The 70022-nt window shown below is 33.1% G+C and overlaps 5 protein-coding genes across 16 annotated transcripts; 2 read left to right on the top strand and 3 right to left on the bottom strand.

Moving 5' to 3' along the window:
* Nucleotides 1-4164: 4164 nt before the first annotated feature.
* On the bottom strand, nt 4165-5566 carry LOC115968893 (phenolic glucoside malonyltransferase 1-like). The gene is made up of 2 exons (XM_031088435.1): nt 4660-5566; nt 4165-4559 (listed from the first exon to the last, which is right to left on the bottom strand). The coding sequence occupies exons 1-2, from the start codon at nt 5564-5566 to the stop codon at nt 4165-4167; spliced, it is 1302 nt and encodes a 433-aa protein (XP_030944295.1).
* A 17118-nt stretch (nt 5567-22684) lies between these two features.
* LOC115976282 lies at nt 22685-28773 on the top strand. 12 transcript variants are annotated; one of them, XR_004088275.1, is made up of 8 exons: nt 22685-24308; nt 24913-24993; nt 25279-25532; nt 25741-25885; nt 25973-26214; nt 26848-26952; nt 27043-27150; nt 28614-28773. XR_004088275.1 is itself a non-coding variant. In XM_031097473.1 (4 exons), exons 2-4 carry the CDS (start codon nt 25374-25376, stop codon nt 26068-26070), a joined length of 402 nt encoding a protein of 133 aa, XP_030953333.1. In that variant the 5' UTR covers nt 22685-24308; nt 24913-25373; the 3' UTR covers nt 26071-26367. The 12 variants fall into 12 exon arrangements, 1 of the variants encoding a protein (XP_030953333.1); XR_004088276.1 differs by adding an exon at nt 26374-26462 and having other exon boundaries at nt 24913-25532; XR_004088274.1 differs by adding an exon at nt 26374-26591 and having other exon boundaries at nt 24913-25532.
* A 4144-nt stretch (nt 28774-32917) lies between these two features.
* On the bottom strand, nt 32918-36943 carry LOC115968884. Its single transcript, XM_031088425.1, has 6 exons — nt 36764-36943; nt 36221-36520; nt 34568-36118; nt 33851-34513; nt 33134-33446; nt 32918-33033 (listed from the first exon to the last, which is right to left on the bottom strand). The coding sequence occupies exons 1-6, from the start codon at nt 36941-36943 to the stop codon at nt 32918-32920; spliced, it is 3123 nt and encodes a 1040-aa protein (XP_030944285.1).
* A 5280-nt stretch (nt 36944-42223) lies between these two features.
* On the bottom strand, nt 42224-43798 carry LOC115978173 (malonyl-CoA:anthocyanidin 5-O-glucoside-6''-O-malonyltransferase-like). The gene has a single exon (XM_031100197.1). The coding sequence runs from the start codon at nt 43737-43739 to the stop codon at nt 42327-42329; it is 1413 nt and encodes a 470-aa protein (XP_030956057.1). The 5' UTR covers nt 43740-43798; the 3' UTR covers nt 42224-42326.
* A 19869-nt stretch (nt 43799-63667) lies between these two features.
* Nucleotides 63668-66111, top strand: LOC115976281 (transcription factor TCP13-like). The gene is made up of 2 exons (XM_031097472.1): nt 63668-63933; nt 64432-66111. The coding sequence occupies exon 2, from the start codon at nt 64539-64541 to the stop codon at nt 65604-65606; it is 1068 nt and encodes a 355-aa protein (XP_030953332.1). The 5' UTR covers nt 63668-63933; nt 64432-64538; the 3' UTR covers nt 65607-66111.
* Nucleotides 66112-70022: the final 3911 nt, after the last annotated feature.

Below are 70022 nucleotides of genomic sequence, written 5' to 3'. Positions count from 1 at the left end.
GTTCTGGTCGTTTCCCCATAGGCTTGAGTCCGAGGACTATGCAATGCCTTGGTTCTGTCCAAAACCTAGTTTTCCTCATCCAAGTAGTTGGTTTCCCCATAGGCTTGAGTCCGAGGACTATGCAATGCCTGGTTCTGTCCAAAACCTAGTTTTCCTCATCCAAGTAGTTGGTTTCCCCATAGGCTTGAGTCCGTGGACCATGCAATGCCTTGGTTCTGTCCAAAACCTAGTTTTCCTCATCCAGGTAGTTGGTTTCCCCATAGGCTTGAGTCCGTGGACCATGCAATGCCTTGGTTCTGTCCAAAACCTAGTTTTCCACATCCAGGTAGTTGGTTTCCCCATAGGCTTGAGTCCGTGGACCATGCAATGCTTTGGTTCTGTCCAAAACCTAGTTTTCCTTATCCAGGTAGTTGGTTTCCCCATAGGCTTGAGTCCGTGGACCATGCAATGCCTTGGTTCTGTCCAAAACCTAGTTTTCCTCATCCAGGTAGTTGGTTTCCCCATAGGCTTGAGTCCGAGGACTATGCAATGCCCTAGTTCTGTCCAAAACCTAGTTTTCTTTGGCACTGGAACTTGGTTTTACGGGAGTTAGCTCCTCGGCCAAGCCCCTAGAATTATTCGCGCGATTAACGCTGACAAACGTAGCCCCTAATCAAGAAGCATAGCTCCTAACAGAACTTTACGCTGAAACTCTATAACCAATTGTCAGAGGTAAAAAAGAAACTATTTCGACCTACCGCCTATGCCAACACACAAGCCTTTCCCACAGATGGCGCCAATTGTAAGGACACGATTCGTGGCGGACCGTAACAGTGTCGGGTTCGCACGTGAAGAGGCCCTAACAATATCATTTGTAGAGCGTGGGTTTGGAAGGCTAGGCCTTGATCGATAGGCGGTGGGTTTTTCGTGGTGTTCATACAAGGATGAGTTTTCCTTCACCCCTGGAGTCTTTCTCCTAGAGGTGGGCTGGGAGGCTCTGGTTTTTGGCCATTTTTCCCAGCCCCTCCTTTAGGTTACTGATTTTTCCTTTTATACTCGCCTGTGTTCACTGTCCTTCGTCCACGTATAGGGTCAACATTTCCAAGGCTGATATTTGTCCCATCAGCCTATATTCAAAGTCGTTGGGGGTGGTTGTAAAAACCAAAGAATGCGGCTCTGTCAGGTTCAGAGCATTGAATGATAGTAAGGGCAGCTTTCCCTTGATATTTTAGATCTTTCTTCCAAGTTTCAGTCCTATACCGTTTTTACCCTTCTTTCTGGGGGTACCTTGGGTCTGCCGAGGACTGAACTGCCCTCGACGGTATCTAAAGGATATCTTGTCGAGTTTGGGTCATAGCCCTCCTCGGCTTGGGCCTTTGGGTTCTCCCCGGGTAGATGGGCCTGGCCCATAAATCATTTGGGCCCCACAGGTTGATTAAGCAATTTGGTTTCTAGATCTCGTCTTAAAATGTGTTTAAGTGAAATTTATGTGAAATCCCACATTTCCCTATCATTATTTTTTTGAAAAAATTAAATTAAATGTATGGACCATGTGATTTAATTGCAAAGTTAATTTGTTTTTGTCATATTAGTCATTACAAAAGGAAAGGAAAAAAAATACGGCCAACTAGATTTAAATGCGGTAATTTTTTCTCTAAAAACAAAACGAGAGTTTAATTAGATGCAAAAATATGGCTAACTAGATCAGCTTAATTGGGTGCGTAAGTGTTGATATCTTATGTAACTATTAATTAAGTGTAACATTATTTATTTATTTGATAGTTACAACAACGAGAAAAGAAGAATTGAACTTTAGATGTCTTTATTGGAAACTCTAAAAGATATATATCAGTTGAGTTACAAGACTTTTGGTAATGTTACATTATTACCAAAAATTTTGGTAATCATATTTTCGCATTCTCATATGCTAGTGCTCTAAGAAGTGGGCTTTTTAAGCATTTAAAAAATTTTCATGTTCTATAATTTTCTGGCCTAGGGCTTACAAAAGAATAAGTTTGTTTCGGCCATGTTTTGGGGTAATAGCAAAAGAGGTAAGTAACATATATGTGGTGATATGATTTTCTTTGTAAATCCTCCAAACTTTTTATGGTTTTAATTTTGAAAATATAATTGTTTTAATTTATTGCATATTATTTTTATTCTTAAAGCACGTCAAATTTGTACTAATGAGGTGTTATTTACTATATTCAATCTATAAACTCAAGTTCTGTGTATAATTTTAAAGTACATAAAACTTGAAATTTAAATATTATATAAATGATGTGTTGGGTTTAAATTACACCTACTGTAACTCTAAGTTATGATATATCATTTGATAACTTTTTATTGGATTAGTATTTCAAAAACTTACCATTGGATTACATTTCCTCTATTTTCTTAATGCATATACCAAGTTTCATGTGAATCGGATGTCATTTACTATTTGATTTAGAAGCTCACCTTTTATGTACATTTTTAATATAAAACTTGAAATTAAAATATCTGGTCTCAAATCATCTTAAAATTTTGCAAGCATGTAGAATATAAGAAGAAATTCTAATCCCACAATGGATTTGTTAAAATTTGTATTCAATACAAAAATATTGAGTGGTGTAATATAGCTTAGAGTTACACCTTAAGTTTAACTTGAAATGAGATGCTATTAATTTCTGACATCATGATATTTTGCAATTGTTAAGGGTATAAGAGGCATTGTAATCCCAATGGGGAATATATATATATATAAATAAAGATTGACTTACCTCAAGAACTTTTTAAAAAGGAATTTCTTTTTGTTTTAATAAGAGACTACTGCATTACCTACTAACTAAATAAAAGACGAGATTAAAACTCATTACCACTTATCATTGTATATTTAAAACAAAAGGACATGTCCAGTCAAACTTTTATATATATATATATATATATATGGGTGTGTGTATGTGTGTGAAAACTACATTCTTGGATTACATTATCTCCTTATATGCACCACGACAATGTAGCATTTTAGTATAGAATGACTTTCATAGTAGGTGATGTTGGCACTAATAACATTATCAAATTCAATTAAAGTTAATGGAAATACCTCACAGAGCTAATATGTGCTTTATTTTGGACACCTACTTTCTTTGTGATTATCTCTTTGAGGCATTTCCGTTAACTTTAATTATATAGAAATTAAAATAAATATAAAAAAAGTAAACATTATTATTTATTTGTTTAAATACTTTTTTTTATAAGATCTAAATACAATTGATTGGATTTCAGTTAGATCAACTGGTAAAATCTCGGATGGTTGAATAAAAAATTTGGAGTTTAATCTCCGCCTACACTAAAAATTAATTGGCAATGATGGAGGGAGACTTGGACTGGGGGGCAATGGCCTCCCCTAATTTTTTTTTTAAAAAAAAATTAATATATACATAGACACCAATTTTAGCAATTTTGTTCTATAAAATCACACTTTGCCTCCCTTAACATTATCATTGATTCTTTTAAGAGTACTACTCTAGCCACAAATTTTTTTATAACATTTTTACAAATTGTTGTGATAATAAAATTTTACTAGTTTGCGTCTAAGCCCATCACTTGCATCACATTTTTACTTACTAATAATTACTCACCACATTAATAATTTGTAAAAAAGTTTGTAATTCTAGTATTTTCCTCATTTTAAAGACCAGATCTAAAATCCAAAGCAAAATAAACAAGCCCAAAAAAATTATTCAATAACAAAAATTATCAATAGTAAAGCTAAAAACAATTAAATTCAATCAACCAATTTTACCCAAAACAAACAACCTAACCCTTTAAAAAATTGTAAACAAAATAATTTTTTTCATACTTGAATGCACACATAAAAAACACAAAAAAAAAAACCATTAGCTGTTAAGCAACCGAGCCGGAAGCTAGAGTCGTCACACGCAACTAACAACAAAGTTGTCCCCCTAATTAATTTCAAGTCCTGACTTCGTCCCTGCTAATTGGTGTCTTGATTTGTTGATAAAGAGTTATTATTAGGAGTGGACGCTATAAATTGAAACTCTCTTTAAAAGAAAAAAAATTGAGTCATATACTTAGAGATGAGTATATAATTCGTCTTTATTTAATATTTAGCAAGTAATGAAAACAAAATTCTTATTTTTCTCTCTCTAAAGCACCCGGTAAAAACATAATGATATGATCTTAAAGGCTTTGTAAACCAGTAACAAAAAGAGAAGCAAATAGGTCCATTTCATGCTTCTTTAAGACCACACCAACTTCAACTCCTCCATTCCCATTTTTGCTTTCCGCTATAGTAGTTGCTCTAGTTCTGTGTATGTTCGTGAGTGCCACTTTCTGAGGTCTCCCCCACCCGAAATCCCTCTCATAATCCTTAAATTTGTTTGACCATGCAACCGTAATCATTTCCGGTAGGGTTTGGGTTCCTTCAGCTCCCATCTGTCCTGTCGCCAGTTTAATCCATTTCTCTGCTTCATCAAGAAATCCCTCAATCTTTTTGATGCCATCAATGATCCTATAAGCAGCAATGGCCAACCCAGTTTCCTTCATTAACTCTCTTGCTTGGGCAACTATACCACCTGCTCCAGCACAATTACCGAAATAATTTGTTGGAACTGGAGGGTCTAAACGATCGAGACCGATAATTAGCTGGGATATATAGGCAGATCAATTTGTTACTTTCTAATTCTTTGGCTTTTGCCACACAAACCATTATATATGCAAATGAAAGGACAAAGGTTGATAACTGAAATGGTTCCACTGTCTTTGTTTTAGCTTCATCACCAACCTTGTCCCCCCATGAAAAAACCCTCTTCCTGAGTTTTTCTATGTCTGCACGGCTTAACTCGAATGTGCCTCGAACAATGTCTTCTGTTGGATCCTCGAAATTGTGTGGCTTAAGGCTTCGGCTATTCGTTGCTAACAAACAGTCTGAGAACATAGAGTCGAGTGTAGCTGGGTATTTGACAGCAGTTCTGTCGATGAATGGTGTTAGTTCTGGCAATAAAGTTGAGTCTTTATCAAGTTTGCTTATATAAGCCCATGAGTCCAAGAACAATGACATGGCTTTCCCATCAAGAACCGCATGGTTCGCAACAACGCCAAGGCAAAACCCTTTGTTTGAAAAGAGAGTGACTTGCAATGTCAAAATTGAAGCTTTTGAGTCTGATGTTTCCAAGTGGGGTATGAGATGACAAAAGTTTCTAGCTTCAGTTACATGGTCTCCAGATAGATTGTCAAAGTTGGCATCGGATTCAGCTATAGTGAGTGAAATGGAATCACCAGGGGTGTAATGAATGATGGGTTTTTGAGAATCAGGAGGCCATGTTAGTTTCCCTACAAGTGGGAGAAAGTGCGGGAGAGTGAGAGAGAGTGAGTGCTTGAGTTTGGAGAGGATTGAGTCAAAGGAAAAACAGTCTAAGTTAGCTTGTGAGTAGAAGGAAAGAACCTCAATTGGTGCGGTTTTTAAGAAAAAGAGATCAAAGATAGTGAGTGGGAGAGAGATCTCAGTGGCTGTGTTTGGGGAGTCTGAGGACGGAGAGATTGTACTGACCTCCAATATTTTCAACGAGCTTTGTGCCGCCATGAGAAAGAGAAATAGAGAGAGAGAGAGGGAGATAAGATCACAGTGATGCCTCTGTGAATATTTTATAATGTAATTATAATATTACAAATACATTGTTTTTTTGAATATACAAGGTGATAGGTTTTTGGAATTCGAAAGAAGTAATAGACGATAGTTTGAATTTTTATCAATCTAATAACTAAATTGCTTTGGAGGTTGTAACGTGTTTAAATGGTAAGATAGAAAACTTTGGCCGGCTAGGAAAACGTTCAAAAAATCTTAATTCACGCTAATCATATAATTAGGTGACCAAGTAATAAATTTTATCAAAAATAGCAAAATTGAGATAATTACAGAAATTGAAACTAATGTTTCTAAGAGACTTCCCAAAACAAACTAAACTAAAGGTTGTTAAGGAAAATAAATATTACTAAAAATGAAAAAACTACTATTTATTAGGCCTTAACGAAGGAATTTACTAGAATTAAGGCGAACCTTGTGGCATGGTCATAAGTCTTGACCAAAAAACCGTTTCTCTTTAGCCCACAAATTTCATGCAATTATGAGAGAAATAGTTATTCCCCAATTTAAGGAATAATTATTGCTTTGGTAAAAAAAAAAGGAATAATTATTTTTAAGCAATAACTATTTTTTGTAATGAAAATGCTAAATAATAAAATAATTGTTCCGCGTGAATAACAATTTCATTATAGGTTATTTACAGTATACAAAACATACTCTTATAAGCTTTTTTTTTTTTTTTTTAGCCAACTCTAAGTGATTCCAAACTTGTGACTTCATTTGTGAAATTCAACAGCACAAAATACATGATACGAGCATTATGCCCGTGCGATACACGGCTTAATCAAAATTCATATTAAATAATTTTTTTGTTAATTTACTTAAAATTAGATAATAAAAATAAATAAATATTTTTACTTTTAAGTTATATAATAAATTCATATTGTGTGAAACTAAGGTATTATTAAATGTGCATATATATATATATATATATATATAAGTAATAACTTATTAAAAAAGTGCAATAAATATGTTTGTTTTCAGAATGCATAAAATGATTTATTCTTCTTCTTTTTTCGGATATTATTTTTTGTCAATATCATAAAAAAAAATTTGTATGCTTTTCTTCAAACTTTCTTGGATTTGAATTTGTTATTTATTTTTTTGCCAAATTCTTCATTATGTAAAATATATTCTTTTGGGTTACTTTATCCTAATTTTTTTTTTGTTTTGACATTATCTAAATTTAGATTTTTTTTTTAAAATTAAGTTTACATTAATGTTAATACATATTAGCTATCATTTGATACTTTATCCAAAAAAAAAAAAAAAAACAACAACAACAACAATTAATGTTTAAATTAGGCTAAAAGTAAAATTGTTACTTTATAAAAAAAAAAAAAATGATACAATAGTTATTGTTACTTTATCTAAATAAGTCAATAAGAACAAATAGAATTAGAGTCCTATTTAAACTTAAACTTATTTGTTAAAGGGATTAGATGAAGAATTTGAATTGTAATCAAATTAAAATTAAATAAGAATTAGATGGATTAGATGAAGAATTTGGATTGTAATCGAATTAAAATTTTTATCAACTTAGAAATTATAGGAGAAGAAAAATTATATATATTTTTAAAATCTAAAAATTTTCTGCAATTAAAGATGCATTAGAACATGTAATGTAGTAATTAAAAAAAAGTTGTTGCTTTTTTTATAATACACTACACATAAAAAATAAGGATTTGATGAAGAATTTGAATTGTAATCAAATTAAGATTAAATAAGGATTAGATGGATTATATGAAGAATTTGGATTGTAATCAAATTAAGATTTTTATCAACTAAGGGATTATAGGAGAAGAAAAATTCTATATATTTTCTAAATATAAAAATTTTAAAAAAATTATGCAATTTAGTGAAGCCACTTGGCGCAACCACGGCGTCTAAGCCCAACTTTTATTATATAGTATATGATATACAAAAGTGTTATTCAAGAAATTAATTAGCATTTTTACAAAAACAATGTAGTAGACAAAGAAAACTTCAAATATTATTTCTAGAACAAATAAAATGAAAATGATTAAGGAAAATAACAATAATAGAATAAAACCTGGTATTGAGAAGTACAATTTGTCCAGCATAACTCCTAGAGAAGTATATTCGTACAGCGGAAATCCTAGCTCAACACCCATAGAAATAATTGTTATGTATAGAAATCCTAGGCTTGACGTTTAGTAGAAGTATAATTCGTTACACAAATTATTTATATTTATAATTGCTATGTACATATGGAATTCACTTAAATTTTAAAAATATTCATTTTAAGGAAATATATTGTATAAGTAAGATATTTCTTAAGTACGATCTTGAGTTTTATTTTATTTTAATGTTATGTACATATGAAAAGTTTATATTTTTAAAAAATATATGAAATTTAGAAGTTATTATATGAACTTCCTCCAAGGAATTTCTGATTGCCCAAGTACTTCCATCGGCCTCTCAGGCACTCTCAGACTATGTTCGTCACTTAAGCTTGCCCCTCTCGGGTTAGATGGAGAACACCTCCAACTCCTTGCTTGAAGGTAAATTTTGATGGAGCTACATTCAGAGAAACAAATGAATCAGGTCTCGGGGTGATTGTTCGAGATAACCAGGGCAGGGTGCGAGCTTCTCTTTCTAAGAATGTTCCAATCCTTCCTTCTTCTAACGATGTGGAGTCCATGGCAGCAGTTCGAGCAATTCGGTTTGCAAGGGAGCTTGGTTTGTCCTCGATCATTTTGGAGGGAGATTCTGAAGTGGTTATAAATGCTTTGAAGGGTACTGAAAGTTCCTTGGCTTCCTTTGGTCATCTTATTGATTCAGTGAAACCACATCCTTAGAGGCTTTTATGCATATTTGTTTTTTATATACTCGCAGACTAGGTAATTTTGCAGCTCACAACCTAACTAAACATGCTAGAGGTTTATCGGTGTGGATGGAGGATATTCCTCCACACTTTCATGATGTTCTTCTAGCCAAAAATGGCTAAGTTTTTTTTCAATAAAGTTTCTAGTATTTCTTTTCAAAAAATAATAATAATAATAATTGTTATGTATAGAAATCCTAGCTACGCTTGACGTCCAGTAGGAGTATAATTTGTTACTCCAATTATTTATATTTATAATTGTTATGTACATATAGATTTCACTTAAAATTAAAAAAAAAAATCATTTTAAAGAATATATAAGTAAAATATTTCTTAATTACGATCTTGAGTGTTATTCTTTTTTTTTTTTTTTTTAAGAAGATCTTGAGTATTATATTATAGGGTTTGACTTACCTCTAGTACTTTTTAAACTGAAATCTCCTTTTATTTTAATGAGATTGCCACGTCATCCATTAACTAAATAAAAAGTAAATATTAAAACTCACTACCACTTGTTATTGTATATTTAAAATAAAAGAACATGTCTAGTTAAAAAAGTACTGGACGTAAGCCAAACCCTACATTCTAATGTTACAACCAAACTTTTTTATGAATAAGTTTTCTCTTAAGAAAAAAAAAACACAAAACTTATGAGTAAGTTCAATTATTTCCTTACAACATCTTTTGTTCCCAAAAATAAGGATTATCATTTCTATTGTAATTTTCATTCAATGTACCTAATGTGCCCTTGAAGTTTTTTTTTTTGGGAGAAAAATCCCCTCAAGGGTAGAGATCATATTATTGCATTCTCAACAAATCAAGTTGGTACACCTCAAGAATGTTTGGTGGAATAGACTCCATCCAAACCAGAAAAGGGTACCTCGCAGCCCGCCTAGCAAGCTTATGTGCCTTCTCTATTAATATGCTTAACTGAAATGTAGGAAAAACTAGAAAATAAACATTTGATATCCATCAGTACATGACCCAAAGCCGAGTAATCCATGTGACCTCCATTAATAGAGGTAATAGTGTTTGCAGAACACTTCTACCATCTCCACTGAAGTAGGTAGTGGAATTTGTTGTGAGAGAGCAGCCATAACTAATCCTTGTTCAATCCGGATTATAATGCTGATCCCTTGAAGTTATGATAAAAAATCAGCAAGATTATGACAATTAAGCCAATATATAACATCAGCTACCTGAATTAAATGTAGTATTATGTAGGGGTCCGCCTAAATCCTAATGTTCTGCTGGGCATCCAATAAATATATATATATATATATATATATATATTGATTGGAAGCCCATGAGGGATATTATTCTTCAAAAATCAAGAGAAATTACATCCTGAGCGCACGAGTGCTCAATAAGGCTAGCAATTTCCTCCAACCAAACTACAAATTAAAGTCACCAATTTGTTTAGCAACTTGGGCTAAAATATGGGCAGGCTTGTTACCTTTCCTTTTAACATGGGAGAAACCTACAGATCGAAAACTTTCCGCTTGTAGATTAATAATGCTCTCACAGATCGTCTCCACGGAGAAATCAGCTATCGAAGAACCTTGAACTGCAAAGGTGACTGGAGTCAGTCTCAAAAATGGCCTCATTGAGTATACTGCAGAGGTGGCTGGGCATCCAATATTTGTTTGTATTATTGCTTCTGTACTTGAACCCTGATTCTACTATATATATTGGCACTAGATATGGGGCTTTTTTCGTTTTTTTTTTTTTTTTTTTGGGTGCAAATGGTTTAATACAAACTAATATAACGATAAGTTAAAACTCTCTTTAAAAAAAACTAATATAACCATCCTATCAAACATAACCGTCAATATATACAAGTTATTAAATTCATAGTGTTAACCCAATTATATATGCTATTTACTTTTATCATTACTTGCACAAGAAGGTGAGCCGCGCGCTATATGGAGACAATAATCTTCCATTCTATATTTAAGTGTTGTCAGATTCTTCCACTTTTTAAAAAAAAAATTATTTATTATTTATTTTTATTATAATGAGGTTGTTGTTGTCGTGTTTACAGGATTATTGGAAATATAGATATGGGTGGTGAAGCCAATTCACATGGGGTAGACGCGGTACTAATTGAATTTGATGAGAAAGATACGAAATTTTTTTAGAAAGTGCAAAATATCATTGAAGGTTTATTTCAAGAATTTGATTTTTGTAAATGATGAAGAATAGGAAAGAAAGAATGCTTAAGAATGTTCTCTTAATTAACAAAGTAAACTAAGCTTGCAAGACTGTGAATTAGAATTCAATTAAAGGAATTCATGAAATATATGGTAGTCATGTTTGATGCAACTGATGGGAACATGTGGAGGCATCCTAGAGGGATACATAATTACATAAGTTTTGGTCCGTTGTAACCAGTAGTGATACATTGCAATGGAGAGTAGATATGCTTTGTCTTTTCTCTTTTATAAAAAAATCCATGGTATACTTTTCTTTTAGTGTTCAATTTCTTTTGATTTCTTTGGAAATATATGTTTACAGCAATAATCTTTGTTTCAATCAGTTGTACTCTTATTCCCTCATTCTCCATCTCCTATGTCTTCTGTCTATATTATCTCAAAAAAAAACAAAGTGGCCTAAAGTACCACATCGGTCAGTTAGTGAATGAGTTTTTGTAAGTGCTTGTATTGTAAGTTGTCTTTCCATTCTCTCCTTCCTTATCCCTTGTGTCTTCTATATATATATATATATATAAACAGTTGTACTCTTAATTAAATTTGATAGTCCTCTAATTTTTTTTTTTTTTTTAATAATTTGATAGAATTCTTAGCCTGGAAATTTGTATATGTTGGTGACATAGATATTAACAACATAAGCATGCTTTACAAGCAAAACTATTGTGATGCACTTTTTTTTTTTTTTTTTTTCACTTTTTTTAGTGAAAAAAATTACAGGCTATTTTGGGTTGACATAGATCAAACCTTTAGAAGATCAGATAGAGGTAATAAAAACAAGTGGGTACACAACACATTTCCTTCAAGTGTTAGACTTAAATACAAAATTTAACCATTGGATTAAAAGAGTGAGGTAAAATGTGGGTGCTGATGAAATTTTAGGTCAATCAGATGGTTGGATTATGAGAACATTCCATTCATCTAACCTTCATGCATTTGCTTCTACCATATTTAAAGTTGATGTTTCGTTGGGTCAGATTATATACTTGAAGTTTGGATATAAAAATGGTTCTGAAAAAAAGAAAACAAAAAAAGAAAAAAAAAAAAGGTATTCTAACATCTTTTCAATTTTCAGCCTTCACGCATTGATGAATCTAATTAAATCTGATAGTCCTCTATTTTTTTTTTTTTTTAATTTGATAGAATTCTTAGAGCATTGATGAACAGTGAAATGTGTTCTATTTATATGTGTGGGGCCCAACAATTTTTGGACCAGCTCCATTTATTCGTTGGAGCCCAAAGGCCCAAGTTGAGGAAGGTTATGGCCTAGGCTCGGTAATACAAGTACAAAGTAGCCTTGGGATATAGCCGAGGACGATTCAGTCCTCGGCCTGTCCGAAGTCTCCTCGGAAGAAAGGCCAAAAATGGTATAGAAACAACTTGGGAAAAAATCTAAAATATCTGTGCCAATAGAAAAGGGTATGCTGGAAAGTGTAACGACCAGGGAAAGTTGCCCTTACTGCCATTCAATACTCTGCACCTGACAGAGCTATACTCCCTAATTTTTTCAACCACCCCCAACCACTCCGGGTATGGGCTGATGGGACAAGTATCAGTCTTGGAATGTCGATCCTACACGTGGACGAAGGATAAAAAAATACAGGCTAGTATAAAAGGAAAAATAAGTAATTCATAGAGGGGGCTGGGAAAAATGGCAAAAAACCAGAGCTTCCCAGCCCGCCTCCAGGAGAAAGACTCCAGGGGCAAAGACGACTTAACCATGTATGAACACTACGAAAAACCCACCGTCTGGTGACTGAGGCCTAGCCTTTCAAACCCACGCTCTACAAATGATATTGTTTGGGCCTTTTTACGTGCGAACCCAACACGGTTACGGTTCGCTACGAAATGTGTCTTTACAATTGGCGCCGTCTGTGGGGAAGGCTTGTGTGTTGGCATAGGCGGTAGGTCGAGAGAGTTCCTTTGTCATTTCTAATAGCTGGTTATAGAGTTCTAGTGTTAAGTTCCGCTAGGGGCTATGATTCTTGACTAGGGGCTATGCTTGGTAGCGTCAATCGCATGGATGGTTCTAGGGGCTTGGCCGAGGAGCTAATTCCCCTAAAGCCAAGGTCCCATGCCAAAAAACTGAGTTTTGGACAGAACCAAGGTATTGTATGGTCCTCGGACTCAAACCTATGGGGAAACCAACTACTTAGATGAGAAAACTGAGTTTTGGATAGAACCAAGGTATTGTATGGTCCTCGGACTCAAACCTATGGGGAAACCAACTACTTAGATGAGAAAACTGAGTTTTGGACAGAACCAAGGTATTGTATGGTCCTCGGACTCAAACCTATGGGGAAACCAACTACTTAGATGAGAAAACTGAGTTTTGGACAGAACCAAGGTATTGTATGGTCCTCGGACTCAAACCTATGGGGAAACCAACTACTTAGATGAAAAAACTGAGTTTTGGAAGAACCAAGGTATTGTATGGTCCTCGGACTCAAACCTATGGGGAAACCAACTACTTAGAGAAAACTGAGTTTTGGACAGAACCAAGGTATTGTGGTCCTCGGACTCAAACCTATGGGAAACCAACTACTTAGATGAGAAAACTGAGTTTTGGATCAAGGTATTGTATGGTCCTCGGACTCAAACCTATGGGGAAACCAACTACTTAGATGAGAAAACTGAGTTTTGGACAGAACCAAGATATTGCATGGTCCTCGGACTCAAACCTATGGGGAAACCAACTACTTAGATGAGAAAACTGAGTTTTGGACAAAACTAAGGTATTGTATGGTCCTCGGACTCAAACTTATGGGGAAACCAACTACCTAGATGAGAAAACTGAGTTTTGGACAAAACCAAGGTATTGCATGGTCCTCGAACTCAAACCTATGGGGAAACCAACTACTTAGATGAGAAAATTGAGTTTTGGACAGAACCAAGGTATTGCATGGTCCTCGGACTCAAACCTATGGGGAAACCAACTACTTAGATGAGAAAACTGAGTTTTTATTGAACCAAGGTACTCTTTTGGACAGAACCAAGGTATTGCATGGTCCTCGGACTCAACCTATGGGGAAACCAACTACTGAGAAAACTGAGTTTTGGACAGAACCAAGGTATTGTATGGTCCTCGGACTCAAACTTATTAGATGAGAAAACTGAGTTTTGGACAGAACCAAGGTATTGTATGGTCCTCGGACTCAAACCTATGGGGAAACCAACTACTTAGATGAGAAAATTGAGTTTTGGACAGAACCAAGGTATTGATGGTCCTCGGACTCAAACCTATGGGGAAACCAACTACTGAGAAAATGAGTTTTGGAAAACCAAGGTATTGAGTTCAAACCTATGGACACTGAGTTTTGGACCAAGGTATTGTATGGTCCTCGGACTCAAACCTATGGGGAAACCAACTACTTAGATGAGAAAACTGAGTTTTGGACAGAACCAAGGTATTGTATGGTCCTCGGACTCAAACCTATGGGGAAACCAACTACCTAGATGAGAAAACTGAGTTTTGGACAGAACCAAGGTATTGTATGGTCCTCGGACTCAAACCTATGGGGAAACCAACTACCTAGATGAGAAAACTGAGTTTTGGACAGAACCACGGTATTGTATGGTCCTCGGACTCAAACCTATGGGGAAACCAACTACTTAGATGAGAAAACTGAGTTTTGGACAGAACCAAGGTATTGTATGGTCTTCGGACTCAAACCTATGGGGAAACCAACTACTTAGATGAGAAAGTTGAGTTTTGGACAGAACCAAGGCATTGTATGGTCCTCGGACTCAAACCTATGGGGAAACTAACTACTTAGATGAAAAACTGAGTTTTGGAAGAAAAATTGAGTTTTGTAAGGTCGGCTACTTAGTAAAAATTCTAAGTTACTCAATCCTCGGCTTAAATTCCATGAAAGATTAAAGCTATTAAAGTTGTTAAGAGGATGGTGAAACACCCTACTACTCAGCAACTTGGAGGGGCTGTTCATTTTGTGGGTTGTATGTCTTCGGATGATTACTTCCTATACCGCACCGAGCATTCAGTTGTCACCTCGGCTATTTTGGGGTAAGTGTTGTTTTCGCAAGCCGGCATTGCTGTGCCAAACAATTCTATTAAAGTCGTGATAATATCTTTTCCTTAGCAAGAATTTTGACCCTAAGTGTCATTAGTTCAAGTCTGTATTATTGTGCCGAGCAGCACTCGTAAGTTCATAATAGCGCCTTTTTCTTTGATAAGGGATTTCGGCCCTAAGTATTGTCCTCTAAGGTCGGCGGTATTGTGCCAGGCCGCCTCAATAAGCTCACCATAATGTTCCTTTCTTTTTCTTCTTAATAGGGGTTTCAACCCTAAAATATCACTAATTCGATTCAGTAGTATTAAGTCAGATAGTGTCTATAGACACAGAGTAAGATCTTTTTATTAACTAGGATTTCGGTTTTAGACATCGGTCAAAGTATAAAAATAAAAAGAATTCACAAGATAGTATATCTATTCACGGCGTACCCATTTCAGAAATAAAGAGATAAAATGTGCGAGATAAAACAATAACAACTTTTATTAATATAAAGAGGTATTACAACGTACAAAGAAGGGCTTAAGCAAGCCTATACAGAAAGTGGATTACAAAAATAATAAAAGGAAAACAACAACAATATAACAAATAAACGGTCAAATGTCTTCTTAAACTGGCCTCCGAAGTCCTTCCAAACTCTGCCCCAGTGGCGCCCATATTGAGAGAAGGACCTTCTTCAGAAGAAGATGGAGGAGATGAGGAGAAAGAAGGAGGAGAAGAAGAGGGAGGAGATGAAAAGAAAGAAAGAGGAGAAGAAGAGGAAGAAAGAAAAGCGCCAAGATGGATCTGGCGGTGGAAAGAAGAAGAAAGAAAGAAAAAGAGAGGCACCAGTGGAGGAAGAGAGGAAGAAACAGGGATATTTTGTCCCTGCGTCAGTCCTGACTCCTAACACGCTGGTGCCATGTTAGCTATGCTCGTAAGAGAGCGGCTGGTACTGATAATGGGTGACCCCAGCTCAGTCACGCCGAAAGTTTGACGTGACGAGCCCCTGCTTCGGATTTTGGCTGAAAGGAGGATAAGAAGGATCTTGAATTTCCGCCAACCTTGCCCTGACCGAGCCATTTTGAGCTTCGTAAGAATGTGGTGTTTCTGGGAGGGGTATGGTTCTCTCATTACTTACTCCTATCTCGAGTGTGTCATAAGTTAAGAAACAACTAATGGATAAAGTAAGCTCTAGAGGAAGCTAAAAGGTTTCAAATTTCAGAAGGATTAAAAGGGACTCTGTACAAGAGAAATAAACTCTTGCCTTCCTTCTTATATGAAGGGTGGAGCGGAAGGTATTTAATCCGTCCAGATTTCCAAGAAAATCTGTAAACGAGAATGTACCCGTTCCACTTCCCCACATCGTCAACAAACCGTCGAATTTAAATAGTCTCGTAAAGGTAAGTCATTAAAGGCACATTCTGGATAACCAAACAGCAGGAACGCCTTGTGAATGAATTTAGAGGAATGTCTCGTAGACCGATACATTTCCCGGGCAGATGAAGAAACGCCAACATTAAAATGAAAGGCTGAGTTAGACGAGCCGTAATAAAGGCTTGATATTACCAAAACCCTCCTCTCCAACCAAGAGGTCGGACAGCAGGGTTTTGAGGGGTTATTGTGGGGCCCAACAATTTTTGGGCCAGCTCCATTTATTCGTTGGAGCCCAAAGGCCCAAGCCGAGGAAGATTATGGTCCAGGCTCGGTAATACAAGTACAAAGTAGCCTTGGGATACAGCCGATGACGATTTAGTCCTCGGCCTGTCCGAAGTCTCCTCGAAAGAAAGGCCAAAAATGGTATAGAAACAATTTGGGAAAAAATCTAAAATATCTGTGCCACTAGAAAAGGGTATGCTGGAAAATGTAACGACCAGGGAAAACTGCCCTTACTGCCATTCAATACTCTGCACCTGACAGAGCCATACTCCCCAACTTTTTCAACCACCCCCAACCACTCTGGGTATGGGCTGATGGAACAAGTATCAGTCTTGGAATGTCGATCCTACACGTGGACGAAGGATAAAAAAACACAAGCTAGTATAAAAGGAAAAATAAGTAATTCATAGAGAGGGCTGGGAAAAAGGCCAAAAACCAGAGCCTCCCAGCCCGCCTCCAGGAGAAAGACTCCAGGGGCGAAGACGACTTAACCATGTATGAACACTACGAAAAACCCACTGTCTAGTGACTAAGGCCAAGCCTTTCAAACCCACGCTCTACAAATGATATTGTTTTGGCCTTTTTACGTGCGAACCTCACACGGTTACGGTTCGCTACGAAATGTGTCCTTACAATATGGAATATGAAATTATTTATTCTAAAAATAGTAGATATTTCAAGTGTTAAAAAAAATATATATATATATATATATACATATTTTTTTTTATATACTTTCAAAAGATTAATAGGTATGACTATGGAGGGCAAAATGAACCAAACCCATTTGCCTACCTAAACCCGTCCACTTAAATATGACCCAAACCGCCAAATTATCAATTAGGTTAAATGGGTATCAACCCAATTAAACCCAACTAATATTAATGTTTATTGGGTTTTATCACTACATACCCTTTGTATATAAAAAAAAAAAAAATGCTTATTGGGTTTTAATTGGGTACCCAAAAAGACCCAATTATAATCCAGTACCATTCTTACAAATCACCTAACCATAAAATACCCTAAAACCACTGAAAATTACCAAAATACTCCTGAAACCTAAAAAATTATCAACATATACCGGAAACATAAAAAATGACCAAAATATTCCCGAAACCTAAAAAATGACCAAAATACCCTCGAAACCTAAAAATTAACTAAAATACCTCCAAAACTTATACAATGATCGAAATATTCCCAAAACCTAAAAAATGACCAAAATACCCTCAAAACCTAAACAAGGTACGAAATAACCAAAACCCTAAAAAATTACCAAAATACTCCTAAAACCTAAAAATGACTAAAATACCCCCTAAACATAATAAATGACCAAAATACCCCTTAAACCGGAAAATAACCAAAATACCCTCGAAACTTAAAAATTAACCGAAATACCTTTGAAACATAAAAATTGACCAAAATATCCCCAAAACCTGAAAATGACCAAAATACCACCCTAAACATAAAAATATTTATAGAAATACCCCCTAAACCTAAAATAGGACAAAAAATACCCATGAAACCTAGAAAATGACCAAAATACCCCCTCAACCTTAAAAATAACCGAAATACCCCCTAAACCTTAAAAATGATCAAAATACCCTAGAAATCTAAAAATTGACCAAAACACCCCTAAACCTAAAAATTTACCAAAATACCGTTGAAACCTAAAAAAAGAGCAAAATGCCCTCAAAACCTAAAAATTAACCAAAATACCCTTGAAAGCTAAAAACTACCAAAATACGCCCATAAACCTAAAAAAATGACTAAAACACTCTTTAAACCTAAAAAATGACCAAAATACCCTCAAAACCTAAAAATCAACTGAAATACCCCCAAAACTTATAAAATGAACGAAAAAATACTCCCGAAACCTAAAAAAGGTCAAAGTACCTTTGAAACCTAAAAAATTACTAAAATAGCCCCCGAAACCTAAAAAATGACCAAAATACCCCCTAAACCTTAAAAATGACCAAAATACCCTAGAAGCCTAAAAATTAACTGTAATACCCCTGGAACCTAAAAATTGACCAAAATACCATCGAAACCTAAAAAATGACCAAAATACCCCCGAAACCTAAAAAATGACCAAAATACTCCTAAAACCTAAAAAATGACCGAAATATGCCCTAAACATAAAAAAAAAAAATGTCCAAAATACCACATAAACCTATAAAATGACCAAAATATCCTCAAAACTTATAAAATGACCTAAATACCCACGAAACCTAAAAAATAAACAAAATAACCTTGAAACCTAAAAAAGGTACGATATAACCCAAACCCTAAAAAATGAACAAAATACTCCTGAAACATAAAAATGACCAAAATACCCCATAAACCTAAAAAATGACCGAAATACCCCCGAAACCTAAAAATTGACCAAAATACCCCCCAAACATAAAAAATGATCGAAATATCCCTAAACCTAAAAAGTGACTGAAATACTCCTTGAACTAAAAAAATGACCAAAATACCCCATAAACCTAAAAAATGAACGAAATATCCCTGAAACCTAAAAATTGACCAAAATACCCCCAAATCTAAAAAATGACCGAAATACCCCTAAACCTAAAAATGACTGAAATACACCTTAAATCTAAAAAATGACAAAAATACCATGAAACCTAAAAATTGACCAAAATACTGCCGAGACTTGAAAATTGTCCAATGTACCCTTGAAACCTAGAAAATGACCAAAATACTTCCAAACATAAAAAATAACCAAAATACCCCCTAAACCTAAAAAATGACCACAATACCATCGAAACCTAAAAATTAACTGAAATACCCCGCAACCTAAAAAATGACAAAAATGCCCCTTAAACCAATAGGACGATAAAAATACACCCCAAACCTCCTTTTTGGTAATATTGGAGGCTTCAGGTGTATTTTGTTCACCATATAAGATTAGTGGTATTTTGGTCATTTAAGATATTTTGAGGCGTATTTTGGTTGTTTTAGAGGTTTATAGCTATTTTGGTCGTATTAGAGGTTTTAGGGTAATTTTGGTAATTTTAGAGGTTTCAGGTTATTTGTGGTCATTTTAGAGGTTTTTGGTGTATTTGGGTCATTTTAATGGTTTAGGGGTATTTTCATCATTTTATTGGTTTGAGGTGTATTTTGGTCATTTTTTAGGTTTTGGGGTGGGGGGGGGGGTGTATTTTGGTTATTTTCAAGTTTCGGGGGTATTTTGGTCATTTTTTGGTTCAGGGGGTATTTTGGTTAATTTTTTATGTTTTGGGGGGTATTTTGGTTATTTTTTAGGTCTAGGGGGTATTTCGGTCATTTTTCAGGTATAGGGACTATTTTGGTCATTTTTTAGGTTTTCGGTGTATTTTGATCATTTTTAGGTTTTTTGGGGTATTTTGGTAATTTTTTAGGTTTCAGGAGTATTTTGGTCATTTTTAATGGTTTTTGATCATCTTTGGTCTTTTTTTTAAGGTTTAGGGGTATTTTACAGGCATAAATGGTATTTCGGGCAATTTTTAGGTTTCGGAGATATTTTGGTCATTTTTTAGATTTAGGCGGTATTTTGATAATTTTTAGGTTTTGGGAGTATTTTAGTCATTTTTAAGATCTCGGGGGTATTTCGGACATTTTTTAGGTTTTAGGGGTATTCTGGTCATTTTTTAGGCTTATGTGGTATTTTGGTTAATTTTTAGGTTTCGGGAGTATTTAAGACTTTTTCTTAGGTTTCGAGGGTAATTTAGTCTTTTTTAGATCGAGGGGGTATTTCGTTCATTTTTCAAGTGTAAGGGCTATTTTGGTAATTTTTAGGTTTCAGGACTATTTTGGTCATTTTTTAGGTTTTGGGAATATTTTGGTCATTTTTTAGGTTTTTGGTGTATTTTGATCATTTTTTAGGTTTTGCGAGTATTTTGGTAAATTTTAATGGTTTTTGATCATTTTTGGGCATTTTTAAGGTTTAGGAGTATTTTGGTCAACTTTTATGTTTCAAGGGTATTTTGGTTGTTTTTTAGGTTTAGGGGGTATTTCGGTCAACTTATGAGAACGAGGACGGTAAATTCAAACATTGAGCATATTTATAGACATCAAAAGTGTCAATTAGCTTAACTTGATAAATTTTAAAATATGTATTTTTAAAATTTTACTATCATTATAATTTTGCACCACGTATCCCTTCTAATCTAAGCTTTTAAAATTTTGTATTAAGTGAGTTAATTCAGTGTAAAAATTAGGTTTCAATTAGAGTATAATTTTGCACCACATGTCCCATCTAGTCTAAGTTTTTAAATTTCTGTACCAAGTGAGTTAATTCAGTGTAGAAAACAATGAATCTAATATAAATAAACCATAGTAAAAAAAATCTAATCATATATTTAACTCTATAAATAAAATTTGAGGAAAAGAGAGTTTGAATAATTTAATATTTATGAGCCATTTTTTGTGTAACTAAAAATAATTCAAATTTATATGTTATTTATGTAATATAACATGACTATGTATGGTTAATTACTAACTAGGTAATACACACACACACACATCAAAATTGAGAGAAAATTCAATTAGAATATGTGGCGAGTCTGGCCGAGACTGGCACGTGATCGGCCTGTGGATGCAAACAGTTAATTTAGTGATTAGTGGGATATGGATTTCCTATCCTGGTAGCGCCCATGGTTGCAAAGCTTGCTAGCATGATCCTCGTCGGTAATGTTAGAAGACCTTGGTAGCCTGTTCCAAAGAAACAATGTAAAGACACTAGGCAGGGGTTCCTGGGGACCCTCTGATGCCTAAGTTAGATTGTACTCTCTAGAGATCAGAATAAACTGTATGTAAAAGTGGGTTTGTGTGAGTGAATATGCGTGAGTTTTTGTGGTATCTTCCCTTTGGTACCTTCCCCTTTGGGTGAGATGTTTGGTGTACTCTCTGTTGGTGTGGCTTATGTGCTTCCCAACTATTGGTCCCCTTTTTCTCCCACCCACTCCAGTTTCATCTTTACCTATTTATATGTTTTAACGTTGAACATGGCATGACGTGAAAATTGGACCGGTGGTCCCCATTAACCAGCCCTTTTAACAGGTGTCTCTTCTTAGAACAATGTGCTATCTAGGTTTTGGTGTCAATTATCCATTTCGTGACTGGCTAACCTGTGTCCTACATTGTCGCTGGGGTGGATATGGACCAGAAGCCAAATGGGCCTGTGCTGGGCTGTTATACATTTCTTCAAAGGCCATATTCATCCCTTCCTAAGGCTGGGCTAACCCATTTTGTACTCCGTCCCTTGGGCTACCAAGTTGGGCCTAACCTTGGGTTGCTGGGTTGGGCCAAGTTTGCCTATGTACTTACAGAATCAAAATTGAATTTTGCTTTTATTAGCCACACATATTCAAATTTTTTTTTTAATAACACATACATATTCAATTATTATTAAGCATTTGACCATGGCTTTTAAAAAACAAAGGAATTGACCAAAATGTTAATGAAGTACTATTATCAAGGGAGTCAATTTCATACCGGATATTGTTTTGGTTTGGTCAAAAAATGACATAACTCAATATCGGTGTATACTGGTGTGTTGTTTCAGAGTTACACACCAGATATATATATATATATATATATATAGTGAATGATATAAAATTTTAATTAAAAAAATAATTACTGATTTGAATTAATGAAGTTAATATAGAGTTTATAAAATTCCAATAAAATTATAAGCTTTGTTTGAAAAAAAAAAAAAAAAAACACTCAATTCTAGTTCTTTTGTATAAAAACCATATTGTAGAGATAATCATTATTAAAAATGTATTACTTATCGTTTTCAAAAAAAAAAAAAAAATGTATTACTTATTAGTTATTGTTATTGTATTATTATTATTATTACAACTATTATTTAGTGTTTTATTTTATTTCTTCTCTTGCACAAACTCTATTTCACAGGACAGGATATTAGTCGCGGGAAGTTTTATTTGAGAAAAAAATTAGGGAGCGGGAAAGTTGAACTATTTTCCCATTTTTTTTCTCATTAGTTCCGTTTTCCCATATCCTTTCAGTTTTGACTATATCTCCATCCATGATTCCGTATCTCAAGTTTGAAGCTTATTTCTACTGGCTTGAATTTGGTTTCTCTCACACAAACAACCAAAAACTATCAACAACCAAAAAAAGTTTTTTTAAGAGAGAGAGAAAAAAAGAAAAAGAAAAAAAGTGAGATGAGGAGGAGGCAAAGATTGTGATTAGAGGAGCAGTGGAGAAGAAGTTCAGTCTCTTTTACTGGGTTTTCTTTAAGGAATTTCAATCTCTCATTCTGATTGGTTTGAGGAATTTCTCTAACTTACAAGTATAATCTTTTACTTCTCTTAAAATTTAAGTTTTATTTGTTTGTTTCTAGAGAAGGCTTAGCAAAAAAACCAAATTTTAGCTTTGGATTTTGAGCAGTGAAGTAGAATGAAATAGCTTGATTGCAAAAAAAATTTCAACGTATTTGAAGTGATTCATTGCAATTAATAGTGATTCCAGTGAATATGTAGTTGGAAAGGAAGATTAAAATCTATAAACATCTAAATTAAGGATTAACGTTGGGAAATTTCATTGCAAATTGAGTTAGGAGCTACAGTTTTGTATTATTTTTGACTCATTCACCTCTGTATAATAGCCAATTAATTAAAGATCTAGTATCAAAACTTGATATTATTAAGAGAGAATGCTCCTAATTTTTAACATAAAATAAAAGTAACGTGAAGAGATTCAGTAAATGAAATGAAGTTGGAGAAAATGGGCCTAACATTTTACGTTGATATAATTACAAGAATATGTGTGGTAATGCGCTTGATTTATTTCACAATAGTATTATAGTATATACTTCATATTATATATTTCATATATTATATATAATAAAATTTGTGTGTTACAGCTATATATAGTTATGTTCAGTTAAGTTTAGTGAATTAGTAGCCCATTTTTTGTGCTTAGTCTATATTGCCAAAACAATGATGAAGTAGTCCTGTGGCACCTATATTTGGTGGGAAGGAATATGGAGATTTTATCTCTGGTCTATGTCTTATTTTGTCCATGAATCTTGTTATTAGATGCACTTCCTTGTGGATTTTGGTGTGATCATCGTTTAATTCTCCTTTGTCAGTCCAAACCCAGTATATTCTGCTTCCCTTTATCCGCTTTTCAAAAAATATGTTAGAATTTCATCAGTCCATTTTTTTTTCCTCTGTAGATTGAGAAAGCAGAGTTCTCATGTAAATCTTGGTTTCCAGTTGCAGCAAAATCCTTAATTCATAGAATTTTAGACCCCAATCCTGAAACTATAAGTACTAGCTCTATGACAAGACGTTGATTTTTGTATGTAACATTTGTGCATTCTCTTGGTTGCATCTGATAAATAGGATTTGTGACAAATACAAATGCTCATGCAATTTGTTAGGTTCTAAAAGTTTAGAATAATTGGCAAATCGTGAACACAAACTTGTCTAGATATAGATCTTAGATTCTATAGGTATTATTAAACAATGCTCAAGGTGATACAAGTCAAGTTTCAAGAATATACAAGCTGCAGAAAGAAGAATTCAGAAACTACTTGGTTCGACTGATCGAAACACGTATCTATAGAATTTTATTTCAGCCCAAACTTTACTTAAACGTATTGGGTTTCAAGTAAAACACTACTAGTATATAAAGGAAACTTTAAGCATGTTTTTATAAGGCTTTCCAGAGAGAGAAGAGTGTGACTCTTTTGTATCTAGGATTTTGTACCCAAAAAACTCTCTTATGTCTTCTACCGGTGTTATTCCTTGAAAAATCTCAAGATTCAATGCTGTAGAAGTTGCTACCTTCTCTAGTCATCAAAGGTGCTGATGATTTAAACCTTTAAGGGTGGTCTTGGAGTCACAAATAGGAAAGCTTGTGTTTTTGCAAAGGCCAAGGAAAGAAGTAGCCAATGGACTCGGAGTTATCATGTGGTCGTGATAATAAGTTTTCTACTCAAGGTAGCAATAGGATGTTAGTGGTCTAAATTTTTTCGTACAAATTTCAATTCTTTCATAGTGGATATGCTTTTTACCTTGATAGCTAGGTTAAATCCTCCCCAAGTGTTTGGTTTTCCTAGGTCATCATATCATTGTGTTCTTTATATTTTCCGCTGCTTTACATGATATGATTGTTTTGTTTTAACTTAAATCTGAATAATAAATCTAAGTATTCACTTGGTTAATTAATTAGGTTAAACAATCTAGTTTACATGGGTCTAAATATGTGCACAATTTTTGGTATGTGGTTCAGAATTAAGTTAGGAAATAATATAAAAATAGCATGTAATGTGTTAATGCACGTGCCACTACCTCATTCTGTATAACTTGTTGGGGCAATAGAAAACTAAAAATGCCTTAAAATACTTGTTATTCAATTAAAATACTTTGAAATGTCGGCTTTGGATTATTATTACTTTAACCTTGTATAACAGTGGTTACCATTGCCTTTTTATCTTGCTTACAATCAAGAACTTCTCATTTATTTTTACATTGTATTATTTCTTTTACTGAATTTTTTGGGATATTAGATATTGATAATACCCGGGTTTTACATCCTCACCAGATCACAATGAGGTAGGCAAGGGAATATTAGAAGCTTATCCTCAAAAGCAAGTAGTTAAGAAAGTTGACTAACACAATCAAGGTTAGTTTTTGCTAGAATGCTAGACTCGTAATTTATGTATATACCTAAGTTACTTATTGAAATTTATATATTTATTTATTGTCAAAAATTTACAATGAAAATCATCTATCTTTATAACTGGTATTTTGTTTACTCTTGTTGCCCTCTAACTTGAGCGTGCCATTTTTGTTGTATGTGGCTTCCATATTAGCAGCTAAATTATGATTCTTTTTATTTTATGTTTCTTACTTAGGAAGAATTTGTAATGAATAGACATTGTATATTATTTTCTATGTCAATCTATAGTTGCAGAAATGGCCAAAAAGGGCAAAGACACTCATAATAAAATAACAAAATATGAGATGGAAAGAGCATAAAGAATCAAGCAAAACCAAGAGAGAATGAATGATTTGGGATTGAAGCATCTGTCAACTTTTCTACCTAAATTTGCAAATGTGGGAAGAAAAAGAGTAAGTGTTCAAGTAGATGACGACGAGTATGTACCAGTTATTGATGAAGATGATGGTGATGATGAGTCATCTAGTTCTTTAAATAATGAGGTACTATATATATGATTTGGTGCATGCGATACTTCGCTCTTTGTAATATTGTGATAAAATAACTTGTCTTCGTAAAATTGTGCTTGGAATGATCAATGAAAATCATTGATTGAAGATATTTTAAATGATAAAATAACTATGAAATAAATTGTTTATATCTTAACTTGTAATAAATTTAGATATCTATATGTACCTTTGTATGATATAGATGGCTCGTTATAGGCGTGAGAAATCTACCCCAACAGTCCAACATACTGGCCCATCATCGAGCACACATCTTGGTGTAGATTCTCTTGCCCAAATTTCTATAAATGTAGAGGTACAACTTGTGGGCACATCGTCTACCATAGGTGGTGAGATATTTAAGCTCCATTACTTGATTTCGTAATCAAATTATATTTAGTTCACTTATTGATTTAATTTATATTATGTCTTGATAGCATCAACTAGTAGATGTGCTCGTGGCATGATGCGTGGATTAGGAGTACGAGGACTTGTTGAGAAACATGGGAAGCTACTGGTTTGCATTGCCTCGTAGTTTTGTGATCCAAGTGGTGAACATGCAGGGAAGCTTGCTAGCCAAATTGGTGTACAAGTGTGTATGAACTTGTCCACTATGAAAGCTTATAGTTGGAAGAATGTTGATAACAGTGAAAAAGTGGTGATCATTCAAAATGTGTTGGTACTTTAAATGTTTATAGTTGTCCATGAGCTTGATTTTGTTGTTTTCATTACACTGCTTTATACTTTATGCTGTATTTTATAGTGTAGTGTTGATGTTGTCATCGTGCATATTGAATTCAAGGAATAATTTTTTCATTATACATATCTCATTTTGCAGGATCAATTTGATCTATAAGGAGAATTTGTACTTGTGAACAAATCTTTAAATACGAAATGTAGTAGATTATTGAGCAGCCACAACAGCAGGTTGTTTGCCCAATATGAAAAACTTGTAAAGGATAAAGGAAGCATGTATGCAAGAAACTACCCACCAAAAAATGCCACACGAGAAAAATGGATTGAATTAATTGATGGAAAGTGGAGTAATGAAAATTGGTTGGTAATTAATACTTTGAAAATTTTAATTACAAGTGAAGTATGTTCTCATTTTCACCCAGATAATATCTACCTATATATGCATTGGATTAATGTTTTACATAGATCTTATTATGGTGTCATGTTTATTAGATTATTCGATCTATGAAATTCATTATATTATACTTATTTGGAAGGTGACATAAATTCATATTGTAAATTATATATATAACTTAAGTCAAAACTCTAATATTTTCTTGGTCTTTGTTCTTTATAGGAAGTCTTAAAAAGAAATGCTGCAAACAGAAATGGAAAAGGAATGGTTAGTAAACACATTCATAGATGTGGAAACAAATCGTTTGCAGTTAGGGTGGATAAGGAGGTGTGTTGTTTCAATTTTTCAAAAGCTTATTATATTATTTTGTTGTAATTGATTATCTTGTCTTCTAACATGGGAAAGCATACTAATCAGAGACGGAAAAATGGAAGTCATATTCTTAACTCGGTACAACTCTACTATGATACCTGCTTCAATTCAAAGACAAAATAGTGGGTACACCCTGATTGCGAACATACATACGTATGTATATTAGTACATGCCTTGAGTTTGCAAAATTAGAATATATGTATTTTTATTCTATATATGTTTGCAAAACTAGAACATAGTATTTCTGGTGGTTTCTATTATTTGAAATGACAGCAAGAGATGTTGAGAGTACAAAATGAGCATTGTAGCACTCTTGATGCATAGCCTTTGACCGATGAGGAGATATCTAAGATGGTTCTTAAGCCGAGATTTGGCTATGTAAAAGGACTTGGCATGAGACCTTCTTCATCTCTTAGGACTCTTGCATCATCTTCCTTAACTCAGTATATTCAACAACTTGAGGGTCAAATAGATGAGCTCTAGGATGCAAAAATTAGGATGGAGGAGAAGATGGATTACATCATACAATATTTGAGGAGTAAGGGTGAGAGTGACATTTGTGGCAGTAGGGAGAGCTCATCTACTGACTAGAACACACCTTGGTTAATGTTTTATTTTCTTGGCTAAGAGCATTAGTATTGGGGCTTGTATATGGTATATATTGTTATATTTTAGCATAAAAACACAAAAACAAGCATTGCCAGGTCTCTCAATTGTGAAATTTTTTACAATTGTGCTACAATCGTGTTTTTTTATTTAATGGTGGTGGTGGGTTTTTTGTTTATGGTGGTGGTTGGGTTTTTTGTTTAATGGTGGTGGTTGGATTTTGTGTTCATTGTGTTGATGGGTGGTTTTTATGTTTATGATGTTGGCTGAGTTTTTTGTTTAATGTTGGTGTGGATTTTTTGTTTATTGTGATGGCTGGGTTTTTAGTTTATGGTAGTGATTGGGTTTTTGCGTTAATAGTGGTGGCTGTTTTTTTTTTTTTTTGTTTAATGGTGGTGGTGGGTTTTTTGTTTATGGTAGTGGTTGAGTTTTTAGTTTAATGTTAGGGGTGGTTTTTTTATTTATTTATTGTGATGTTTGGGTTTTTTGTTTATAGTAGTGGCTGGGTTTTTGTGTTAATGGTAGTGGCTGTAGTTTTTGTTTAATGGTAGTGGTAGGTTTTTTGTTTATGGTGGTGGTTGCTTTTTTTTTTTTTGTTTAATGGTGGTGGTTGGGTTTTGTGTAAATGGTGGTAGCTAGATTTTTTGTTCATTGTGGTGGTTGGGTTTTTGTGTTTATGATAGTGGCTGGGTTTTTGTTTTGGATTTCACTCTATTTGTTTTGTTTTAAGATGAGGTTTTTCTGTATTCTTTATGATTTCTCCATGGTTTGTAATGTGGGTTTGGTTTTTATTTGATGAGAATGTTGTGGGTCTTCTTTCTTTGATAGTTTGGCTTCATATGAGGTTGCATTATGATTATTTTGACTTGTTTGTTATTGGGTTTTCTATGGACATTTTTTTCATTGTCTTACTAATAATTATGCCTCTTTTTTGTTGTTGTACATCTTATCAGGGATATAGGTTTGTAATCTAGATTGTAATTGATGTATTTTCCTTTATGCTTGTGCAGATATGGGATTGGTGGCAAAAAGATAGTCTTTGTGATACTACCTGAACTCAAATAATTTTCTATAAAGTTTGGAAGACATCATTTGTATATAAATGGTTGTAACTATTTTGTGAACATCTTTATTGCATTTTTAGATTGTATAGATGTGGTTAAAAATGAATGGATGATTTGTTTATGGATGTGGTTGGAAATGAACATGTTAATGTAATGGCAAGTAAATATAAAGAATATTAATAAAAATATAAAATTGGTGACAATAATTTTCGTCACTCTATCTAACTATAAGCAGAAATTGGTGACGAAATAATTCGTCACCTAATCTATTGAAATTATTAAAAAAAAAAAAATTGGTGATGAAAAACTTCTTCACCTAATCTATTAATATTGGAAAAAATACATTTGATGACAAAATATTTCATCATTGAAAGTAAGGTTTAGTGATGAAAACATTAGGCGATGAAAAACTTTCGTCACCTATCATTTTTTATTGGTGACAAAAAAAATTTCGTTACCTATCTTTTTTTTTTTTTGTGACAAAACATTTTCGTCACAAAACATAAGGTGACGGAGCTTAGGTGACCAATTTTGTTTCGTCACCATGTCATCACCATATGTATTCATGATGAAATAAGGACATATTGTGATGAAATGTTTTTGTCACCGTAGCCCACTTTTGTTGTAGTTAGATAAAGATAAATTTTCTATTTAGAATTAATTGATAATTATCTTTATTTAAACAATAAAAATATTGATAATTATCTACAAGTGACAAATCCTTGTAAATTATGTAGGAAAAGAACCTGGCACAATGATGTTATATGCATTTGTGGCATATCTATAATCTATAAATACTATATAACCAAAACTTTTGACTTTTTATTGATATTTTGTGGGTGTGCCACACGAGTTTTGCTACTCCCACAATTATCCACATCACAATTTTTTTTTAAATTTTATTTTTATCGTTCAACAACTACATCCTGATCCTAACCTTTCTTAAATAGTTAAACCTTTACGCAAAATCTCCCTAAAACCCATAAAGAAAATGCAAGAGATTCCTCCTCAATTTCCTTCTCTCTCCCAGCCATGACCGAGCTACACTATCAACGACTCCACTACTACCATAGCTACCTTCACCTGCAATAGCCTTCACACAAGACATCAGCCCAAGTGACAAATGCATCGCTCTAGCCCCTGTTCACACATGTGAGGTATTCTAATCATATTGTAGCCTTTTGATTTCTGCAGATTATAACTATTAAGTTTTGATTCAAAAGACCATTTGGCTATTGAAATTGAATGGTGGTTGTGGCAATTAAAACTAAGAATTTCAATTTTGTGTTTTGAGGTTTTTTTTTTCATTTGGATTCCCCCCCCCCCCCTCCAAATTTAATATGTTGAGTTCAAAATTAGGGTTTTCGAAATAATAATTTTTGTTATTCAATTACTAGAGATTACTCTTTATTTGACAAAATGATAACAAGTCTCTATAGTGCCTATGAGGATGTTGATGCTGGGTCTCAGTGAGAATTTTGCATATGGGGGAAACTATGGGTGATTGTTTGGTTAATAATTGTGTTTTTCCTCAAAGTATTTTTAACATCATTCTTTAAATGCCCTTACAGACGTTTACAAGTATATTAAAAGATCAATCCTCTGCTTACATAGCTTTTACTTTAGAATCTATATGGAATGTAAGGAATCAAGTGGAACACTGTGGTACTCTGATCAACATCCTAAGCACCATTAAATTAATTGAAAATAGGGCAGCTAAGTACATGAATTTACGTTTCTCAAAAAAAAAAAAAAAAAAAAGAGTACATGAATTTATTGGACAAGTTTGTAACTTTGGAAGAAGAAAGGGTGGTAAAAATGGAAATAAGTGGTTAAGTGGGTATAGGTGGGTATTTAATGATTTGCCACCGGTTAATGGAGTTCTTTATTTACTGGACAAGTTGTAGTCTTTTTTTTTTTTTTTTTTTTTTTTTGAGAAAGAAACTGATGGATTTTATTAATGAAATTCAACTACATTCAATTGTAAAATTGAAACAATATGTGATGAGATATCTTCCATCCATACTTGAAAATTTGGTATGCATAATGTATTTTTAGCCAGACTATGAGCAATCCTATTGTCATTTCTCTTAATGTGAGAATACAACAATCTTACAAAATTGTTAGCAAACATTTTCACACCTTCAATTAGCAAACCCGTTGGTGATAAGCTACGCTCCTCTGACTTCAAAACTTGAATTAGTCCAAGAGAATCACCATAAAATCCAGTCAGTCGCCATTCACCATCCATACCTTTGTCAACAATGGCATCAATATAATATTTGTTCGAAACCAATATCAAATTAATTGAAGACCTCCAAAAAAGAACCAATCCACCACCTCTGCCTACCCTTGGAACCACCCACCAATGGTCGAAACCAATACTACTTTGAATAAACTCTAGCCTTGTTTCATCTGTAAGTGTCTCGGCTAAAAACACCACAGAGGGATCTTTCACCCGAATGATTTCACCGAGCTCTTGTCCTGTACGTAGGTTCCCAAGCCCACGACAATTCCATGCTAAGCAACTCATTGGTGCTAGCGGGGCTAACTCTCAACCTCCACCAATATAAAAGACACCATATCATCATCTTGAGAAGCCTAGTAATGATTATGAGGCAACTCCGTATGATCTTCTAATGTTTCAATCTCTCTTTTTTTCCTCGTAATTTGTTTTAACTGTGTGGGAGCACTACTGGGAAGAGGTTTGCTTTGGCAGGTCCAGCTAGGGAGAACACACCTGTTATCATTTGGATTGGAAGCCCTAAGGAGCGACTGACTTGCGTGTGACTTGTTGAGTTGGCTTGCATCCATTTCACTTAAGTTGGCATGTGATCCTGGTACCACATCATTTGAACCAACTTCCCTAACTCGGCATGATTCCTCATCATCATCATTCAATGCCTTTTCAAATGAGTTAGGAGACTTGATTGCCTCATCAATCATGGAATTAACTAGATTTGGAGAGATTGTATCCGTTACTTCAGAGGAGTTTATTCCAACATTTACCTCGCAACTTAATGGAGAATTATTAGTGTTTACATTACGCTCTTCTCAGCTTGTGGGTGCTCTGGCACGGTTGGACTCCTTTGCCATTGGGACTGGCCTGAGCTTAGACCTGCTGTGGTAGTCTTCGAACTTGCATTTTTCTTTGTTGCATAATACCCTGGTATAGTGATAACATTCCTTCTTGAAGCTACAAACGGAGGTGCTCGAAGGTTTGGTTCGAATTCCCTCTGATCTGCTCTCAAGGTTCCCTCACTCTCAACCTAGAGATCGCAGTCCCTGTCGTCATGAGTGAGACGACCACACCAATAGCAAATATTCGGCAATCTTTTGTATTTGAACGTAACCCACACTTCGGTTTCTTTGTTAAGAGAAACAAGTCTACCCCTGCATAATGGAAGAGAGACATCAATGGAAACCTGAACCCGAATGAAATTGCTTCCGTTGAACAACCTAGGGTCTGATTGCCTAAACACATCTCCCACAACACCACATATCTTCTCAACCACTCCAATGTTCATATACCTAGTCAGAATTCCATGAACCTGCACCCACATAGTGGTTCATTCGAACTTGATATCTTCTAAAGGTGTCTCACCTTCATAGCACTGCATGACCACCAAATGCTTGTTGAAACTCCATGGTTCACTTCTCGAAATTCTGTCAACATCTTCCTTATTATCAAAAATGAAAAGAATTTTGTGATCACCAAAATTCTGAATCTTAAAACCATTGTGAGCTCTCCATAACGGTGTGAAAGTTCTGGCTATGACATCAACATTGAGAGCTCTTTTGGTCAAGAATTTTGCTGCAATGGAGTAATCCTTGACGGTATCTTCTCCTGTGAGGCAACAATCTAGCCCTTTTCTATCAGAAAGAGTAAGCCAATTCCAAGACTGAGCAAGGTCGTCCATAAATCCTGAACTCTAGTGTTTCCCAAATTCCCTGAAAGAAAAACCCAACAAAGCTGAGGAATAAACTTGTTATTCCATGGAGACTGACAACACCTTCGATGAAGGGACAACCAATTCTATTGTGCAAGAGAAAGTAGAGATGAGACACTAATTTCCTAGACACAGAGAAACTACTCTTGGAACTGCATCCTTGAGAGTCTACTTCATTTCAATTCAAATGTTTTTAGTTGTAGTCTTGTAGAGTCTTTTAGGTACTAGAGAGTAGAGAGTCATATATATATATATATATATATATTTTTTTTTTGGGTAGAAAAAGGAATAACATTAAAACTAAGGAACAAAACCAGGATCAACACAATGTCTGTTACTATACAGACCACGGCTATCAGCCTCTAGAACAGAAATAAGGTCCACAGGCGGACCATTCCACAACACAAAATCAGAATCTAAGTTTAGCTCGAAACTTGCAAGCCAGTCAGCACTTTTGTTTGCTTCCCTATAGACGTGATATAGTAGCTTGAGGGATTTGGTTCATCAAGAGCTTACAGTCATCCATTATTGAAGACACAATAGTGTTAGCTGCAGATTGGTGAGTAAATGCATCAACTATGGCACTTGCATCTAACTCAATAGCCACAGATTGAACATTCAATTGCCGGCATAAAAGAAGTCCATCCCGCGACGCCCATAACTCAGCTGTGAAGCTGTTTGCTATGCCAATCCTTCTAGAAAACCCCCCAATCCAGCTACCATACTCATCTTGAAGAAGTCCTCCACCACCAGCTAAACCTGGGTTTCCCAAAGACGACCCATCAGTGTTTAATTTCAACCAGCCATTACAAGGTTTTTCCCAGCGCACCTGTTTCAAGATTTTTCGTTTTGTCACCAGCAGCTTGCCAGCACAGTGAAAGTATTCTAAAGCTTGGTAAATGATGTCTTTGGCAATACTAGACTTTAAATTCTTGTTCTCAAATACCAGCTAGTTCCTACCCTTCCAAATAGTCCAAATAGCAAACATAAAAATTTGGTTCCAAGAAGCTTGACCTGAACTTCGAACACCTTTATCCCTACAATTAGACGTGAGCCAGTCTTGCATGTTAGTCGAGAAGAAACTTGTGTCCAGGCAGCTAATTCCTAGCTGATGCCAAATAGTCTTGAGGACATGGCAGTCCCGAAGGGCGTGAATGATGGATTCTAGCCTATTATGGCAGTAGGGACAAATATTATCAACTTGCACCCCCTAGCTTGTAAACAATCCCTTACCCCTATACTCTGGTGCATGCACTTCCAAATGAAAGTTTTAATTCTCGGCAAAGTATCTAGCTTCCAAATCCACTTCCCTTGAAAGGCCGGATCAAGGAGAGGTTCGCTAGCAAGGAGATAAGCACTATTAAGATCAAAAGAACCTTTGGGAGAAGGTTTCCAAGCTAATTTGTCCTGATTTCTTGCTACACACGACAAAGGGGTAGCTTGAATCTCTCTTTTAACATCCTCAGGAATCTCCAATTGCAGCAATTTCCAATTCCATCCTTCCAAACTAGCAACGTCTTTAATTTCTAACAAATTAGACTCGGTGGTTAAGGGACCTTGGATGATATTTCTTAAGATACCTACCTTGGTCCAGTTGTCATGCCAGAAGCTACGGTTGCTATTATACCCCAAAATCCAAGTGATTCCTTTCTTGAAAACAGGTTCCCCTTTCTTCATACTCCTCCAAGTACGAGAGCAAGGAAGCCTAGCTTCATTTCTGGAATTTAAACGTCGATTAGTACAATATTTCAGTCTCAACACTTTAGGCCATTGAGAATCTTTCTCCGTGTGAAACCTCCAATTTAATTTAGCGAGAAGAGCCGTGTTCCTTCCCTTTGCAGCTTGGATACTCAACGCACCTACATCCTTAGGGGTAGTGACCTTTTTCCATCCCACCTAGTGCATACTCTTCTTATTGGTTGAAGAGTTCCACAAGAAGTTTCGGTTTACTTGGTCTATGCCTTCTAAAATCTTTCCTGGGAGCTGGTTGCATTGCATAACATAAGCTGGGATGGTAGAAGTGGCTGCTTGGATCAGAACTGACCTCTCGGCCATGGAGAGGAGGTTTGCTTTCCATCCTGCAAGTTTCTTCTTCACCCTTTCCAACACAAAGTTAAAATCCTGATTTGATGCACCACTATGCTTAATGGGAAAGCCAAGGTACTTCCCTAGATTAGGGGTAGACTGAAAATTGAGGATGTCACTCAAAGCTTCTCTATCACTACGGTCCACATTTGGAGCAAAGAAAACCCTGGATTTAGCTTCACTTAAGGTCTGACTGAATTGGTTGCAAAATTCATCCAACACTTCTCTAATTACAAGACAATTTTCCATGTTTACCTTGGCAAAGAGGACAAGATCGTCTGCCAAAAATAGATGCGAGAAGGTTGGCCCTCTTCGAGAAGCTTTAATAGTAATCCAAGACTTATCATCACACCTTTCCTGAATTAGTTGCCCCAAATAGTCCATACACATAATAAAGATGTACGGAGATAACAGATCGCCTTGCCTAATCCCTCTAGTAGGATGAAAAGGCTCTAGAGCCCCTCCATTAAAGAGTAAAGAGGTGGAAACCGAAGAGATGCTGCTCATAATAAGCTCAATTAAATTCCTTGGAAGATTAAACCGAATCAACATATCCCTAATGAAACTCCACTCCAATTTATCATAGGCTTTTTCTAAATCAATTTTCAAAACCATATAACCTCCTTTGCCCTTTGCTTTACCCATAGTGTGGATCAATTCTTGAACAATAATAGCATTATCCACTCCTCTTCTTCCCGGAACAAAAGCCGATTGGCAAGGACCTATTAATTTATCCAAATAAGGTCTCAACCTCCCCACTATAATTTTAGTGACGATTTTGTAAACCGAATTGCATAAGCTAATAGGTCTATAGCTACTAATGGATTCCGGGCTTTGGATCTTAGGAATAAGGACAATACTTGTGTTATTTAAATAGTCCGGAATTTTTCTGCATAGGAAAGCCTTCCTAATCTCCTCTTTCACTGAATCCCCCACCGTGGACCAGAATCTCTGGAAAAAACCAGCATGAAGTCCATCAGGACCTGGAGACTTGAATGCCTTAAGAGACCACAAGGCAGTGACTATTTCAGCATCTATCACCGGCTTCTCTAAACTGTGCTTCTCCTCTTCCGTGAGACTACTTTGCCATCCCTGCCGGAGGTTATGATTCCAAGCAGCCTTGACTTGGCTGGTAGTATACAGCCTGATGAACCCCTCTCTAAAATGGTTCATTACTTCTCTTTCCTCCGTTAAGCAGTCCCCTACCTCGTTTTTAACCATGGTAATTGTGTTCCTTTTCCTCCTAGAAAGAGCAGAAACTTGGTAGAAAGAAGTGTTACGGTCTCCCATCACCATCCAATTAATTCTAGATTTTAAGGCCCACAACTCCACCTCTTGATTCAGCACTACATCCAATTCTTTGTGAAGCTGATTTTCCAAATCAATTAGGGATGATTGGGGGTTGGAAGCTAAAACCTGCTAGATTCCATTAAGCCTAGCCATTAATCTTCTTTTCTTCTCAAAAATATTTCCAAACTGATTTTTATTCCATATCATTGCATCTTTTGTGAATCTTACAATAGAAGTTGAAAGATTTTCATCCCGATTCCAAGCCTTAGTCACCACTTGAGGAAAAGAAGGGTCGGACAACCAGAAGCTTTGGAATCTAAAAGGCCTATTAAGGAAATTGGTCTGTCTAGGAACAGTTTCAAGAAGAACAGGACAATGGTCAGAATGGCAACGAGTGAGGTGGGAGACCCTAGCTTCTGGATACAAGAGGCACCAACTAGGATTCATGAAAAACCTATCTATTCTCTCTTGAATAAGGTTATTCAACTCCCTTCTATTCGTCCACGTGCATTTGGGACCCAAGAATCCCTAGTCCACCATATTGCACTTATCAAGACAATCTTTGAATAAAAGGGATCTATATATGCTAACATTCCTTCCTCCAAATTTATCTTCATCCAACATGGGTTCATTAAAATCCCCAGCTATCACCCATGGTTTATTATGAAGATCAGCTACTTTAATTAAATTTTCTCACAAAGTATTTCTTTCAGCAATCCTAGGACTAGCATAAACAGCAGAAAAAATCCAAGAGAGTTTAGTAGCAAGTACCTTCACTTCCACATGGATTTCTTGCTCTGTATTTGCCAAATGAACCACCTCCACAATATCAGCATTCCAGAGCAGCCAAAGGCCTCCTGCGAACCCAATTTTTTCGGTATGGATGGCGCCATCAAAAGGAAGCCTATCCATTATTTCCTTTGCACGAGCTCCACCAAGCTTGGTCTCCATAATCACTAATAAGGCCGGATTATGATTCCGAGCTAGCTCTCTTACATGATGCTGAAAATTGGGCTTCAGCACACCCTTGCTATTCCAAATTATTATATTCATAATTATAGAGTGGATAGAAAAAAACAACGCAAGAGGAGATGCCAGAGCCTCCTTCATCCTCAAACTCCATCCTATCTTCTCCCTTCTCTTCGCCATCCTTCCTTTTACTAGGATCATCCGGATCGCCCATCGTAGATTCTTCATCCTTCCCTTCAATGGTTCTATCTAAGGAGCAGTTAGATTCCAAACCTCCTTCAGATTTTGAAATATCCACCCTAACACAGTCATCGGCCACCTCAAGAATTTTGCTACCGCCCACAGTAGAGCTTGGGTGATTGAGCTTTCCTTGACTTTGAATGCCCAGATCGACTTGATGTGTTCTCTCCACCTCGCCTTTACAAAGAGTACCCGGATCGGCGTGTGTTGCTGCTGAGAATTGGAACAACAAGCTTGCATCTCCTCCATTGTTACCAAGAAGAGACATAGCTTGTGCGGCTGCGAAAGGTGTCTTGCTGCTACTAGCGGCTTCTTTGTTCAAGTGGATTAATGCCCTACTCCTGGCCAAGGCTTTTTTTGCCTTAACTGAAGGACTATCGTGGGCTTTAGGAGGAAGCCCAGTCTTGTCAGTTACACCCCCAAACTTCAGATTCGGGCCCAAAGACAACAGGTCCTGCCCAGCCATGTCCAAATTGGATTTGTGTGTAAAGCCCATCTCAGGAGTCTCCTTCCAAGCTTTATTCCCGTTGCTGGCCTTATTCCTTACCAAGGAATCTTTCTGTTTTGAGCTCTGGCATGATTTCGTGGGGTCCGACTGTTCCAATCCCTTTGTGGTCCCCTTTTGTCCTCCTTTCCTACGTGTAACCACCATCCACAGTCCGTACTTGTCCTCTTCATGCGCCATTCCACTACTCTCGGCCACGTCACTGCCAGCCCCGTGCCAGCTAGTGTCATGCATTCTTCGTGGGCTAGTACTATGCGCCTTAGTACTAGATAGCTCCTTCTCCGGCAACAATTCTTTCTCTGGTGATGGCTCAGTACACCGGACTGTATATGGGCACGCTTCCTTTTTGTGTCCAATCCTGCCGCATACGAAGCAGAGCTTGTTGACGCCCTCATACACCACTGTTTGCTCAAATTTCCCAATGAGCACAGTATTGATGAGCGGTTTATTCGCATCTACCTGTATGCATAGCCTAGCATACTTACCCCGAGCTTCCATGGCGGTATGAGTATCGACTCTCAAAACTTTCCCAATGGCTTCCCCGATCTTTTTAAGAACTTCTGCCTCATAGAGTTCAATAGGCAAACGATGTAATCTAACCCAAACAGCTATTGACGAAACGTTAGCTGCATCCGGATTGAAAAACAATTCCCACGGCCTTATGGAGAGATAATGCTCTCCTATGAACCATGGCCCTTTTCTCAAAACTACGTCTAAGTCCTCCTTCATTGAGAACCTCGTTAAGAAAAACTCATTTCCGAGGTCCACCTAGTCTAGTCTCCCACTGGGTTTCCACAGTTGCTGGAGTTTGTTTTGGATGTAGGTAAAACCTATTTTCCTTCCGTAAAGCTTGACAATCAAAGCTTTCGACCACGACCCCCTTATACGCAGTTTAGTTTCCTTAGATAGCTTTATTGCCGCTAAACCTTCGCGTAAACCAGAAACTTCTTCATCGGAGTCAACATCATCCTCCATTTGATCGTAGAAATCGAAGGCTTGAGCATAAGCTCCTGGTATTTCTCCTACCAATTTTTCCTTGAAAGACTTGTTGAGTGAAACCCAAGCATTGTTATTCCGTGGATAGGAGCCATTCTCATTGGCCCTTTCTCTGAAATTAGCGTGATTGACATCCTTTACCTTCTTCTTGCTTCTCAAGAGTTCAGCTTCCTCTTCCCTTAAGAGAGCACGGCTTCCTCTTTCCTTGAGAGAGCATGACATTCTTTTAATTACTGGCATCAACAGTAGAGAGCCACATAAAGTCTTACATGACATTTTTTTTTTTTTTTTTTTGAGAAGGACTTACATAGTTACGTGACTTCCATAGTATAATATTATATATAAGAAATGTACAATAATATTTAATATATAATTTTAAAATATTAAATAATAATTAATTTTAGTATAAATTTATTATTACGTATGTGGATTTGTTATTTTAATTTTCTAGAAATAAGATCCTCTTTGTTATATTTTGGTTTTTTTACTTTCTAAATATAAGATGTAAAATGCTAAAAAATTACATAAATTATTTTTAAAAATTATATATATATATATATATATATATATATTTTAAGCATACATATTTATTACTATTAGTTTATTAGTATATGAAAAAAAGCTTATTATTTATTTTTATAATTTAAAAATTACTAATTAAATTATTTATGACATCAATCGAACCATAAAACCGATAACCAATTCCTTTTTCAATTCTTTGACTGTACCGATTTTTAAAATTATGGGTTTACTGCAATTTTCCTTTTAATTAAAATGTCACACAAATTTAACATAATACAATTTGGACTTGCCCACATTTTTTTTTTCATTTATACTCTAACCCTCCTAACTTGAAATCATGGGTCGGTCCCTGCTAACACCTTCTCATTTTCGTCACCCACTCTTGAGCCCGCAACCCATTCTTTACCAATATAATTTTCTTTTTCTCCATATTATAACTAGAAACCAAAGCAATGTACTTTTTATTGTTAGATGTATTTAGCACCAAAGTAGTGTACTGTTTGATTCTTATATTATATATAGGATCAAAACAATGTACTTTTTATTTCCAAGATTTTAACTAAAACCAAAGTCATGTAACTTTTCTTCTTTGTGATGTAATTTCAAAGTTATTCAATAAAGATTTATTTCATGAAAGTTTTATTATTTTTACCTTCTAAATAAAATAAGAGGCAACTCAATTGTAAAACTCTTTGTTAGGTTTATATTTTTATGTAATTGACATATCCTATGACAAAACACACCTTACTTGTATTTGGGTAAATTTAAGTAGGTTCAAGATGATCATTACAAGTGGTTATATTGAAGACATAAAGATTACTCAAGAACTGCTCAAGAAAAGCCGAATCTACAAGTTTCGATACCTCCTCAATACCTGTTGATCTATTGAGGTTTACTGAAGCTTGATACCTGTCTCGATCTATTGAGCTTACAAGATTTCTGATATAGCCTGCAACGTTTTGATTCTTGAAGGCTATTTGTTTATGAGTTTGTATAATTCTTATAGGACTAGGAAAGCCCAAGGTTTGTGTAAACTTAATTGGAATAGGAGAGCCTATTCAAAAGGCCCATTAAACTCCTATTTAAATAAGGAGGTGGAGAAAGAAAACCCTAATCCTAAAAAGTTTCATAAGGTTTTCTTTTTGAAACCTTAGCCTCCTCTTATAGAAGAAATAGTTGTTACTGTGTCTCTTGTATGCCTTTGGGTTCTGTAACCAAGTAAATTCTTTAGCCCCAACATTGAAGATCTTATTAGTGTTTCTATGTGAAACTGTTGCAAATCAACTACAACAATCAAAGGGTTGCTAAGGACTTAGTCATGTACTAGGATCCGTGCAAAGGAGTTAGTCATAGATTGGAGATTTGTTCAACAAAGGAAAGAAGGTTACAACAAGATCAAGTCCAATTGGGTATTAGAGCGAAGGTTCGACTGTAGGTTGGTATTTTGAGATAGACTAGGATAGTGGTAAAATTCCTAATATTTGTAATTGGTTAATTATTGATTAGTGGATTCTTAGAAGTGGTGACCTTAATTCACCCGGTGGGGTTTTTGCCTTGTTAGAGGTTTTTCCCATTTGTCAACAGATTACCGTGTCAATTTAATTTCCGATGCATTTAGTTTATTTAGTAATTTGTTGGTGTCTTCATGATTTGCATGCAATTGAACCTAATTAATCAACTTGAATAATTGAATTAATTAACTGGGGTCAAGCTATCTTAACCTAACACTCTAAATTTAAGGGGTAACATATATATAGTGGAGTAATCACTCCACACCCATGATTCTTATTTCAAAAGTGTTAAAATTTTCTTTGAGTATGATGCATAATATGGTTGAATGATGATGACATTTTTTTGGATTGAATGTATGTTTGTCTATAACATGTATGCTCAATAAATTCTCATTTTGCAACATACCACCTGGGCTTAGATCTTGGATTCTAGATTAGTTCTTTATCTATGTAAAATTAATGATAATGAATATTCATTGGTATGAATTAACAAGGTAGAGTCCAAAATCTTAATTATTTTCAATAGATTGTTTATTCTCTTTATTGCTTTATTTTATATCTTTTTCTTAGATTAAATTCTTGTCTAGTTTATTTAATTTCAAAAAACCAATTTTTATAAACTAAATTAAGATTATCTTGTAAGGTTTGATTAATTTTCCTACATTCATACAAGTCCCTATGAGTTCAACTTCGTTCTTGTCAAACTATACTTCGACATGGTTCTTGCACTTGCAAGGACTTTAAAATTTCCACAACACTAATTTCAAAGAAGGTAGGTGCTGAAAAATAAAGCACATATTAACTCCATATATATATATATATATATTTTTTTTTTAGAAATAATTACAACATGCTGCTAACCCAACAGCTTGAACCCTTTCCCTCCTAGACCCCAAAGCACTTTGTGCATTTGTGCATGGGGAGGTGCTAATTCAACTACAAAGCCTTTGGCTATTAACTCCATATTTTAGATGTGTAACACATTATTAATATTTTTAATTTATCTGCAGCACATACATATTTATACTACTAAATACGTACTAATAACAGGATTCCCTTTGGATTTCATAATTTTGCGTACTAAAATATTCTCGTACAAATTCTTAAACTTTCTAAAATACCTCTATCTTTTAGTTAAATAATTTTAAATAAAAAAGGTTAAAAGAGTAATTTATTGTTCTTAAGTTTTAGGCTGAACAAAAGAGTAATTTACTGTTTCTAAGTTTTTTTTTTTTCTCCATTCTGCCTAAAAATTAGGGTACTATTTCTATCTCACTTTTAAATATTATTTCAAATTATCTAATCTCTTTCTTAAAAAAAAAAAAAAAAAAATACACACAATTGTTTTAAACATTATGATACTATACCCCAAAAAAAAAAAAAAAAATCCTCATATATACGCACATACATATAAACTAAAATAAATATAGAAAAAGTAATCATTATTATTTATTTATCCAAATAAAATTGAGTCATACCACTTGAGACAAGTATAACATAAGTCGTCTTTATTTAATAATTTAGTGAGTAATGAAAACAGAGCTCCTATTTTTCTCCCTCTAAAGCACCTTGTAAAAACAAGAAGATGATCTTAAAGGCTTTGTAAGCCAGTAACAAAGAGAGAAGCAAATCGGTCCATTTCATGCTTCTTTAAGACCATACCAACTTCAACTCCTCCATTCCCATTTTTGCTATCCACCATAGAAGTTGCTTTAGTTCTGTGTATGTTCGTGAGCTCCACTTTCTTAGGTCTTCCCCAACCAAAATCCCTCTCATAATCCCTGAATTTGTTTGACCAGGCAACCGAAATCACTTCCGGTTGGGTTTGGGTTCCTTCAACTTCCTTCTCTCTCGTCACCATTTCAATCAATTTATCTGCTTCATTAAGAAATCCCTTCATCTTTTTGATGCCATCAATGATCCTATAAGCAGCAATGGCCAGCCCAGATTCCTCCATTAACTCTCTTGCTTCGGCACCTATACCACCTACTCCAACACAATTACCAAAATAATTGGCTGGAATCGGAGGGTCTAAACGAGACCGGAAATTAGCTATGATATATAGGTAGATCATTTTGTTACTTTCTACTTCTTTGGCTTTTGCCACACAAACCACTGTATATGCAAATGTGAGGACAAAGGTTGATAAATGGAGTGGTTCCGATGTGTTTGTTTTAGTTTCACCATTCTTATCACCCCATGACAAAACCCTTTTCCTGATTTTTTCTATATCTGTACGGCTTAACTCGAATGTGGCTCGAACAATGTCTGCTGGAACCTCAAAATCGAATGACTTCAGGCTTCGACGGCTATTCATTGCTAACAAACGGTTTGAGAACATCGAGTCGAGTGTAGCTGGGTATTTGACAACGGTTCTGTCAAAGAATGGTGTTAGTTCTGGTAGTAAAGTTGCGTTGTTCTTGGTGATCAGTTTTTCGAGTTTGCTTATATAAACCCATGAGTCCAAGAACAATGACATGGCTTTCCCATCAAGAACCGCATGGTCCGCAACAATGCCAAGGCAAAACCCTTTGCTTGGAAAGAGAGTGACTTGCAATGTCAAAATTGAAGCTTCTGAGTCTGATGTTTCCAAGTGGGGTACGAGAGGACAAAAGTCTCTAGCTTCAGTTACGTGGTGTCCAGATAGATTGTCAAAGTTGGCATCAGATTCAGCTATAGTGAGTGAAATGGAATCACCGGGAGTGTAATGGATTATGGGTTTTTGAGAATTAGGAGGCCATATTAGTTTCCCAACAAGTGGGAGAAAGTGTGCGAGAGTGAGGGAGAGTGAGTGCTTGAGTTTGGAGAGGATTGAGTCAAAGTAAAGATGGTCGTCTAAGTGAGTATGTGAGTAGAAGGAAAGAAACTCAATTGGTGTGGATTTGAAGAAAAAGAGGTCAAAGAGAGTGAGTGGAAGTGACAACTCAGTGGCTGTGTTTGGGGAGTCAAAGAGCGGAGAGACTCTGCAAACTTCCAATAGTTTCATCGAATTTTGCGTTGCCATGAGAGAGAGAGAGAGAGAGAGAGAGAGAGGGAGCTAAGATCAGTGATGCCTCTGTGAATCTTTTATAATGTAATTGGGATGAGAATTAAATGGTTTGCACAAAATGCAACGTTTTTTAAACACCGTTTATTACACATCGCACACATTGAAATCATGATTTGAAAGCACAATTTTACATCAAAAAATAAATTGAGTGTGCGGTATGTGCAATAAGGTGTGCACTAATAATTACTCTTGTAAAATACTAATACCAAGCTTTGCCAATAGTTCTTTGTAAGCGTGTGAGTTAATATTCTAAGCTCAATTCTTAGGTTGTGCTTTCTTTCTACCGTTATGGGTCTTTAACATTTGCCCAAAATTTCAAAAGATTTGATGTACATGCTAGCTCATCTATTTACATCTTTTGTATTAATCACTCTTCTGTATCTTTAATTTTGATCTAAAATTACAACAATGTAACAACCCAGTGCGATTTTGAAATCATATGCAATTTAATATACAAACAACAGTATCAGCAAATTTCCATTTCCTTAAAAGTTGGCCACACATTGCAACTAACACCCCAGCACAAAACAACCCCACACTAAATACTAGCAAATTTCTGGCTTACCTTTTTTTTTTTTTCTTTTTTTTTTTTTTTAAGGTGGCTAGCTTACTTTTGGGGGCCTATAATTTGGGCTCCTTTTTAATCACACCTGTCCATAGCTACCTAAATTAATTGTCGTATTATGGGCCGGGCCTTTTGTTCTGGTGGGCATCCAATATTTGTTTATATTGCTTATGTACTCGAACCCAGATTCAACTATGGGCACTAGATATGGGCTTTTTTTTTCTTTCCTTTTTTGCAAGTAGTCTAATACAAACTAATATAACCATTAATACTATAAGTACAAGGTTTTTTTTTTTAGAAATTCTAGAAGTAAAAGTTAGCTCAACTGTTAAAGTTTCTAATAATTGAATAAGAGATCTAGATTTGGATTCTCGCCTACACCAAAAATCAACTGGTGTCTTAGTTTGATGATAAAAAGTTATCATCCAAAGTAGACGCCATAAATTAAAACTTTCAAAAAAAAAATTTTGATCAATGCATTTTTCACCCAAATATATGCTAGGTAATAGTCATTTATTCTAATAACTCTTTCCATCGATTTTATATTCTTATTTAGTGTTTATGATATATGGTTAAGTGCTGTCACATTCTTCCACTTTTTTATTTTTTTACTTTTTTTATTATTATAATGAGGATGTTGTTGTGTTTACAGGATTGTTGGAAATATAGATATAAGTGGTGACACTGATTTAAATGTGTTAGATATGGTAGTGGTCCTACTAAAACTTTTTAACCATGATGCGCTTTTCTTTTAGCTTTTCAATTTCTTTGAATTTCTTTAGAAATATATGTTTACAGCAATAATCTTCGTTTCCATCAGACGTACAACCTTTATGCATTTGCATCTACCATGTTTAAAGTTGATGATTTATTTGGGGGGGGGGGGGGGGGGGTCAGATTATATATATACTTGAAGAATGGATAGAAAAACAGTATTCTAACATCTTTTCAGTTTTCGCGGATTGATGAATCTAATTAATTTTGATAGTCCTTTAAAAAAATAATTTAATTTGATAGAATTCTTAGGCTGGAAATTTGTATATGTTGGTGACATAGGAATCAACAACATAAGCATGCTAAACAAGCAAAACTATTGTGATGCACTTGACCTTCAATGATTCATGCCACATTTGACACATGAGTTATGAACGTTACAAACTTACAATATTATCGGCGGTGTCCTTTGTCTTATACGGCAGTCAACTAGCCAATCATCTATTATTTTTGAGGTTTTTCTAATTTTCTTCCCTAAACCGACTTTGAGATGTATGTATATGTAAAAGTGATCAGTTGTAAAATAATACAAGGCCAAAATGGGAAATTAACATTAATTTTTAAACAATATAATTAGTAGTAACAGTTTTCAAACTATATTTTTTACTAACATCTCGAGTTTAAGAAACTCGATTTAGGGCCTATAAATTAAGTCTTTAAAACTAGATTTTCATGGGATGATCATGTCTGATGTGGCATTTTTTTTTCACATGACGACCACCTGGAAATTGAGTCTCTAAGACTCGATTTATAAGCCATTTACAGCACGCACAACACCCAGCAAAACTTAACACCTAGCAAAACTCAACAAGAAAAATTTTGAAAAAAAACAAAGTTACAGAGAAACCAAGCAAACAAAGTTACAGAGAAAAACTCACCAAGCAAAACACATCAGAGAGGTTAAACCAAGCAAACTCATTATTTCTCTTCTCTCTCTCGTTGCAGATCAGTGTGAGGTGGAGATTGGCGTTGGGCATGGGATGTGGAGATCGCCGTTGGGCATGGGTTTCTGGCGTTTGGGTCAGATTTGGGTGGCGACAGTGGCGGCGAGATCGGCATGGTTGTGGGTGATTTTTTGATGGTTGGTTAAGTTTCGACGGTGATCTGAACCCAACCCACGGCTAGCCACGAGCACTAATGACCACCGACAGCCACCCACGCCCCACCCACGACCACACATGGCCCACGTCAATCTGATCTTTGGTTTTTTTTTTTTTTTTTTTTTTTTTTTTTTTTTTTTTTTTTTTTTTTTTTTTTTTTTTTTTTCCTTCATCTCTCTTTGATGAGATGAGAGGTGTAAAGGCCTTAAAACAATACATAAAGGGTTTATAAATCGAGTGTTAGAGACTCGATTTTCATGTGGACGTCACATGGAAAAAATGTCACATCAAACGTGATCAACCCATGAAAATCGAGTCTCAAAGACTCGATTTATAAGCCCTAAATCGAATCTATTAAACTCAAGATACTAGTAAAAAATATAGTTTGAAAACTGTTACTACTAATTATATTGTTTAAAAATTAATGTTAATTTCCTATTTTGGCCATAATACAATTACATTCATTCAGTATCATATATATGGAGGATCCCTTGGATATAGAAGCTTATATATTATTTCATCTTCATATTTCTGTCTTGTCTAACTATTTCCTTTCATTTTACCACATTGATCAGTTACAGACTCAAGAATTTTTTTTTTTTTTTTTTTTTTTGAGTTTTCAACAGGTATGCTCCTGATGATTGTTCTTTATTATCAAACTAAGGCATCAATAGGTTTTTGGTTTAGGCGGAGATTGAACCTCAAATCTCTTATTCAACTATCAGAGATTTTACCAGTTGAGCGGACTCAAGATTTTGATTAACAAGAACAAGATTAAACCAAAGATTGAAGAAAAAATTATTGCTAAAAATATTACTTAATATAAGTAATTATTAATTAATTAATCAAAAAATTTGATTAACATATAAAAATATTTTTTTTGTTTAATTTTTAGCTTTTTTTTTTTTATATACAACTTAAAATGTATAACTTCTTATTTTTAGCTTATTTTATTTATTTATTACGTGTCTAGTATTTTAGTATAATTATTGTTTATTTTAAGGTGCTTGATAATTTAAAATGGATATAAATATATATTTTTTTAAAATAAAAATAATTAATATAGTCATTAATATATGAAGTTAAAAGATTAACACATATAAGTATAAGATATTCGAACAAGTCATTTGTTTACTTAGAAGTAAAATGAAAATAACACATAATTAAGCATAGAAGTACGATGATACTTATGATTTTTAAAAAGGTTTTAAGTGTATCTTGGTTTTGATTATATAACTTTTTATTTATTTTTAATTAACTTAGTATTAATGTTTATTTCTTTTATCTTACGTTTTGTTTCCAACTATAAAAAAGGTGGGGTTATTGTATAAATCCTTTAAAAGTATACAACATTGTAGAAATTGATTTGTTGGGATGGTTTAGGTGGGTTTGAGGCAATTATCGCCTTTCCTCCTTCCCTTCCACCCTCTTGCTCCACCTTTCTCGGTATTTTATTTATTTATTTATTTATTTATTTATACAAGATAGAATTTCTATTCTAACCTAATTTAAGTGTATATGTATATGAAACTCTTTCCTAAAGACTTGAACTCTAGCCCTTACCCCCCACTCCCCATAAGCATTTATACTTATGGAGTGACCACCGCACCTAGGGTATGCGGTGGCCTTTCTCGTTATTGATAAGAGGAGTTTATGAACTAAAGAGGCTAAAACCCCAAGTTAAATTAAATCAATTAAGTTATATAATAAATGTAATAAATATGATGAACGTTATGAGAGTACTTAAGGGTTATATATGACACCATTGCATATCCTTGGTGCAACAATCACTTCACAAGTATAAGTGCTTTTGGTTTGTAGGGGAGATAAGAGCCGGAATTCAAGTCTCTAGAAGAGAACTTTACACACATATACACTTAAATTATGGTAGAATAGAATTTTTGTCTTGTATAAAAAAGGGGCCATATATGATACTACTGCTCATTATTAGCATGATGATCATTCCATAAATATAAGTGCTTGTGAGGTATGGAGAGTAAAGGTGGAGGTACAAGTTTCTAGAAGAGAGTTTCACATATATATATATATACTTAGATTAAGTTAGAGTGAAATTTTAACTATCTCCAAAAAAAAAAAAAAAAATGGGGCTATATATGATGTCATGCATTTGTCATCTGTAAGCAATGAAGATAAATAAAAGTAAAGTGTTCTCTTCCTTGTTACACAACCAACTTCCAAGAGATGGGCAGCCAAAATTTCATGCCATCATTCGCTTCAACATTGCATAATAATCTTTTCAAATTATGCAAAAACCTTAAACGTCCAAGCATATGGTATTGTTAAGCAAAGCATGAGGCCCATTCAATATATATATATATATTTATAGAGGGTAGAGTTCAAGTTATACCTAGTGTAACCTTAAGTAATGTTACATCACTTAATAACTTTTTATTGGATTAACCTTTAAAAAATTAAAGCATTGAATTATATGTTCTTAACACGCACACCAAGTTTCATGTCAATCAAATGTTATTTACCATTTGTTCTAGAAGCCCATATTTTATGCACAATTTAAAATGCAAAAACTTTAGATTTAAACATATGATCAATAATATAGTTATTGATCTTAGATTATTTTGAAATTTTGCAAGCATGCAAAGTATAAAAATAGAATTTAATCCAACAGTAGATTTGTTAAAATTCGTATCCAATAAAGAAATATTAAATGATATAATATAACTTAGAATTACACCAAGTTCAACTTTAAGTAATGTTACACCACTCAATATTTTTTAATTAGATGTGAATTTTAACAAATCGACTATTGTATTACATTATCTTCGTATAACATCATACCAATAAATTAATCTATACCAACAAACATTTTTTTTCTTCAAATTTGATGGAAATAATTTTTAAAATTATAGAAAGGGGGGAATTATTTATAAATATTAGAGAGTCTAAACAAAATTAGCAGTCTTTTGGGCACTCCCTAGGATTCCCTCTCATACATAATAGTGATAAATAAAAGATGTGCAACTATCAAATTTTTTTCACGTTGCTTAATTGCTTTCTTTCTCTTTTCACTAGTCCATTTGCAAATTCTTTAGTTTCTCTGAATACATGATGTGGATAAATGGTGCAGTCCCGTTCCAACAAAAACCCGCAATCATAAACCAGCGAGGCCAAAATACTGTTGGCTGTTAGTCAATTAATCACAAGTTTTGAATCCACTTCTAATATAATAAGTTTATAGCCTAATCTCCATGATAATTAAGCTTAATCCATATTTGACAACCCATAATTCAGTCAGATTATTCCTTGTAATACCAATATTCAACAAAAATTCTATTACCCAATACCTATCTCTAAAAACCCCCTCCTCTTGCCTTACCAGGATTTCCAAATACACTTCCATCAATGTGGTGTCCAAGCAACTATAATTGTATGACCTTGGGGAGATATTGTTTCACAGGATTAGGAAGATATTTAGAAGTATTCTTAGTGCTAGGTGTGGAGTTTCGTGTATTAATTGGTTAATTGATCACTGCTAGTTTGATATTTAGCAATAAAACTACATACCAATATAAGATGACAAAAAGTTGTAGAAAAGGCACATGAAGACATCATCCGTATATATACTGATTGGTAGCAATGATTCACATATACTGTTTCTACCGAAAAAGATCCACATATACTGTCCTCTAGCACGCGCTGAGTCTTGTGCAATCATGTAGTCATGTCGTATCTATATGCCCTTTTTTACCAAACCAATTCTTTATATAAGCTGCTTTGCCATTTTCACATGCATATGCACTTTGTTATGTCCACTCTTTTGTCAGCTGTGTGATTACTGATTCCTCATCGCTTTGTCAGTACAATCCATAGTGTTGCTCTTGAAGTGAAAGGATATAGCAAAAGATGTCACATTTTCTCCTGGTTGATGCTAATACAGTAATACATATCATTGAGAAATTTGCACTTGCAAATATAGGAAAGCCACACTTAATGGTTTCCTTTTCTTTTTTCTAAATTACACTTAATGGTAGTATTTAAAGTAGTATTACGATCTCTATCAAGCAAAAGTTTGGAATTTTTTTTCCCTTCACAATCAAGGAGAATGCATATATATAGTACACAGGCTTCCATGAAATCCAAATTACATTTGAGTTGCTCCATAAAATTGATTGCAGTACTCCCCATCAAGCAGACCTAACAAATGCATCTATCATTCTGCCTGCTTACTGTCACCATCAGTCTTACAATGTCTATCATTACCATCATGACATGTACGAAACAGGAAGAAAAGTAAAAACACATGATCATCAAGTCCAATTTATGGCAGAGAGAGAGAAAGAGATTCATCTTCTGCAGTTGTAACAGTAAAAATTTGAAAATTTCTAGATACACCATCAATTATACATACAATTTCACAATTTGCCGATTTGTATGACTGCGAGTGATCGATCTTTTCTATTTTGTGTAACTCACCGCTTCATATTAACCACAATACTTAGCAAATTATGAAAAATAGTGTAGTGATAGTTACACTGGGTTTTTATTTATTATTTTTTTCTGCATTCTTTCTATTAACTGCAGCTTTCTTTCTGCGTCTCTTCTGTTCTGTTGAAGCAGCAGTACTTAGACCATGTAAAAAAAAAAAAAAAAAGAGCCAAAGGTTAACAAGCAATGCACCAGTGCTTGTGGTTTCATTTAATAAAAAAATTAGATAAATAAAAGAAAAAGACATTAAACTGGTGATTATTTTAATATTAATTTGGAAAATGCAAATGGATACTTTAGAATAATGTTTAATAATTTATTTAAAGAAAGTTTTTATAAAAAAAAAATAAAGTAATTAATATTTTAACAATTTTTTTTCATTTTTTATAAAAATGATGTCAAAATTTTTCTAAAATAGATTGTTACTATTACATTAAAGGCACACGGTTAACATGACTTATATTTTTTTTCTCTCTATAAAGTTGACTCTACACTTAAAAAAAAAAGACAAAATTTTAAAAAATAAAAAAGCGAAAAAGTTGCACCTTACACGTTAACATAACCCTAAAAAAGTATATAAATAAAAACTTTTTTTTTTGATACAATAAATAAAAACTTTAAAGAAAAGAAGGAAATGTTAAAAGCAGGTGACAGAGCAAAATAAATGCGTACAGTGAATAGTGCAGATATGGCGGATTAGTTTAGTGAGAACTTTAAATAATATAAAAAAATGCAGTAAAGTTTATAAATAATAGTAAAAATAAATTAAATAATGAAATGATTTATTGTCTCAGCGGAATGGATGCTGCTTTTGTATGTCGTTGGTTCAGTGTGCCATCATATATGTACGTGTCCCCAACCCATTGGCTGAAAGGCTGAAAGTAAAAGATTAGAGAGTAATTATCGAGTAATCCGCAAGTAAGCCTATTAATTAAATTCATGTTAACCCATCAAAAAAATAAAAATAAATTAAATTCATGTTAAGAATGACGTGAGAGAAATAAGTATGGCTCCCAAACTATTAAATAAATTTCCAAGATAGACTATATAGTTTTTTATTTTATAGAAATTCGATTTATGACGTTAATTTTTATGATTTTGTTCTTTATTATTAGGCCAAGGGTCTGTTTATAATTCATTTATTTTTCTAAAACTGAAAACTTTTTATTGAAAGTACTGTAAATAAAGGTAAAAGTTAATTGAAATAATATAGTGAGACTCATGAATAGTATCAAAAAGTGCAGTAAGACCCATAAATAGTAGCAAAAATAAGCTGAATAGTAAAATAAGTTGACAAAATTAATCATGTCAAATGAATACCAAGACACCAATTGGTTTTTAGTATAAACAAGAATTGAACTACATATTTCTTATTCAACCATCAGAAACTCTAACTATATAGTGAATGCACTTGGTTCCATTGCAAATATGTATGATATACTTAGGTTGTGTTTAACATTGACTTAAAAAGCCAGTTTTTTTTACCATTTAGCTTATTTTTGTTACTATTCATGTGTTTCATTGTATTATTTCAGCTATCTTTTAATTTTATCTACCATACTTTTACCAAAAAAAATTTCAATTTTAACTAAATAAGTTATTCACAAAGAGACTCTTACTCTTGTATGAATTCTTGATAAATTGGATTTCAGTGATCCGTAGATTTGAATGTACGTTTAATGGAAATAGAAAGCAACCCATGATGGCCATTATGGTTGGTGATGAAACCTAATAATGATCATTTATTAGTTTTAGCCATGATTTATGACAATTTTAATTAAATGCAAGACATAGATATTAAAATTTATAGTTTTCAGCATAGCTATTAGCAATTCAGATTTGTACTGAACCAGGTAAACTAGTGAACCAAACAAAACTACGGTTTGACATGAAAGAAATATTGGATTTGCCAAAAAAAAAAAAAAAAAAAAAAATCATTTAAACTCTGCAAAACCAATGGTTTCTACAGTCTTATTATTTGAACCAATCACACTTTCCTTCAATTTGAACTTTTCTCTATGGGCTTTAAGTCTTTTGCTTTAGAAATTGAGGAAAGGAGTCAACTGATCAATTCAAACTTCTTATTTTTAGTCATTTTTATATACAAAATTATTTCTTCCTTAATTTCTTTAATTTCCTTTTTTACCATTTTTGCTTCTGTCAATTAAGTCTTGTAGATTTACTTGTGTTATTTTCATTTTTATCTTTTCTTTCTTGTCTTTTTCTTCCTTTCTATAATCCGTAACATGGTGTCCATATTTTTTACATTTATGACAAATAGTATTACTAACATGTCTGTCAGTTGTCTCATTATCTGATAACTTAGTAATATTTAAAACTGCTATATCTCTATTTCTGTCTGTCTGTAAGGGTGTATTTAAAATTTTCATTTTTTTAGTTAATTCTGTCAAACTATCATTTTGGGTTTCTTTTATATATATTTAAATTAATTTTAGTCTTTCATCTACCATTTCTTTTAAATTATTACACTTTTTGTCTTTTACTTCCACTTTTACTACACTATCATTATTTTCTTTTAAATTACCATTATCATTCTTCCTACCTTTGTGGACTTTGACTTTTTCTCTTTCATGACTCATCTTTTCTTCTATTTCTATCTTCCTACGTAGAGATTCTTTACTACTATTTGTTTTTGGTTTTTGCATGTCCTTTACTTTCCCTACATCTTTACTATTTTGTCTTTCATGTAATTCTTTCAAACTATCATCATAATTTCTAGGACTATCATCTTTCTTTAGATTGTCTATTTGTTTTACTATGTTTTTTCCTATATCTAATCCTTTACGTAGAGTTCCATCTTTTAATTCACAATTCTGTCTTTCAAACATTTCTTTCATCTCTTTTACCATTCCTTTTTTTATTATTTCTTTCTCATTATCTATCAACTTCTCATGTAGAGATTCTTTCTTGTCTGTCTTTATTAGGTTCTTTTGTCTATCTGTGTCTAGCTTTTTACATATAATTTGTATTGAACTAGAATCTTCTCTATTATTTTGCTTTTCCACCATTTCTTTTAGTCTATCATTTTCTATAGTACTTCTATCTTTTATACGTGTTACTCTTTCCTTAATAGGGCCAGTTTCTTCGTCAACAAACTCCACAGACATAAATGAGCAAAATATTGCAGAATTGATAAACTTAAAAGAATTTTCTAATCCCACAGATAGAAAATTTGATAATGATGACAATAGACAGAATTTCTTAAGTTTAATTGACAGAATTTTCCAAAAATGGCATACAGAAATTACTTTGGTAATTAATAAAGAGTTTTCTTTGACGGAAATTGCTTTGATAGATTCAGGTGCTGACATGAACTGTATACAAGAAGGATTAATACCTTTAAAGTATTATGAAAAATCATTTGAAAGACTAGCTCAAGCTAATGGAGAAAAATTAATAATTAATTATAAAATACCTAGTGTTCACATATGTAATGATGGAGTTTGCTTTGAAACAGTTTTTGTTTTAATTAAAGACCTTTCTTCTAAAATCATTCTAGGAAACCCCTTTATGACTTTACTTTACCCCTTTTTAACAACAGAAGAAGGTATCCATGGTTCACTTCATCTATAAAAAGGACAGACTCCGAAAACAGAAGTTAGGTCCAAGTTTAAGGTCCAGATTTTAGGTTCAGTTCTAAGGTTCAAATTTTAAGTTTCCATTCCAAGGTCCAAGCTTTAGATAGACTTTGTAATAGACTTCCCTTTCCCTCTCCGAAAGACTTTTGTACTTTACTTTACCTTTTTGTAATCTTGTAACCATCCCTTCAGACAGATAATCTTGTAACCTTACCTTTCCAGACAAACAATCTTGTAACCCTTTACAAATTTTACTTTGTAATCTTGTAACTCTTCAGACAGTGTTTATTTTCAAAACTTGTAAGAAAGACAGAAGTTTTCAGTTTTAATCAAAGACAAAAATATTTTCAAGTAAGATTTTATTTGTTTCAGTTTTCATATTCCATACCCTGTTTTAATCTATTTTGACTATATCTATTTTGCTATTTTCTTCCTTATCAACTATTTTATCATTGTTTATGCTTCTATATTACTGCTGTGCTCTCTCCTGTGTAGTCAATGGTATCTAGAAGATTGAACCATCATACCATTTTCTTGATGGTTTAATTCTTTGTTCGGTTTTAATAACTATGATTTTTAAGTAAGATGTTAGATCCATAAATTATGATAATTAATTTAGATTTTCAAATTCTCAAAATATTAATTTTCAAATCACATTCTTACCAAATTCGGACTCAAATTTCAATACATCTTACCACACATAATAACATTTCAATAAAATCACAATTAAGTTAATTTTTCAAATGGATATTAGAATTGATTGAGTGTGGTTGTACCTATTCTATAATATGTAATATGATGATATAGTATGTTGGGATTAGAGAGATAAAACTTGCGTTTTACACTATATCCTTATATAATTTAATCTCATTATTTATTATAATTGTATTTATATATGAAATTATTTATTATTGTGAAAGTGTTGTAAAAATATTGTAAACATAACACTTATCTTTAAAAATTCTAATATGAAAAAAAATTCTAAAAATATGGTGTAAAAATAGTTATTAAAATAAGGATAAAGTTTAATTACAAAATTAGTTGTAGCCTTAGATTACAACCCTACTTAATATCTTTTTATTAGAAGTGAATTTTGACAAATCCACCATTGGATTATATCTTCTTATATCCTTCATGTTTGCAAATTTTCTAGAAAATTAAAAATCAATAGCTATGATATCAATAAATTGTTTAAATTGCAAATTTTTGTAATTTAAAATTATGCATAAAATATAAGCATATAAATCATATAGTAAATAATATCTGATTGACACAAAATTTGACATGTGTGTTAAGAGCGTAAAGAATATGCAATTCAACAGTTAGATTTTCAAAATATGTGGTATTTTTTTTTTCTTGAGTAAGGTTGTAGATTTAGGTTACAACCAATTTTGTAACTAAACTTTTTCCTTAAAATAATGACATATAAAATTGTGAGGCAACAAAAACTTAAGGGAAAAAAATATTATAAGATAAATTAAAATCAGATGTATCTGATTTTATATAGATTAGAGATACGTCTAGCTCCTTATTTTCTCGTTAACATATTATATGTGCTATTTGTGAGAGAGAACTTTTTGGATATACCTTATATTTCGGTTTTCTAAAAGTTTAGTGCTATTGTTGCAATTTCCTTATTTTGTTAGTGAAACTTTTTTCTCAATAACACCATAATCTTATGTTTAAGACCAAACCATGCAAATCCTTAAGTTACGTGTGTGAATATGTGTTCAATTTTTCTATTTTTATTTTGCATAAACCCATTATGATTAAACACTTTTACACTATATCAAAGTCGCAATAAACTAATATCAATGCTATAGATTATTTGTTTGGAATTAATTTAGAACTATCTCAGTTTTGTTTTTGGATTCTTAGTATTGGTTGATTATTCTAACAGTTACCAGATCTATTTTATTGTTCATGTATTTGTTCAATTGAGTTTTTCCGTAATTGTAATTGACATAAAAATTTTTATGGATACAGGGAATTTGAGGGTAGCAAAGGGGATCAAGCAGTAAACGTCTTTACTTAAAAGTAGTAACATATCCCAATAGAACCTTGATGTATATATGTTAGCATGTTGAATAGGATTGAAAGCCCACCAAAAGCTGCCTGAAAGAGATCCCTTTTGATTGAGTCCTCCAATTTTTATTTAGATGTAAGATATATGGTATTTAAAAATCAAGGTAAAAATAATAATAATAATAATAATAATAATAATAACAAGTCATTAACTTGTGCTATGCACGGGAACCTACTTATTTGTGAGGTAGACTAAAATAATTTTATAAAATCCTAAATTGATTAAAAAACTACATTATTGCACGATTTGCTTTTGTATGACTTTAATTTGTTTTACAATTTGATGAAAAAACAATTGTTTGAACGTGCAATAACTTACAAAAAAAATTGTAAAATAACATAGAGATTTTAATATATTGCACGGATTTACATTAATTACTCAGAAATACTGTATAAAAATACACATTTAAACATTAAGAGAAAAAAATATTCTATATTTTATTCACATAAAGTAAATCTGTATTTAGGAATACTATTCTAATTTATAAATTTTTAATATTTATATAACATTAACTTTTATTTTAATGTTATATAAATATTAAAAAATGTTATATCATCTAATTTTAATGTTATAACATTTGCATGGATTTTTTTATTTTCAATGATGAAATTTCAGATATTAAAAATTTTGAAAGACCAAAAAATATTAAAAAATCAGATGATTCATGGCTTAGAAATTATTGAAACAAAACAAAATATGTATGACTAAACAATAGAGAAAGATATTCAAAAGAATAATTCATGGCTATAACTATTAAAATTAATCAAAAGATTTAGAGCCTACAAATTAGATAATATATATATATATATATATATGTGTGTGTGTGTGTGTGTGTGTGACTACACAACTGAGAAATATAACAGAAAGATGTGTTACCATCAAAAGAATAATTCAGATATTAAAACTTTTGAAAGACCAAAAAAATTAAAGAATCATAAGATTTACTTCCTATAAATTTTTGGAACAAAAAAAAATGTATATAATTATACAATAGAGAAATATAAAAGAAAAATTGATTACCTTCAAAATAATAATACATGGTATAGTCATTGAAATCTGCTAAACATGTTCAAATATTGTAAAAACTAACATAAATTCAGATGTTAAAACTTCCAAAATGCCAAAAAAGATATATAATTAAATAATAAGTTATTGAAACAATTCAAAAAATATATGACTATTCAAAAGAGAAATATAAGAAAAAGAATGAAGTACATGAACCCATAAAGTAATAAATTTTAAATTTTAACAGGTCTAAACTTTAAATAAAATTATACACAGTCACAAATGTAGGGTTTAGTGGTTCATGTATGAAAATCACTATTTAAAAAATACAGAAAAAAACCATAAAATAAATATATATATTTTTAATCAAAGTAAAGGAGAAGAAAATATAAGGGTGACAAAGAAGAAGATAACAAATTATTCATTCATAAAAAAATAATAATAAATTAAAGATTTACTAGAAAGTAGACAAATCTCAATATATGAAAAATCTAATCAAATAATCAATTACTATAAGAAAAAATGATCAATTGTTTTGCTTAGCCCAAAAAATCATGTTATATCTATTTTTTATTATATATTATATGATGTACAATAGTTTAATAATAGTTATATATATATATAATAATGTTATGTAGTATAATATATATTATTTTAATATGAATTAAAGAAGAAAGAGAAGTCATACCTGGCCACCACTTCAATTGATGAAAACATCAAATTTTAACCACACATGGTGCACGTTCTCTCAAAAATTGGAGCAATGCAGACTAGTTGTCTACTTCATAAATGGCTAATGAGTAAAGAAAAGGGGAAAAAGAATGGTAAATCAAACTTAACTTTAACATAGTGATTAGTGAGTTCGAAGTTAGAACGTAGAGAGAGGAAGAAACTAAGAATAGAGTCACAGATGGGTAGAGTTAATTGCAGATGCGTGATATTGTAATTTTTTGAGGATAAAAAGAAAAGTTACATTACTTTGAAGATTGCTGCACATAGTCCCCTTCTTCAGTTCGGTCCAAAGTAAGTCATAGAAGTTTTGTAAGGATGGAGAAGGAAAAGTTAGAGAAGAGAGAGGATGGGGAGAAATAGTTTTTTTTTATTTTTTATTTTGCGTTGATTGTAGAATTGGATTAAAAACAAATATTGGAGTTTGCACTACTTTTATAGCGTTCATGATTAACCTTGCAAATTTAGAGATAAATTATCAATGTTTGAATTTGAGTTTAAGTTAGACTTGTTAGAGATATAGAGTTTCACTCCTTGTTAATTTCGTTTTAAAACTAATAATTTTGTTTTGGAGAGAAAAATAGTGTTTTATTTTATTTATTTTTTTAAATATTGTGTTGTGCTGATGTGAAAAATTATACTGTCAACAGAGACTTCGGTTATATATATATATATATATATATAGATAATAAAATCCTTTGAGGTATGGGTCAGTTGCAAAAACTCCCTTGGAATTTCGATTCTTCCTTATAATTCTCTAAGATTTTCATATTCGCCAAGATGATCCTTGGCATTTACTTCCGGTAGCTCTTATAACGGAAAAATGCATGACCATCACATGATCACATTAAAAATACTCACAAATTGATTCTTACCATTTACAGCAGTTTTTCTCCCTTTGGTTTAGCTTGTCAATAAGCAATTGTAACCCAAGTTAATTTGAGCGGACTAATGGAGAGAGAGAGAGAGAGAGAGAGAGAGAGCCTATTTTTGGATGCATATATAGTTCTCACGCGCAGACATATTTTTAAGTCCAACTTCTATTTCAAATCAAACTGAAGAAAATTAACGAATGAAGTAGAAACAGAATGGTGCAAGTGAGGCAAAAATAAATGAGAAGCCTATGAAAAGCTCAGCCATATCTAAAATTAAATTTACCAACTAGATACATGTTTAATCTAGATATAATTCCAACTAAAATTTGTTTGGAACTTATTAACTTGAGCCAATCACTTAGAAAGATATAATGTTAATCTTTGTTGATTTAGATTCCAAACAGGTTGAACTTGCTAACTAGTAACTTGATTAATATATTATTTCCTTGAATAGAATAAATACTATAACTAAAACTTTGTACCCCTTTCATAAACCCATGATAATTAGTAGTTACTTAATTACAGTAGTTAGATTAATTTTTTGAGTTAATTAGAAATGCCAATTTTCATTTACAAACTAATAAAAATTAATATTTGTAATAATTAAATAAGATATAATGTTTTACAATGAAATGGACTATGCATATTACTAATAAATTTAAAACAATAATTTTATGTCTAACATTCATTTTTTTTGGACAAAATTTAGATATATATACAATACTTAGTTGTTATTCTTTATGTTTTTTTTTTTTCAAATTCAGTCATGTAATTTTTTTCTCATGAGATAAAAATGTATTTTAAGTTAAGTTTACCCACATAACTTAGTTTTATGAGGAGAATCTAAGAAACTACACCTAAATATTATATTTAAGTTTTGCTTAGTCTAACCCTAAAGCTAATTAACTCAGAGTTCATTCATTTGGTAGATAGTCCAATATAGATGACCCTAATGGGCTGTTTCTTCTGCTCCTGCTCCTGTCTGCTAGTATTCAGAAAGTTGAGAAGGATTAGTCGTAAGGTGATCAAAGGCTTTGTGTCTGGAATCTAGGGACCATTTATTAGACAATAATGGTGCCTCTTTTGTAGTCAGTCACTCAGGCCAGTGTCTGAACCTCACTGTGTCCTTCTAGGGATGCGCGCCACTGCTTGTTTTGACAGAGAGATGAGAACCCTAACGATTTTCCCTCCCATCCCTTTACTTCCTTCTAATAATTAAACCAGTGAATTGTCTTCTCCTTCTCTCTGTTCTGTGAATCAATTATGCTGTCATTCAAGAAAAATTGAAGAACCCCTGACCACTCATGGTTCATAGCTTCTTGAAAATTCTTTATAATAACTCTTTCAAAAAGCAGTGATAGAGATCTTAGGCTTTTCTCTCATTCTTTCTTCTTCTTCTGCTGCTTCCCTTGTTTTTTGGCCCTTTCTTTCTTCTTCTTCCCTTGTTTTTTTCCCCTTTAGGAAGTGTGGAATAAAAAAAAAATATTTACACTAATTAGATTTTTTATTTTACTGCAAAGTCCTACTAGATATAAGCAACACATCTTGTTTTGTTCATTTTTTTTTTTTTTTTTTGGGGGCTTTAGAGGAAATTAAGGTTTGGGGTTTCAGAATTCTTGCTTCTGTATGTTGTATATAGATCTGTATCTGATAGATTGGTGCAACTTCACGTGGTTCCATGAAAGCTAACTCCTTACCTTCCTTGAGGAAGAAATAAAAAATAATATGTTTTAGGGTTTTCAATCTTGCTCTATGTTCTCTTTAAAAGTCATTTTGTGTGTGTCTGTGTGTGTAAAATGCGGGAGGAATTCAAAAGTTACTTTTTTTATAATAAAAAAAATTATGAAGTCATTACAGAGATGGAGTAATTAATTGTTTATGTCTGTGTATAAAATGCTAGGGAAACTGTCTCTCTTTATATTTGTTGCCATTGCAGGACAAATGTACTAGGTAAAGCTCATAGGGGCTAGATTAGAAATCATGATCTCTATGTAAATTAAAATAAGGGTTTTGCTTGTTTAGTAGAATGCACTAATTACTAACACCAATAGTAAATAAGGAAGCAAGCTTCTGATGAATATCTGCACTATTTTTTTTGTTGATAGGATGAATATATCTGCACTTGACTCAGAAGCCAAGGTGTCCTCAGACAAATGCTAGGGTTTTGAAGTTGAAATCCACCGCCCAAAACGTGAAAACCTAATCATTTTTACGGGTGAGAATTATGCACATTTCCAAATTCCCAAAGATGAGAAAGAAACTTGAGTACGTCTCTGTATCTCTCAAATAGTTTTAATGACTTCTTTTGACTAATCCATTTGCGAGTACTAAGCTATTAGGTTCTGAACTTCAACTTGCTCCATGCATATCTCTCTGCAGGAAAAGTTGTGTGGTCCTCTATCTATTCGATCAGTGGGGTCTTTTAAAAGAAAATATATTGGTCCCTCACCTATAGGTAGCTTCTTATTGTTCCTAGTAGCTGTCATACACATCAAGATGGCAATGCACTTACGGTATAGACCACAACTTTTGTAGGCCATGAATAGACTTGTCAAAGATAATTACTTTCTTGTCTTTAATATCTTCTCCCATGTGAAATCTTACTATACATTATCCACTCTATAATTTATGTTACTTTTCCAACATTTCTTTTCTCCTTTCTAGCTTTATTTTGTAGCATCAATGAGAGGACCATAATTCAGCTCCTTAAAATCACTCTAAAAACAAACTTGTAAGATACGATGTCGAATGTCATAAAAGATTTGAATATGTCTTCCTTATTACCAATTAGTTTTGAGGTGGAGTAGCATAGATCATGGTCCAACAAGTGATATTAGAGTTAAGGTCATGGGTTTGAGTCATGAGAGACTCATTGTGAGGGGGATTGTTGGGAGCACCACAATTCGATTCACGATTACTTTAAAAACAAACTTGCAAGGCATGATATCAAATGCTATAAAAGACTTGATTATAAGGAATTGAATCCTCTCAATTTTAGGTGAAATAAAATGAAGATTGTTAATATTGCAAAAAAAATTACCTCTAAACATGTTTGAAAGAAAATTCCTTCAATTCACTACATAACAATTGATAAAACCATTTCACATTTACTTTTTAATGAGCCATGTAACTTGCTTAATTAATCAACTTTAATGGTTTTATTAATTACCACTTTTTTTTAGAACTAGTTTAGAGGAGATTTCTTTAAACCAGTTTAGAAAAAATATATATATATATATAAATATATCATTTGACTTTATTTTTTTGAATCTAATTGTGTACAAAATATCATGTCATTTAATATTGAATAATACATCTTTAAATTTGTAATATATAATCATAACCTTAAAATCATCAACTCTCTAATTTCACGCCTTTTTAATATTGTAAACATGTTAAGACTTTCTCCCAATGATGGAGTCAAAGCATTGAGATAAGGGAGGTGACTTTACTGTTAGCTGTGTGCAGCGGTTTTAACCTTTGACTCTGCTACTACTTAGTTGCTGAGATTTTTTTTTTTTTTTTTTTTTTTTGTGTCGGTAAGAACAATATTATTTTTGTTTAGAAATTTTTAAATGACAAGGCTGTTTATTTTAAAATAAAATTGGTTAATTGAGCTTAATTTTTTTTTTAAGTTTTACTATTGGTAATTTTTGTTGTTGAACTATTTTTTGGGGGCTTGTATATTTTGTTTTAGATTTTAGATCTATAAATTTTTTTATAGTCACTAAAATGAGGAAAATACTAGCACTACAAACTTTTTTTTATAAATTATTGATGTAGTAAATGGTTACTAGTAAGTAAAAAAAATGATGTAAGTGGTGGGTCCATGTACGAACTAATAAAAATTTGCAACCAAAAAAGTTTGTAAAAATGCTGTAAAAAAAAAATTTGTGAGTATAACACTACTCTTAAAAGAATCAATGATACTATTTAAGGGAAAAAAATGTAATTTTATAGAACAAAATTGCTAAAATTAGTACACACACATATATATAATAATATATTTTTAAAAAAAATAGGGAAACCATTGCCCCCCTAGTCCAAAGCTAGTTACGTCCCTGTTTTCTCCCCTTCTTCTCATATGTGTTAAAATACTTAGTATTCTAAAAAAATGTTAATTAATAGTTCATTAGAAAGTGATTAATTATTAAGCAACTTGTACTACTTCTTATAAATAAACAAGTCAATAAGAATGCCAAGAAACATAAATTCAATGTCACATATGTTAATTATGCTACAATAAGAGAATTGGGCCACAGAATTTAAAGAGTAGAGATGCAAACTTCGGCTACAAAAGTTTTCTTCAAATCAACTCTTCCTTGATGTACTAAGCGTGCATTCATCAAACCACGTGATAGAGATTCAGACACATTACCTTTTGTAGTCGTCGATAAAGCATCACACACCACTTTTTAAAACGTGCAGCCTGGTCCCCAAGTTTAAAAAATAAATAACTATGTGTGTGTGAGAGACACTTTATATATAGAAGCAAATATTAACATATATAATTATATATGTTCCTTAATAACTAAAATGTCCTGTTGTGACGTTGGCCCGTACAGGATTAGCCCTAATTTTGTAATTCACTGAAGCAATGATTAAATGCTTATAACTGTGCATGACAGAGAAAAAAAAATGATAAGATATATGTAATGAAAGTAAGAACATTGATTTAACCGATGGTGAGATGTGCCACGTGGCTGTGTATGTGCCTTTGCTTTATCTTTTCATGGAGCATGGTCGGTTGAATTCCGGCATCTTCTTTTTTATTCTTCTCATCCGCGGCTGAACTTCTTCTACACGTTTGTTCCTCCTTCTATCTCTTCAATTAAAGCAAAATTCTAACTTTGGGACCTCTACTACTTTGCTTGGTCTTTAGTTCATTGTCAGATTGAAAAGCCACACTCAAGAAGCAGAAAATTTGAACTAGCAACCTAGAGTTCATACATGTAAGTATTCACTTGGTACAAGATCTATATAACCTAGGGTTCTTTGAACCTTTACAATTGACTAGAGCATGATATTTTATACTTTTGTGATATATGTTTAGTTCTCACTACTTCAAGTTCTTGTTTAACATGGAATTTTTTTTTTTTTTTTGGTATATATGATTAAGGATTAGGTAGCTGTGTTGTTTTTATTTTGACTTCACTGGAAGCTATAACAGTCTCACGAATCTCATTTCTGATTGAAATTTTTGTCAGATATATAGCTTTTAGAGTTACCCCACATGCAATTCAGTACATATCCATCATGCTTGTAGCAATTTAAAAAAAAATAAAAATGGTTTTGTGCTTTTTCTTTGGAAGAATTTGGAGGAGGGGATCTACCTTGTCTACCACTTTTTTCATTAGAAGGAATATATATATAGTATTCAGGTTGGAAAACATTTTCTTCTACTGAATCCTCTTGCATCTAACAATTCTTCTTCATGGATCTGAACGCAGATGGTCACAAAAAACCACATGAAACTTTATGTGGCAGCAGGCATCTTCTAAGGGAATAGTAAGGAAATCTAAGTATATCCTGGTTAATCAATGATGAGAGACATAAGATGATATCAAGGTCAAAGGAAGCAGATTTTTCAGATAAACAGGAAGGCAATTCAATTGATGACAAAATCACTAAGGCTTCCTCCAGTTCAACACCATGGTTGAGACTGAAGGATCCAAGGATAGTCCGGGTGTCGCGTGCTTTTGGAGGAAAAGACAGGCATAGCAAAGTTTGCACCATAAGAGGATTGAGAGACAGGCGAGTGAGGCTTTCAGTACCCACTGCAATTCAATTGTATGATCTTCAAGATAGGCTTGGGCTCAATCAGCCAAGCAAAGTTGTTGATTGGTTACTCAATGCAGCTAAGCATGAGATCAATGAGCTTCCACCACTGCCAATACCCCCTGGGAACTTCAGCCTAGATCCTTCTAACATTGAAGTTGGTGTTTCTCAATGTAATGAGGGGTTTAAGATGAATAGCAATTTTGAATGGGAAGGTTCAAGTGCATTATCCAAATCAAACCTTTGGAGTTCAGATGCTTTTTGGAGGGCTAAATCTAAAGAAGCTGCAAGGGGAACAAATCCAAAAGAAAATTGGACAAAGAGGAATGAAGTTGAAGGTAATGAAAGTCATGGTGCACAAGTTTCATCTAATAATTTCTTGCCAAGAGCTAGTCACCCTTCCTTACCTGCAGGTTTGTTGAATACTTCCATACCATATAATTATCAATGGGATCCTTCAAATTTTCCACCAACACATTTTGGAAGCCATGGATTCACATCCCAAACAGAAGATCAGCCCAGCTATAGTGTCATGTCATTGCCTTCCACGTTGTCTTTATCAACTGGGGGGCCTCAAATTTTGGTATGTCCTCCAGGAACAACACAACCTTTCTTCCCTTCCCATGCCATGGCTTCAGGGGAGACTGATATGAGACAAGTGAACCATTTTCAAATGTTGAGCTCAAGTTCACATACCCATTTGCCAAATTCTCTTACACCACCTGTATACCCTACAAGCCAAACAATAAGGTCGTTCAATTTCAATTTGACGACTCCTAAGCCTCTTCATTCTCCAACCAGCAGTGGATGTCAGCCAAATAATGACCAAGAGTTTCCTTCAAAATGATACAGAAACAATAAAGGGTCATCGAAAGATGCAGTTCGTTTCAAGAAACAAGCAGTCCTCAGATCTTCTTAAACAGTAAGGAAGGCAAGGTGCATTACTTTAAAGACATTATACTTATCTAGTGTGGATATATTTCTTATTATGAATTCATGTTTGATTTCCTACCTAGTTTTGCCTCATGGTGGTAATTAGTATTCAAATATGCAATTGAATTCAATTTCAATAGTAAACAAAGAATTCAATGTATTTGCTGCCGTATGAAGGAAGAGTTTGATATTGGTGAGACACCATAGTGAAGTGGCCACCGTTTGTATGAAGTGGCCACCGTTTGTATTTTTAATTCATTGACCACATACGAGGTTATGTGTGCATGAAACTAGAAAATATGATGTTGAATCTGAAATTGTACACTTTATGTTAAATACACGTTGTCCTAAATTAATCAAGATTTAAGTGAAAGAAACAGGACTCTATCTCATCATTGGTAAATAATATATAATATTATGTCTTTCAAAATTTTGCTACATGTTTTTGAGGACTCAGTTTCATGTTTGCAATCTCATAGCAAGGTTCTCTCTCTCTCTCAAGGAAAATAGCAGCACTTAAATTTTAAAACCCTAGTTTGTGGGGCCAAAAACATTGTAGGAGTAGAAGTTTTCTAAAACTTTGCTAGCTAGGAGGATTCGATACGGTTTGACGCTTAAAGCACCAGTTTCAAATGTTTTATTTTCCTTGTAGATATTTATGAGATGCATCATTAACATTTTTCTTTTAAAATATATATATATATATATATATATATGTGTGTGTGTGTGTGTGTTCATCAAGAATTGTTTTATATATTCACATTTGTAATTATTATGATTATTATCACTATTATCTCTCTATTACATTATTTTATTATCTCCCAACTCTTTTGATAAATTTCTTATTCATTAGTGTGATTTTCACCTAAATAATGTTTTATTATTTTTTGTTTATTGCTATTGAAAAATTTATCAAGAAATCTTTGTTGACAGCCAATAATTTTTCTATTATTCTCTTTCTTTTAAGTTTTCATATCCCAATTAATATTTTCTAATAAAAAATTGTATTTAAAAAAACTCGTACAATAAAAAATTTTAAATATGATTACAATAAAAAAAAAAATTAAGTACAGAAAAAATGGAGTTAAAGTTATCAAATCCACTATTATAGTAGCTTCGCTTAACCAAAAATCACCTAATAGTCTCAACATATACTTCACCTAATATCAAATGAACAATATAACTTTTGCATCAGTTGTACTATAAAGCAAGATTTATAATAAATTTTTTTTTTTTTGAGAGTCATAAAAAAAAATTATTTTCCTTAAAGTTGACCCATAAGAATAAGTTAAGACATAATCAAAAAAAAAAAAAAAAAAACAATATGGTTTGATTGTGACTGATTGTTAATAGATTTTTTATTATTATATTTTGGTAATTTGATAATTACAACAAAAGGATAGGGAAATTTGAACTATGGTTGTCCTAAGGAAGGAAAACATGTACAAAGCTCTTGAGATTAGGAGAATTTTTTTTAAAGGGAGAGAAAGAGAGAAAATTGACAAGAAGATGGAAAAAGTTTTATTTCTTTTTTTAAATAGAGAAAAGAAAAGGTATATATAGATTTTTTTTTTGTATTCAATTTTTAATTAGAGGTCGCCTCATATTTTCCTTAACTTAATTCAACAGTCCCAAGAAAGAATAGTGAGACATAGACCTTGCCCTTTCCAAAAAGGAAAAAAGAACAAATTCAATGGATATGATATATAATTTACTAGATGTTGTTATAAATAATTTTGAGAGGTAATTAATATTGCAATGTGCATTTGGTTTAACTTTTTGTTGATTTGTTATAAATGGATGAAAGTAGAATTGAACTTTAAAAAAAAAAAAGTGGTATTTTAAAAAGTTATATATATAAGAAAATAAAGCTAATAAAGTACCATTCAAAAAAAAGTAAGCAAATAAACTCTCAAAACTCAAAAGTATAAACTTAATCAAAGATAGACTAGTAAGCAGTGACCTTGTAAAGGAGCCGACCTTAAGACCCAAAACTACTCAAATATGAAAGATCAATCCGAAAACTAAAAGAGCCTTTTTTTTTTTTTTTTGGTAAAGAGGAAATTGCATTAACCAAGAAACTGAGTCCTCAAAAACATGTCTTAACGCAGCAAAAGCATTGTCTCCCTTTAAAAACTGCTGAGAAGGGGAAAAAGAAAGAAGGGAGACAATGCTTTTGCTGCGTTAAGACAAGTATGAAAGATTTGAAAAGGAGTGTCAAGTGTCAACAGTGCACAAGATCCAACAAAATAATGCAGGGTAAGAATATATATAGAGTACAGTAAAAGAGCCTTCCAATGCAGCCTCAAATGAAAAGATAAGTTGTCGTCTCCTCAGCAAAAGCTGCAAAACACTAGAAAAGGAGATGAAGATGGACATGAATTATGAATACAGCTACAGGCCAGGTTTATAAATAGGTGGAGTTAGTTCCTCTAGCTTTGTTTTCTCCTACTGTTTGAAATATGAAGGTTTATTCAGAAGAAACAGAAGAAAATAAATGTACAACTTTTTTTTTTCCAAAATAAAATAAATGAATGAAAAACAAAAAAGCTGTTCGAAAATTAGGGTTTGGCGGAATTATATATGGATCAGCTGTGGTTCATTGTTCATTTGTTTGTGTAAGAGATGGGCCCACACACTTTAATGCTAGGAGTTAGGACCTCACTAACTTAAGAAGAAGAAAAAGAAACTCAGCATATTTCTTCACAGCTCTGGTAGTTTAGATTATATTTATCTATTAGACATAGGGGCTGATAGGGTAGGGCAGGAATCTAGGATGAAGTCAAAATTTCAACTAAGGGTCAAAGTATGATCCAACAAATTTTCATGAAAATCCAAATTGCATCCATTTAGTACTAACAAGCTATTAACAAATGAAAAATAAAAAATAAAAAATAATTGTTTCTTAATATGTTACATTGTAATTATTTATCAAAATAGAACTCAACATTCTTTTAAATCTCAAAAATCATCTATGATTGATTTCTTAGTAAATGTAACATTAATTTCCCTTTTAATGTATAAAATTAAGGGGCCTATTAAAAAAATATTTCCTTTTGTTGCAAAGCTTAGTTTTGACGATATTCATATCTAAAAATGCTCACTTTATAGTTGTATTAGAAACTATAAGTGGGTGTTGTTCCACATCGCTTGAGTGTAACTCTTTTCCATTACTTAAAACCCAATTTTACTACTACAAGAGTTAAACCCTTTTGTAGTGGTACTTTAGGTTAAGTAATGTGTTTGAGTTTGGTGAGAAAGTGTAATTAAATGTGTGTGTGTGTGTGTGTTTGTTTAGCGGTTAGTTTGTCTCTCAAAAAAATAAAAGTGGGTGTTGTCCCATATTTTGAGTGTAACTCTTTCTCATTGCTTAAAGCCCCACTCTACTACTACAAGAGTTAGGTCATTTTGTAGTGATACTTTAGGTTAAGCAATGTGTGTGAGTTTAGTGAGAGGGTGTAATTAAGTGTATGTGTGTGTGTTTAGCAATTAGTTTTCTCAACCAAAAAAAAAAAAAAAAAAAAAAAAAAGAAACTAAAAGAGAAAGCACTAGTATAACCCCTCTATAAATAACTTGGTAGGCTCTTGTTTTAGGGTCCTCACTAGCCATTGACACAATTCATAAATACAAAATTTTGAAGTTTAGGCGTCAAACTATATAAATTATGCTCATAAGATCAAATTCCCCCTTCCAACATTTATTTTTCATAATCTATGAAGTCTAGTGGATAAAAAAAATTTACTAACAAACAAATATCATCTATTTTAAAAGATTCATGTGTCCCCCAAGGATTTAGAGCTGAAGCAAGTATAAATAACTCCACTGTATGCTCACAAAACTGATGATTATTTAGTTCATGCAATTGAGAATAAATGTAACATAAAAAAGTATTTACTTGATAATGATGCTCAATTATAACATCTCTCTGATGACAAGCTCAACCTTGTCTCTCAACATAATAACCATTAATATATGGGACATCTATGCTATGCTCTTTACAAACTGATATCACAATAGTAAGTAGCCATCTCACCCATCATCTCAAAATATGTGGACAATTACTTTAGTAGATGAAACAATTCCCATGAGATTTAAAATGTCTTGAGCTTGACATTGGAAAGCTTAACAAAATAAATCAATGATATTCATAATTTCTTTCACAAGATGAAAGATAAAGACAAATTCAAACAAAGTTAGTATCTCATAAGCTAAGTATGCTTCTCCTTGTTGGGAAAAAATTGTTTATTCATCAATGTTTTTTTTTAGTAAAACTACATAGGTTGGACTAAACATCTTTATCAAGCTAGAAAATCAATCTAAAGTGAGAAC

The sequence above is a fragment of the Quercus lobata genome, chromosome 2 (assembly GCF_001633185.2).
Source record: "Quercus lobata isolate SW786 chromosome 2, ValleyOak3.0 Primary Assembly, whole genome shotgun sequence".
Taxonomy (NCBI): Eukaryota; Viridiplantae; Streptophyta; class Magnoliopsida; order Fagales; family Fagaceae; genus Quercus; species Quercus lobata.
Note: the sequence above shows the minus strand (reverse complement) of the source record. Positions and strands in the feature narration are given on the sequence as shown.

Coding starts and splice junctions, on each gene's coding strand:
- LOC115968893 (XM_031088435.1), bottom strand. CDS start 5,566: ATGGCGGCACAAAGCTCGTTGAAAATATTGGAGGTCAGTACAATCTCT. Junction 4,560..4,659: donor AAAAGCCAAAGAATTAGAAA/GTAACAAATTGA, acceptor GTGCTGGAGCAG/GTGGTATAGTTGCCCAAGCA.
- LOC115978173 (XM_031100197.1), bottom strand. CDS start 43,739: ATGGCAACGCAAAATTCGATGAAACTATTGGAAGTTTGCAGAGTCTCT.
- LOC115976282 (XM_031097473.1), top strand. CDS start 25,374: ATGAATGATTTGGGATTGAAGCATCTGTCAACTTTTCTACCTAAATTT. Junction 25,533..25,740: donor CTAGTTCTTTAAATAATGAG/GTACTATATATA, acceptor TGTATGATATAG/ATGGCTCGTTATAGGCGTGA. Junction 25,886..25,972: donor CACATCGTCTACCATAGGTG/GTGAGATATTTA, acceptor ATGTCTTGATAG/CATCAACTAGTAGATGTGCT.
- LOC115968884 (XM_031088425.1), bottom strand. CDS start 36,943: ATGGAGACCAAGCTTGGTGGAGCTCGTGCAAAGGAAATAATGGATAGG. Junction 36,119..36,220: donor AAAATCTTTCAACTTCTATT/GTAAGATTCACA, acceptor GGAATCTAGCAG/GTTTTAGCTTCCAACCCCCA. Junction 34,514..34,567: donor TTTTAGAAGGCATAGACCAA/GTAAACCGAAAC, acceptor AGTATGCACTAG/GTGGGATGGAAAAAGGTCAC.
- LOC115976281 (XM_031097472.1), top strand. CDS start 64,539: ATGATATCAAGGTCAAAGGAAGCAGATTTTTCAGATAAACAGGAAGGC.